Source organism: Hyperolius riggenbachi, chromosome 5 (genome assembly GCF_040937935.1).
Source record: "Hyperolius riggenbachi isolate aHypRig1 chromosome 5, aHypRig1.pri, whole genome shotgun sequence".
Classification (NCBI taxonomy): domain Eukaryota; kingdom Metazoa; phylum Chordata; class Amphibia; order Anura; family Hyperoliidae; genus Hyperolius; species Hyperolius riggenbachi.
In genome coordinates, this window is record NC_090650.1 from 216,408,690 (window position 1) to 216,480,778 (window position 72,089).

Consider the following 72,089-nt stretch of genomic DNA (forward strand, 5'->3'; position numbering starts at 1 on the left):
ATCCCAAATCTTTTCAAAGGACGGTGGCTCAGCAGTGGCACATTTTCTAGCATTGTAGGGACTCTTAGGGGGATCATGACTGGTGAGTTTCAGGCCCCTAGGCCAAAGAGGTCATAGCCTAGGGTCACAAAAACCTGTTCATTTTGGCAATGTTAATGGTGGTGATTCTGACGAACATAAATCGCAGCCATGGCCGTTAGCAAAGTCTGAATCTCACGACATGTCTCATGGAGGTAGAAGGCATATTGTTGTACTTGCACTCCAATGTTGGGTTCCCTACATCTCTGTAAACCAGGGTTATGAGGGTGCAAACGTGCTAAAATCCCACATAGGCTTTCATTGGGGCCTAGGTTTTGAGAGTACAAAAGCGCAGGTTTCTGCCGAACGGTAAGGTAAGGGCCCGAAACTCAACAGCCCTGAGCCCCCTTGAACTCCCTACAAAGCCTGAAAATTTGGGGCTGCTCAGCTGTACAGTTCAGCAGAAACCTGCGCTTTTGTACCCTCAAAACCTAGGCCCTAATGAAAGCCTAGGGGGATTTTAGCACATTTGCACCCCCGTAACTCTGGTTTGCAGATATGTAGGGAACCCAACATTGGAGTGCAAGTACAACAATATGCCTTCTACCTGCGTGAGACATGTCGTGAGGTTCAGACTTTGCTATAGGCCATGGCTGCGATTTATGTTCGTCAGAATCGCCACCATTAACATTGCCAAAATGAACAGGTTTTTGTGACCCTAGGCTATGACCTCTTTGGCCTAGGGGCCCGAAAATCACCAGTCATGATCCCCCTAAGAGTCCCTACAATGCTAGAAAATGTGCCACTGCTGAGCCATCACCCTTTGAAAAAATGTGAGATTTTGGAAAGTGAAATAGGAGGTCCCAATGAAAGCCTATGGGAGAATTTAGCACTTTTGCACCCCCATAACTCTGATTTGCAGAGATGTAGGGAACTCAACATTGGAGTGCAAGTACAACAATATGCCTTCTACCTACGTGAGACATGTTGTGAGATTCAGACTTTGCTAACGGCCATGGCTGTGATTTATGTTCGTCAGAATCGCTACCATTAACATTGCCAAAATGAACAGGTTTTTGTGACCCTAGGCTATGACCGCTTTGGCCTAGGGGCCTGAAACTCACCAGTCATGATCCCCCTAAGAGACCCTACAGTGCTAGAAAATGTGCCACTGCTAGGCCATCATCCTTTGAAAAGATTTGGGATTTTGGAAAGTGAAATAGGGAGCCCAATAAAAGCCAATGGCAGAATTCAGCACTTTTGCACCCCTATAACTCTGGTTGGTTATCACCCGCCGACTTTAGCAGTTAATAGCAAAGGCCCCTTATATCCTAGCAACACCAAATTTGCAGGATATGTTAAAATGATAGCAGGAAACAATATTTAAAGGACTTTTGAGGCCACAAATGGGAAAAAAGTTAAATACCTTTTCATAATCCAGATCCATGGAGGACACCATCCGCGCCCTCCCGTTCATTCCGTCATGGCTCCCGCAGTAATACCGGCCCCGGTCGGGTCCCGACCCTCCGAACGGGTCGGGTTCTCATTCCCCCCTCAATATGACCACCACAGATTGCTGCAGCTGCGCAGTCAGCATAGACACGATTGCGGCTGTGCAGCTCTAGGGCCTCCTCCCGCCGCGTCATCAATAAGCGTGCATACATCGGACGCATCGGGAGCCACAGCCATATTAAGGGGTAATGAAAACCCAACCCGTTCGGAGGGGTCCGGACCCGACTGAGGCCGGTATTACTGTGGGAGCCATGGCGGAATGAATGGGAGGGCGCGGATGGCGTCCTCCATGGATCTGGATTATGAAAAGGTATTTAACTTTTTTCACATTTGTGGCCTTGGAAGTCTTTAAAAAAAATATTTTTTTAATTATTTTTATGTGCTGAGTGTGGGAAATCTGAAAAAAAAATGGTGTGGGGTCCCACCCTCCCAAGCCTCTGTAACCCCTTGTCCCCCATGCAGGCTGGGATAGCCAGAATGCGGAGCCCCGGCCGACTGGGGCTTCGCACCCTGAGCTATACCAGCCCACATGGTCCATGGTATGGGGGGGCTCTTGGGGGGAGGAGCGGCCAAGCCTCCCCCCCCCCCCCCGGAGCCCTTGTCCTCCCAGGAGGAGGTGGGACGATGACTCCCAGGGGGGTGTTCATGGTGGCATCTGGGAGTCCCCTTTAAGAAGGGGACCCCAGATACCCACCCCCCTCCCAGGAGAAATGAGTTTGGGGGTACAAAGTACCCCTTACCCATTTCCACAAAGGGTTAAATGAAATAAAAACACAACCATGAGAAAAGTATTTTATTACTCTAAATTAACCATAAATACTTACCTGTACCGTTAAAAAAAAAATTCTCATCACAATATCCTCGGTAAACGATCCAACGAATACAGTATCCTCATATCTTGCGATCTTCAATTAAGTTGATTGAAGATCTCCGATGCCCCCCATATAGCAGAGAATGCGTCCTTTGGAACGCATAGCTGCCGGCTCCTGCTGTCTCTCCCCACCTCTTCACCTGTCACCCTCACCTAGCCTGGCACCCGGTGCACCCATGGGTGCACCAAGTGCCAGCCTAGGTGAGGGTGACAGGTGAAGGCAGGTGAAGGCAGGTGGGGAGAGACAGCGGGAGCCGGCAGCTATACGTCCTGCACAGGACACATTCTAAGCTATACTAACGTTTCATGAATCATCCAGTTCTTTTTATTGAATCGGTTCTTTTTTTAATGAATCGACTCTTTTTTCTTTGAAACTTTAAAATCAATTTTCTCAAAAAGTATAAGGTCTTTTTGAAAAAAATGTTTTCCTCTTGTAGTCACTGCCCTCCTCTACATACCCTGCAAATGTGGTGTGTTTACTATGTAAGGGGACTTTGCTATTAACCGCTAAAGTCTATGGGCGAACCAAACTTTTTTTGAAAAAAGTTCCTGGTTCACTGCTAACGCGAACCACCCAAAGTTTGCCTGAAACTGTTCGCAGGCGAACCGTTCGGGCCATCTCTAATTTTCAGTAGCTTTAATAGCTTTTCTCATTTAATTTTTTTCCATGTGTTCCCTTTTTTGTTTAGAACAGGACTGGGCTCTTACAGCCTACGGGCATTATCAGTGGCGTAGCTAAGGAGCTATGTGTAGAGATTGCCCGACACTCCGATTTTCGGTTTGCGAACAGCGAACTTCCGCAAAAGTTTGAATCGCGTGAACTTCCGCTAACTGCAATAGACTTCAATGGGGAGGCAAACTTTGAAAACTAGAAGCATTTATTATGGCCACTAAAGTGATGGAAAAGATGTTTCAAAGGGTCTAATATCTGAGTTTTTGCATGAAGGAGTGGGATACACAGCAGAAGTCCCGGGGAAAAATCTGGATTTGACGCAAAGCAGCGTTTTAAGGTCAGAAATCACTTTGCATGCTAAATTAGAGGCCTAAAGTGCTTTAAAACATCTTGCATGTGTATACATCGATCAGGGAGTGTAATTAGAGTACTGCTTCACACTGACACACCGAAATCACTGTGTAACGCACCGCAAACAGCGGTTTGTGTTGTGACGGCTGTGCTGGACTGGTGCGCACCATGGCGAGAGTGCAGGCGATAGCGGTTTTCAAGCCCATATGGTCGCCAGGCTGAGGTAGCTCAATGACAGAACAACAGTGATTGTCCAGCTGATCGAATTTGGTCTGTCCACAATGAAGCAACGACCTTATTATCTTTGATGTGCCATCCCCCGAGACACTCATATAGCCGTCGGTCATTGCTTCATTGTGATACGCAAGCCCCTTAACTGCAAGGTAACGATCATGAAGGGGAATTGACACATGTACATGCTTTTTGTTTTGTTGTTGCAGCTGCAGTGCAGGCAGAAAAATTAGGCAGGCATGTACACGCACCAGAAAAATTATTATAGCGGCCGCTGCTAGCTGCGGCCTTAAAAATTCAGGAATCTGCCTGGAGTCCTGGACCCTGTTGGTGGTGGTGGAGAAGGCAGTCAAGCGGCCTGCAGGCAGAGATGCTGTGTGGGGACCGACTTAGTCATGGGGCAGACAGTCACACGGCGTACAGGCAGTTCAGTGACAATGCCTCCAGCTGTGCTGAAGGTCCTTTCTGACAGGACGCTTGAGGCAGGGCAAGACAGAAGTTGGATGGCAAATTGGGACAGCTCTGGCCACAGGTCAAGCCTGCGCACCCAGTAGTCCAAGGGTTCATCACTGCTCACAGTGTCTACACATCCACACTTAAGGCCAGGTAGTTGGCTACCTGCCAGTCCAGGCGTTTGGTGGAGGGTGTATCCGGAAGCGCTAAGGCGAGGCGTTGGACTAAAGAATATCTGCATGTCCGACATCACCATGAGATCGCTGGAGCATCCTGTCCTTGCCTGCGTGGACATAGGAGAAGGATTACTGGCAGTGGTACCTTTTTTGCGTTGTGCTGTGACATCACCCTTAAACGCATTGTAAAGCATAGTTGTCAGCTTGTTCTGCAAGTGCTGCATCCTTTCTGCCTTCTGGTGACTTGGAAACATCTCCGCCACTTTGTGCCTATACCGAGGGTCTAGTAGCGTGGCCACCCAGTAATTGTCATTCCCCTTGAGTTTTTTTATACGGCGGTTCCTCAACAGGCTGGACAGCATGGAAGATGCCATCTGCACAAAGTTGGATGCAGACGTACTATCCATCTCCTCTTGCTCTTCCTCAGTGATGTCAGCTAAGTTCTTCTCCTCCCACCAGCCACGAACAATACCACGGTAAAGTTGAGCAGCACAAGCCCCCTGCGACACCTGCTGCGGTTGTTCTTCTGCCTCATCCTCCTCCTCCTCCAAAACAACACCTTCCTCATCATCTGACTCCTCTTCCCCAAACGACTCTTCCTCCTCCTCCTCCCTCCTCTGTGCTGCCGCAGGTGTTGAGGAATCATCTGCTTCTGCTGAGAATTGATCCCACAACTCTTCCTCCCATTCCTGTTCCTGTTCACACTCCTCCACAGCTTGATCCACCACTCTACGCACGGCACGCTCCAGGAAGAAGGCATATAGGATTAAGTCACTGATGGCGCCTTCACTGCGACTCACCAGGTTTGTCACCTCCTCAAAAGGCTGCATGAGCCTGCAGGCATTTTGCATCAGTGTCCAGTACTTCGTCCAGAACATCCCCATCTCCCCAGACTGTGTCCTTTGACTGTAGTTGTAGAGATACTGTTTGACGGCTTTCTCTTGTTGTAGCAGATGGTCGAACATCAGGAGGGTCGAATCAGGAGGGTCGGGCTATCACAAATCAAGCGTCTCACCGGCAAGTTGTTTCTCCGCTAAATATCGGCAAAGCGTGCCACGGCCGTGTAAGACTGCCTGAAATGCCCACACACCTTCCTGGACTGTGTCCGGATGTCCTGTAAGCCTGGGTACTTAGACACAAATCTCTGAATTACGAGTTTGAGCACATGTGCCATGCAGAGTACATGTGTCAACTTTCCCAAATTCAAAGCTGAAATGAGATTGCTGCCATTGTCACACACCACGTTGCCGATCTCCAGTTGGTGCAGGGTCAGCCACTGATCCACCGGTTTGTTAAGATCAGCCAGGAGAGCTGCTCCAGTGTGACTCTCCGCTTTGAGGCAAGACATGTCTAATATGGCGTGACACCATCGTACCTGGCATGTAGCATAGGCCCTGGGGAGCTGGGGCTGTGTAGCTGGAGAGGAGATCCCAGCACCAGTAGAGTTGAACTGCCACTCAGCCAAGGAGGAGGAGGATGATGACAGCGAAGAGGATGTAGCAGGAGGAGAGGAGGTGGCAGGAGGCCTGCCTGCAAGCCGTGGAGGTATCACAAGTTGGTCCGCTGCACAGCCACATACTCCCTGCTTGTCAGCGCTCACCAGGTTGACCCAATGGGCTGTGTAAGTAATGTACCTGCCCTGACCATGCTTGGCAGACCAGGCATCCGTGGTCAGGTGGACACTTGACATAACGCTGTGTGCCAGAGATGACACCACTTGCCTCTCAACTCCACAGTACAGTTTGGGTATTGCCTGTTTAGAGAAATAATTGCGGCCTAGTATCTTCCACTGCAGTGTCCCAATGGTCACACATTTACAGAAGGCCTCAGAGTCCACCAGCTGGTATGGTAACAGCTGGCGAGCTAACAGTCAGACGCTTGGCAAGGGGGTGACTGGCAGAAATTGGCTTCTTCCGCTCAGATTTTCTTCACAGACACCAGGCTGCTGTGGGCAGAGGAGCAGGAATCGCTCAAGGTCAGAGGCAAAATTGAGGAGGGTGGCTGTGAAGATGCAAGGGAGAAAGCGGGTACTTCATCATCATCCTCCTCACACGTTACGCCCATAGTGTCGCCTAACTCACATATGATACTCATATCAGACAAATGAGGTGGTGTAACTTGCTTAGCGCCTTCATCTTGTTGTAACAATAATGGCTGTGCATCAGTGATTTCCCCACCAAATAACTCCTGCAAAGTGTCAAATTCAGCGGATGTGGTGCTTGTAGTAACGCTGGTGGCTGTGGAAGATGAGGTGTTCAGTGTTAAATAGTCAACCACGTCCTGACAATCTTGGGAGTTGATGGGACGTGCCTTCTTCTGAGCACTGTACTTTGGTCCAGGGCTGCACAAAATCACATCAGCACGACCTCGCACAGACCTGCCAGGTGGCCTTCCTCTGGGTCTGCCTCTACCTCTGCCTTTACCTGTTTTGTCCATATCGGGGGGATGAAGTGAAAGGTAGGCACTGACTTGACTAATACAATGTGCAGTCACACAGGTGCAGTTAACAGGTGTGCACGGAGTGGTATATCACGCTGTGTGCACTCATGTAGGTAGGTGGGTGCACTGTGAACAACAGGTAGGTATATGCAGTGATGGGTATTATTATGTGCAGCTGTCACAAACACACACATATACCGTGAACAAGCACAGTGACTGGTGGCATTAAATATTACACTGCGTGCACTCACGTAGGTAGGTGGGTGCACTTTGAACAACAGGTAGGTATATGCAGTAGGGATGGTCGCTGAATTCCGCGGAATTCGAATTTCCGCTATTCTGGCTGGAATTGGGCTAATTCCGAATCCGCCGGTCGGAACTATAGCGCTAATGCGGAATTCCGTGGAAAAATGCGGAATTCCGCCGTTATGCAAATTTAAGGTAGCCAATCACAAGGAAGAAGCTTCAAAGTGTATTTCTGCCTGGAAAATGGAATTTCTGCACCAATAAGAGTCTTAACGAGAACCAACCAATCCTACCTTAGCAACCAGCTCCCTAGCTACCTATCAGCAGCTATCCCACCCATTTTGTATATAATAGAGAGACGTGCAGCCAGGAAGCTTGTGGGTTTCAGTCTAGTGTGGAGAGAGGAGAGACAGACGCAGACCCATAGTTGTTTTAACATAAAACAAAAGTCTTTTTCAAGACTGTATATAAATCAAAAGTCTTTTTAAAGACTCTGTGACTGTGAGAGAGAGAGTTAGAGTGTCAGCAATGTTAGTAGATAGATTGTAGTGTAGTGTGTTAGTAGTTGCTTGCTGCAGTGCATAGCCAGCCAGGCCGCAGGCTTAGTGTTTGACAGAGTGAGAGTGAGTTAGCTGTGTGATTAGTGATTTGTTTGATTAGTGATTGATTAGTTGAGTGAGTGTAGTGAATTTTTGTTTTTCTTTGTATTAATTTTTTTTTGTTTTCTTTATTTTGTTTCGTATTTATTTTCTTTATTTCACCCCCTTATTTTGTGATCTGTTCTGCTCATACGTACGTACTACGTACGTACCCCTTCCCCAATAAAGTTTGTGGCCCCCAAAAAATGGAGAGAAGCCGAAGGCAGCAGAAAATTCCTGCCACTCCTGCAGGGACATGGAGTCATGGACGTTCACATCAAGTACGTGATCAGGGTGAGGGTGGCAGCAGCAGCAGGAAGCGTTCCCCCCTGGTCAGAAATGTCTTCCCTGTGTTCGCAGCAGGCTCAGCAGCATGCAGGAAAATTCTGGCAGAGCAGGAGGTGAAGACAGTTGTGGATTATTTACATCAGGATTCAGAACCCTCTACCCAGGAGGAACTTGAAGCTAGTTGCAGCAGCGCCAGCAGTGGCCGCCAGGTTCCTCAGGACCAGAACTCAACCGCAGCTGCTTCTGTTGACGATGATGAGCTTGTTTCCCCCTAGTACTCCGCTGAGTCTGCTCCAGAAGTACAGCACACCATCGCTGAGAGAGATGTGCAGAATGTTTGGCATGAGGCATTGGAGGAGACCATGGGATCAAGCTCCCAAGAAGTGGTGGGTTCTGTGGTGACAGAAATGGCAGTGGCCACTGTTTTCTTCATCCAGTGTCACCAGTCAACATCACCAACAACACCACTCAACTACAGAGGTGTTTGGTGGCCAGGTGGAGGGTCCAGAAGACTCACTTATTGCACTGGATGATATTTTTGATGATGATGATGGTGAGGTGGGTGATAAAACGTATTTGCCACCTGTTCGTTTAGGAAGTAGCAGGCGTGAGCAGCCTGTACAAACAGAGCAGATGGTTGGCCAGCAGCCTGTTTTCCCGTCTGTCAGTACCCGACACCAGTCCAATGCCGAGCATCAAGGTGCTAGAACAGGTCGTACTACTGCTGGACGTGGACGCACGTCCCCTGCATGGCAGTATTTTATTGATGCGGAAGAGGATGAATCCAGGGCAGTCTGTTGTGTTTGTCGTAAAACGGTGAGCAGAGGCAAATCGGGCACCGGGTACGGCACTTCAGGGCTGCTAAGCCATCTGCGCAACAACCACAAATGGGAGTTTGAAGTTGTAAAAAATTACAATAAGATGGGTGGAGTAAAAGCAGCACCAACAGGCCCCTCCTCTTTTTTTCCTAGTTGTCCGAGTCCTGTCCCTATTCAACCTGCTCCTCAGTCCCATTCGACTTCAAAGTCCTCTGCATGCCAGGCTGGTAGAGGACTGCCGACCTCGCCGGCAAACACTTCCTCATCATCCTTGTTGGTGGAATCACCAGTGTTCCAGCGTCAGGCCTCTGTGCCTGAAATGTGGCAGAGGAAGCGGATGCTCCCTGCAACTGATCCATTTGTGGTGAAAAATAATGCGCTCCTGGCAAGGCTGTTGGGCCAACAGCTGCTGCCCTACCAGTTTGTGGAGTGTGCCCCCTTCCGCAGACTGATGAAGAGTGTTGCTCCACAATGACAGATCCCCAGCCGCCATTTTTTGCCAGGAATGCTATCCCTGCCCTGCACCAGCACATTGTGGAGTGTGTCAGATGGTCTATGGATCACGCTGTCGGTGGCAAGGTGCACTTCACCATGGATGGCTGGAGCAGCAGGCATGGGCAGGGAAAGTATCTCATTTTTACTGCCCATTGGGTCACCCTCCATGGTGCTGCTGAGGAGGGTGCAAGATCTGGGGCATCTCAACTGGTGGTGCCGCCACGTGGGTTGAAGGGAAGGCCTGTTCCACTTCCCTCTGCTACCTGTTCTGTCCAAGGCCAGTCTGCCATTGCTGAGCCTCCCAGCAAGTGGTCCCACTCCTCCTACACTGGTCTGCAGCACCATTGATGTCAAGCAGTGCTGAAAATGGAATCCATGGAGGAGAACAGGCAAACCGGATCTGTAATCCTTGCAGCATTACAGGGTCAGATTCGGCATGTGGCTGACCCCACGAAGACTTGACACAGGTGTAGTGGTGTCTGATAACGGTGCCAACATGCTGTCCGCCATTTTGCTAGGTGGCTATACCCAGTTACCTTGCTTGGCCCACGTCTTCAACCTTGTAGTCCAGAGATTTTTAAACACTTTTGACGGGTTGAAGGACGCTGTGGCCTCAGAGCGAAAAGTGTCAGCCCACATCCGTCGCTCCGCAACTGCCACCGCAGCCATGAAACTGCTACAGCGCCGCCATAGCCTGCCGCAGCACAGGCTTATTTTAGATTGTCCGACGCGGTGGAACTCCACACTCCACATGCTGGAGAGGTTGTGGGAGCAGCGCACGGCGGTCAGGCTATACCTGTCTGAGGCATCTTCCACCAGAACAGGGCCACTTGACTACATTACTGGGGACCAGTGGCAGCTGATTGGACAGGTGTGCAAAGTGTTGGAGCCATTTGAGCAGGCAACGAAAGTGGTTAGTGAGGAGCACTGCAGTACATCAGAGGTGCTTCCTCTTGTCTTCACCATGGAAAAGACTCTTGAAAAAGTGCTCGAACGGGGGGAGGAAGCCCTACTGAACAGTGGCCAGTCAGGTGAAGGAGTGAGTGAGTGGGCATGCTCCAGTCCTGGATGAGGAGGCAGAGCTTGTGGAAACGGAAGAGCCCATTGTCCGGGGGTGGGAAGAAGATTTTGATGCGGAGCTGGATCATGATGTCGACGACAGTTCTGACAGCCAGGAAGAGGTGATTCATGGCAGACATCTCTTCCCCATGGCTGCACATATGATCCAGTGCCTAAAGAAAGACCCCCGGATTAAAACTTTAAAAGCAAGGCTCGACATGTGGGTGGCCACCATCTTAGATCCCCGGTGAAAGGGTAAAATGTGCCAGTTCATAACCCCCTCCCAAGCAGACGCCAAGATGAGCCAGATCCGGGATGCCCTTCATTGTTGAGTAGAAGATTTCCTACACCTGTACCCCGGCCCCTAGCTACCAAGCCTAGTAGTAGTAGTCATCACACTCAGCAAAGGTCTGGTGGTCCCACTCCCAGCAGCAGCACCAGTAGCCAATCTGTGAACCTGCTGTGTATGCTGAAGGCATTTTACCCGCCAGTGCCAGGTACTCCTTCTAGCAGCAGCACCACCAGCGGAGAAAGTGGTCACCACCGCCAGCGGCTGGCCTGTATGGTGGACGATTACTTGGGGTCAGCCAGTGCTCCAGACAATATGGAGACTAATGCTGACCCCATGCAATATTGGACCAAACAATAGGATACCTGGCCTGAACTCGCTCAATATGCACTGGAGGTTCTTGCATGCCCCGCCGCCAGTGTTCTTTCTGAGCGAGTATTTAGAGCTGCAGGTGGAGTGATCACCGACCAACGGACCCGTCTGTCCACAGACAATATGGACATGCTAACATTCATTAAAATGAACGAGGCATGGATCAGTGACAATTACAAGGTCCCTCTCACTGATTCCACAGAAAAAATTTTGAGGACTGCCGTGGAACTACTTCTAGGTCCCATGGCCTACGACAAGTCCTGCTGCTACTACAAACAATGTTTAGGACTGCCGTGGAACTACTTCTAGGTCCCATGGCCTATGACAAGTCCTGCTGCTTAAAATAATGTTTAGGACTGCCGTGGAACCACCTGTAGGTCCCATGGTCTACGACAGGTCCTGCTTATACAAATAATGTTTAGGACTGCCGTGGAACCACCTGTAGGTCCCATGGCCTACTACGACAAGTCCTGCTGCTACAAATAATGTTTAGGACTGCCGTGGAACCACCTGTCGGTCCCATGGCCTACGGCAAGTCCTGCTGCTCCAAAAAATTATAATGACTGCTGTGGAACCACCTCTTGGTCCCATGGCCTACAACTTCTCCTGCTGCTCCAAACAATTTTTAGAACTACCGTGGAACCAGTAGCTCCCATGGCCTACGACAACTCCTGCTGCTCCAAACAACACTTGTAAATGACCGCCGTGGAACACCATGGCTTACGCGACAACTCCTGCAGATCCAAACCACAATTATAATGACCGCCGTGGAACACCATGGTTTACACGACAACTCCTGCTGCAAAAAAAAAAAAATATTTAAAAAAAAAAAAAAAAAAAAAAAAAAATGAACAGTGGAACAGCCACTAGGTCCCATGGGCTACCATTTAGCACAAAAGAGGTTTCAATTGCGACTATTTCAATTTTTCCGCCCGAATGCGGAATTCCGCGGAGTTTCGCGAAAATGCAATGGCAACGGAATTTACCGCTGGCGGAATCCGCCAATTCCAGCGGAACGGAATTCGGACCTTCTGATCATCCCTAAATTACGCAGTGATGGGTATTATAATGTGCACCTGTCACACACAGACAGGTACCAGACAGGCACAGTGACACTGCGTGAGCTCACGTAAGTCGGTGGGTGCACTATGAACAACAGGTAGGTATATACAGTGATGGGTATTACAATGTGCACCTGTCACACACAGACAGGTACCGGAAAGGCACAGTGACGCTGTGTGCGCTCACGTAGGTAGGTGGGTGCACTGAAGTGAACAACAGGTAGGTATATGCAGTGATGGGTATTACAATGTGCACCTGTCACAAACAGATAGGTACCGGATAGGCACAGTGACACTGCGTGCATTTACGTAGGTAGGTGGGTGCACTGTGAACAACAGGTAGGTATATGCAGTGATGGGTATTATAATGTGCCCCTGAAGTTCGCTGGGAACCATTCGCCGGTGAACTGTTCGGGCCATCTCTTGCTATGGGCCCCGATGCAAGTTTTACATTAGGCCCCCCAAGCACTCTATACATAACAATTGATACGCCGCACCCGAACCTGGCAATGGCAACTGCAGACTGTCTGATATCACTGAAACTAAAGCACAGTAAGGTGAGTTTTGGGTTGGAGAAATAAGATAAGGGTAAAGATCAGTGGCGTAGTTAAGGAGCTGTGTGCCCCGATGCAAGTTTTACATTGGGGCCCCCCAAGCACTCTATACATAACAATTGATACGGCGCACCAAAACCTGCCAAGGACAAACACAGTGTCAGAGTTGCAAGAAGGGGATGGGGAACAGTTTGTCAATGATTGCTACTATTCAAAGTATCCATAGAAGTGATTATTATGAGCACAGGACCAATATAGAGCAAATACTGCAATTAAGGTAGGGCCCTTAGGAGCCGCTCTGACCCAAGGGCACCAATGTGATCGCAACCTCTTCAACCCCTATTGCTACACCCCTGGGCGTTATAAAGATGGCCTGCCGCTAGCGGGCTGGGTTCTTCTTCCTCCATCATCTCCCTCCTGCCATTGTTTTAAAGTTGCATGCAGCATGCAACAACACATATAACTCACCCAGTCACTTGTTTCAGTGGCAATCTCCATGGCAACGTTATACTGTCATAATGTACCAGCATGTCACATGAAATTATTGTCACCATGGAGATCGCTCCTGGAATGAGTGCTTGGGTGAGTTAAAACCAATCCCCCTCTGTCTGGAGGGACAGGGGGAGAGAGCGAGGACATGAGAGAAAGTTGTAGCAGGCCACATCGACCCGATCCTGCAAAAGTTTGCCCACCCCTGAGAGACAGTGATGCTTGATTACCATGACATGGAGCCTATTGGATGGGTGTACCATATTAAAACATCACCTACAGTATGTAACTTAGATACAAATACTTTAATGCTAAGCCCATCATTTGGCAGCAGCCATAATTTGTTGTACCACTTGCAGGTCTTTGGAACTTTGTGTACAGCCGGCTCGCCCCCTGTTCAAGACCTTCACAGATTATTGCCACAATCAGGATTACAACCTCTACGCGTTTCAGCCAATTAGCATTGGCCTTCTTCAGGAGGATTTTAAATACAATATAGTTCAATAATAGTTCAATAACAAAACTGTACTATGTCTGCAATATTGGGCAGTTTATGGTTATAATGTTATAAATATATTGAAGACAAAGTATAAAATAATGAGAACATTGTGCCATGTAATATATTATAGAAATATAATCTCAGATGAAATCTAACAAGTCATATTACAGCTGCCTCGCCAGATTCAGTCTAACGTGTAAAAGGCTAAAGCTGGCCACTAACGGTCCAATTTCATGCGAAAAATCGTTCGAGCGATCAGAAATTCTGATCGGACGAAAAATTGTTCACTATACCATTAACTAACCAATCATTGCTTCCTATCTATCACGACCACCAAGAAAATCCAAATTTTCGTTCGACGAAAATTCATTTGGGCGACATTTTTTTCACTCGTTCATAATCGATTGTGTCCACCAATGGAGATTATTTACAACCAATCAGATCAGAATTTCTGATCGCTCGAACAATTTTTCGCTAGAAATTGGACCGTTAGTGACCAGCTTAAGATAGAAAATAGCAGTGGTAAATGATCACATGACAATGCAAAAGTTCCAGAGTGTCTTAAAAAACAGTCAGGCTTCATTCAAAAAATCAAAAAAAATACAACCACAGCAAATCTCCCTTATCCCTCCTTAAAACAAGAACTGACATATCGTGGATTTTTGTATACTGGATGGTCTGCTACCAAAGGATTGATAACCCTGTAACGCTATCAATATCCAATCTACTGTCCAGCTGTTCAGTGGCCACCTTAGTGTGTGAGCGCATGATAGTGTGTATTATTGATACATCAGCAGATGTCTTATTAACACGGCCGTGTTGTCACTATTTTAAGGGGGGATAAGGGAGATTTGATGGTATCTATGGTTGTATTTTTTGGAATATTGAAATAAAGCCTGTCTGTTTTTTGAAGACACTCTGGAATTCTTGAATTGTCAAGCTGGATGTGGTTGTTCCAGGGTGGCTCCTTCACAGATGTGGGGTATACAGACAAATCTACAGTGGTCACAGTGCTCATCATTTACTTTTGTGGTGCCTTGGGAAATGATCACATGACTTTGACCTGCCAATCAAAGACTTACTAATCAATGATGTGTCTAAATCTATCACATGCCTTCCTACCAAATTTCCTTTTGGAGAACTTCTGTAGATTAATCATCTTTAATGATAAATAGATAAAGTTACAATTTATAATAAACAATAACAGGGACACAATGCATTTTGACTTATAAACAGTTTGATGTAGGGCTGTGAACATCATTTCATATTAATATTACAGCCATTTAGCAGACTCACTGTTTATCTCTTCATCGCTGTGCCTTGTGCCCCAGTTCATTTCATGAGATGTGCATGGGGAGTTCACTCTCCACATGTGCACACAATAAAACAGACAGTTAATTGTTTCTACATGTGTACACAATAAAACAGCCAGTCAACGTGTGCACACAATAAAACAGATAGTCAATTGGTTCCCTTTTTGATAGTAGCCTGGTTAAAGCACAAGTAATATTGTTCATTTAACATGCTTTCTACATCAGCCACTGAAATGCTCCTCCAAACATTATTTCAGAGTGACACACAGTGGCCAATTGTATTATCATCATCTTAAGAATGTTACTTTGTAAATCTGCTATTTTTATACTTTATGTAATAGGATGACTCATTTTATGAGTGTATATGAAATGTTAAGAATAATAATTGGTTTGAATAAAATAAAGGGCCATGTGTAATTTGAGATGCTGTGATAAATAATATTAATTTAGTGACATAATTGTATTGCCATTTTGGAATGCCATTTATTTAGTGACATAATTGTATTGCCATTTTGGAATGCCATTTACAAAAAAAAAACTGTAAATGACTTCTTTTCGTGTAGTTGTAAATTTTTTTTTTCAGGTAGAATTAATCAAACTGACCCCTCAAATCAGTTAAATTGGGTTAAAGAATGATGTAGGTCAGTGCTACATAAGCCATTTTGTTATACAGTGTAATATTAGTATATTTTAACCACTTCACATCCAGTCCTTGTTTTCCCCTTATGGACCAGAGTAGTTTTGACGTTTTAGATATGTCCCTATTTAATCAGCCATAACTTTATCTTTACCCACAACACCTAAAGGATTTAGATATCGTTTTTTCAACGATAAACCCTTTTTTTGCTAGGGATCTGGTCACAGAGGGGGAGAGATGAGGGATCGCTGCAGTTAGATACTGCAGCAATCGTTCATCAGAGGGAGGGAGGCTAATTGGATTAAAGGGAACATGTTCCCTTTCACCAATTAGTACTGCAGCTGAATGTGTCGGCAAGCGTGTACAGGAGCGCGCTTGATTGTGCACAGCTGTGAAAAGCAAAAATCGTATATCTACGTCCTCCTGGCTTTGATAAAGTCACAGAGGACGTAGATATGCTGTAGTGGTGGGATAAGTGGTTAATGTATTGTAATGTATCTTTACAGTTAATTTGGCAGCCAGATATGATTTTTCAAATATTGCAGATGACTGAAAATATGTTTTCTTGCTATCATCACAACAGTACTCTATCCGGCAAACTCCAAAACCAATTTCCATTTTCACTCAGTCTGAGCAGTTTATCTGCAAACTGTTACCACTTTTATTTCAAATGCTCAGTCCGCTCATCTACCCCTGGAGGTTTTTTTTCTTTTTTTTTCCTCACAGAGGTTAAGATTAGAGATGTCGCGAACCTCCGATTTTCGGTTCGCGAACCCTGTTTGCGAACCTCCGAGAAAGGTTCGGTTCGCGAAAAAGTTCGCGAACCGCAATAGACTTCAATGGGGAGGCGAACTTTGAAAAATAGAAAAAATTCTAACGCCTAGCAAAATGATAGATAACATGTTTCAAAGGCTCTAATACCTGGAGGCAGACATGATTGAATGAAATACACATCAAATGTCCCAGGCTAACATCTAGATTTCACACAATCCCCTATTTTAAGCCCACCCTCCTACCTATTCCCTCCTCCCTCCTACCGGAAGGAGGAGGGTCTCATCTGCCAGAGAATTATATTATTTCAAAAGCCAGTTTACATACCATAGCTTAGAATTGAAACCAGGCCTCACTGTGTGGTGGGCAAGTACCTTAACCGCTGTGGGCAGCACGGTGGCGTAGTGGTTAGCTCTCTAGCCTTGCAGCGCTGGGTCCCTGGTTCGAATCCCAGCCAGGGCACTATCTGCAAAGAGTTTGTATGTTCTCTCCGTGTCTGCGTGGGTTTCCTCCGGGCACTCCGGTTTCCTCCCACATTCCAAAAACATACAGATAAGTTAATTGGCTCCCCCTAAAAAAAAACTGGCCCTAGACTACAGTACTTACACTACATAATATAGACATATGGCAATGGTAGGGATTAGATTGTGAGCTCCTTTGAGGGACAGTTAGTGACAAGATATATATATACTGTACAGCGCTGCGTAATATGTCAGCGCTATATAAATACTAAATAATAATAATAATAACCGCTGTACCACAACAGTACTAACTGAAGCTGGCCTAGCATTTACCATTTATGCTCAATCCAAGAGAAAAATTAGACAAGATAGCAGCGTTAGGAAGACTTGCCTAAGGTCTCCTACTGAATAGGTGCTGGCTTACTGAACAGACAGAGACGAGATTCGAACTCTGGTCTCCTGTGTCAGAGGCAGAGCCCTTAACCATTGCACCATGCAGCCATTGCTTACAGATATGTAGACAGACATGGCCTTGTATTTTGTGTTCAACAGTTGTCAAGAGAAAAATTAGACAAGATAGCAGTGTTAGGAAGACTTGCCTAAGGTCTCCTACTGAATAGGTGCTGGCTTACTGAACCGTAAAGCAGCAGCATCATCTTTTCACTCACGTGTGGGGCTGCAGTAATTAGAGAAGGGAGAGAACCTGCTGACATAGGGAAAGCTTAGTTGGGCTCTTGTGATAGGCTTGTTAGGTTGCTCCTTCTTGCTGATACTTATTGCTAAAAAGCACTCCTCACCCTCAACAGCTCTTTTGAGAGCTAATGTTGTTCTTGTTATCTTTTTTTTTTTGTGTGTGTGCCCCACAGACACTTGTGTTGCATATACAGCCCTGTCAGTCAGTCGCAGCTGCTGGACCTTGGCCCCTTGGTAATTCCTACTGTGCCACTGTCAGGCCCAGCACATTCAGTGACTACCTGTGTGTGTGACAGCTGCACATTTGTAATACCAATCACTGCATACCCACCTGTTCAGTGCACCTACCTACCTACGTGAGCGCACGCACTGTTATATACCAGTCAGTCACTGCACCTGTTCACAGTACCTGTGTGCGTGACAGCTGCACATTTGTAATACCATTCACTGCATACTCACCTGTTCAGTGCACCTGCCTACCTACGTGAGCGCATGCAGTGTTATATACCACCAGTCACTGCACCTGTTCACGGTACCTGTGTGTGTGTATGTGACAGCTGCACATCTGTAATACCAATCACTGCATACCTACCCGTTGAGTGCACCTACCTACCTACGTAAGCGCACGCAATATTACATACCACCAGTCACTGCTTCTGTTCACGGTACCTGTGTGTGTGACAACTGCACATTGTATTGATACCAGTCACTGCATACCTGTTCACTGCACCTGTGTGACTGCACATTGTATTAGTCAAGTCAGTGCATACCTTTCACTTCATCCCACCAATATGGGCAAAACAGGTGGAGGCAGAGGCACCTGGCAGGTCTGTTCGAGGTCGTGCTGTTGTGATTTCATGTGGCCCTGGACCAAAGTACAGTGTTCAGAAGGCGCATGCCATCAACCGCCAAGATTGTCAGGACATAGTTGACTATTTAACACAGAACAGCTCATCGTCCTCAGCTTCCGCACGGAAGCGTGACATATCTTCCTCCTCCTGCTCTGATTCTGGCACCCCACTCTTTGCCTCTTTGCCCCTAAAAATTGAGCCATGGAAAGACCAAGACCCGCATAGGGACAACCTCCTTACGAAGGCACAGGATGACAAAGCACAAACTGCAATGGGATGACCACCTGAGGAAAAGCAGCACACAAAAGCAAAGCCACACTCCGCAGTGGAAGATACCAGTCCGCAATTATTTCTCAAAAAAGGTGATACCCAAACTGTACCGTGATGTTGAAAGGCAAGTGGTGTCATCTCTGGCGCACAGCATTGGGTCAAGGGTCCATCTGACCACATGGTCTGCAAAGCACGGTCAGGCCTGCCTGAAGACTAAGACTGCACGCCGTGTGACTGCCTGCTCCAAGACTAAGTCGCTACCCACACAGCATCTCTGCCTGCAGGCCGCTTGACGGCCTTCTCCGCCACCACCAACAGGGTCCAGGACTCCAGGCAGATTCCTGAATTTTTAAGGCCGCTGCTAGCAGCGGCCACTATAATAATTTTTCTGGTGCGTGTACATGCCTGCCTAATTTTTCTGCCTGCACTGCAGCTGCAACAAAAAAACAAAAGGTATGTACATATGTCAATTCCCCTTCGTGATCGTTACCTTGCCGCGGTGAAGGGGCTTGCATATCACAATGAAGCAATGACCGACGGCTATATGAGTGTCTCAGGGGGTGGCACACCAAAGATAATAAGGTCATTGCTTCATTGTGGACAGACCAAATTTGTTTTGTCCATATTGGGGATGATGAAGTGAAAGGTATGCACTCACTTGACTAATACAATGTGCAGTCAGTCACACAGGTGCAGTTAACAGGTATGCATGGAGTGGTACATCACACTGCATGCACTCACGTAGGTAGGTGGGTGCACTGTAGTGAACAACAGGTAGTAGGTATATGCAAGGATGGGTATTACATGTGCACCTGTCACACACAGACAGGTACCAGATAGGCACAGTGACACTGCATGCGCTCACGTAGGTAGGTGGGTGCACTGAAGTGAACACAACAGTTAGTAGGTATATGCAGTGATGGGTATTACATGTACACCTGTCACACACAGACAGGCACAGTGACACTGGCTGACAGGGCTGTATATAATGCAAGTGGGCCACAAAAAAAAAATAGATCACAAGAACAAGATTGGCTTTTAAAAGAGTTGAGGGGTCCTTTTTTAGCAATAACAATAAGCCAGGAGCAAGCTAGCAAGCCTACAAGAGCCTAATTAAGCTTTCCCTATAAGAGTCTGCAGCAGCTATCCCTTCTCTAATTACTGCAGGCACACGAGTGAGTCCACTGCCTGACGCTGCCTGCCTTTTATAAGGGGGTTGGGCTCCAGGAGGGAGTGTATCCTAATTGGCTACAATGCGCCTGCTGACTGTGATGTAGAGGGTAAAAGTCGCCCCTGATGATGCACTATAGGGGCAAACCGAACTTCCCGGAAAAGTTCCCGGTTCGCCACGATCGTTCGGGCCATCTCTAGTCTGAAGTTTCTTCCCAAATTAATTTGCATAATAAAACATTTTATGAGATAATGTCCCAATTGGATGATTATGAGAATCGGAATCACAGGCAAAATATCACAATAAAAATACTCTCTGAGAATGTTAATGCAGCTGATTTGAAAGAGTCAATTATGAAGATTTTCCATATTCTTTTGAATAGTGACAGATTTATTGAGATTGAGAGTGTGCATAGGTCACTAGGTCCCAAAAAGACTGATCCTAAGAAGCCAATAGATGTAATTTGCAGACTTTTACATTTTGCTGATAAAGAGGAAATTATGTTTAAAGCTAGAGAAAAAGGATCATTTGATTTTGATGGAAGCATAATTGACTTATACCCGGATTTATCTTTGAGAATTTTAATGATTAGAAGGACAGTGAAAGCAGGAAAGCAGGAGCAAAATATAAATGGGGGTTCCCTTTTAGTCTTACTGCAAGTTTAAATGGGAAATCAGCAATTTTGAGATCCAAGGATGATGTTAAAAAGTTCTGTGAGACTTTGGGGATATCATTAGTAGACTTTGAGGATTGGAGAAGTCCTGGATTTAATGTAACCTCTTCTCAGCAGGATAGATGGGAGAAGGAAAAATGAAAAATGAATGATTAGTAATATAATACAAATTCAAAGGTTGTTTAATAGTATAGGAGCTTTTCTGGTGGGGATGGGGGGAGGGGGGTGTGCTGCTTTGCCTTTTCAAATCCCTAGGAGGGGTCTCTAAGGGGGTGGAGACAAAGAGAATGAGGTTCTCTGGTGGGGGTGTTCTGAGTGGACAATTGGGTTGTTTTTTCTTTTTGTTTTCGGATGTGTAATTTTTTTGTTTTGTTTTTTGTTGTTTTTGATTATTTTTTCACCTTTTGATCTCCTCTAAACAATTAATGAAGTTTGTACTTGATGTTCCAGAAGGGTGGTAATTTAAGGATCCTCTCCTATAATGTTAAGGGTCTTGGTTCTCCAGTTAAGAGGGAACAATTATGGATGGAGTTGCATAGACTCAAATCCCAAATCCTTTTTTTACAGGAAACTCATTTTTGTGGAGATAAGATGCCTGGTATGCCCTTGTCCGTATTTGATAAGTGTTTTTTTTTTAATTATCCGATTAAAAAGGCTAAAGGAGTTGCAATAATGAGTAATAGTGAGTAAGGCTCCGTTCACACTTGCGGTTCGAGTCCGCAAGTGTCCGGGGGCCGCAAAGAGACCGTACGGGTCTCTGCGGTGGCCACAAGTTGCCACCAGTTGAGGATCCGGAATGTATCAGTTCCGGCTACAATAAAGTAGCCGGAACTAGATACATTGCAGTGCCAGAAAGGCACCGCAAGCATGGGGGATACCGGCGTGTAGTCCGGGCCCCCCAAGTGGCATAGATTGGTGCTGGAAGCATCCGGTCCTATTGCCAGTGTGATGAGAAACATCCGTTTCTCATTGCACAGCATGGCCGCATGTTTGGGTCAGGATCCTGGGTGCGTGGGCCGGATGATCCGGACCCGAAAAATAGCGCATGTTGGAAAAGTGTCCGGAGTCCGGATCCGATCCGGCTCCGTTCTGTATGGAAGGGACGCATGTGAACGTCCGCATAGACTTTGCATTGCTATGCGGAACGTATGTTCTGTTTGTACAGTATACGGTCCGGATCCGATCATGCGAATCCGGAAAGGGAACGCTAATGTGAACCAGGCCGCAGGCGTGTCCCTTTGTATTTTTGATAAAAAGAGTGATGAGATGGGTAGATTTATCTTTTTGAAAGGTCAATTAATGGGGCAAGTGTATACTTTTGTTAATACCTATGCACCTAATGAATCACAGGCTACTTTCTTTAGATTGGTGCTTGAACAACTTGAAGAGTTCAGAGAGGGATGTCTGGTTTTTGGAGGGGATTGTAATTGGGTCTCTGAGCCTAAAATGGATGTGTCATCGGGTTCTAGGAATATTATGGCAGTAGCTAATAAATCTATCAAAAATATTTTTCAGAGTGTCCATCTTATAGATGTATGGAGAACACTTTTCCCTTCTGTGAAGGATTATTCTTTCATTTTTGCATGTTAACAAAATATACACAAGGATAGACATGCTGTTTTTGGATCAATATTTTTTGGATAGAGTAAAAGGGGCGGGTATAGGGAATATAACTATTTCAGATCATGCTCCTGTGTGGTTTGATTTGGACTTGATGGTAAGAAATAGGCGTGATTGGCATTGGTGACTCAATTGCAACCTTCTGGATGATATAGAAGTTAAAGATAAGATAAAGAAAACATTAGTGGAGTATTTTGAGGACAATGACTTGGATAATATGGAAAAGGACCTAGTACGGTCGGCTCATAAGGCAGTGGTGAGAGGGGTCTTTATTTCCTTGGGAGCCAAGAAAAAGAAAGAATATAATGATAAAATTACAGAATTATTACAGGGCAAGGATCAAATTGTCCGAGCTATTGGATGGAGAGTAGACTTAGGGAAAAAAATAGAATTTATGCTGCCAAATGGTTTGAACATGCAAATACGAGTGGGAGGTGGTTGGCAAGGGCATTAAAAGGACAAAGGAAAAGTGCGTATATTCCTAAGATTAAGGATGATAGAGGGGGTGGTCGAGCTGCAGGAGCACAAAATAGCGAATGTTTTCAGGGAGTATTATTCTTCACTTTATGGCCTTCCGAAAAATGGATCTGGGGATTTTGATAAAGGGATGTGGAAATACTAGGAGGAATCTGGAATGGTCAAAATATAACAGGAAAACAGAGATATAATGGAAAAAGAGATTAGTGAGGAGGAGGTGTTAGCTATGATAAAAGCCATAAAGGTGGGTAAGTCACCTGGTCCTGATGGTTTCACTAAGCAATACTTTTCCAATTTCAGTGATGTGTTAGTGCCACCTATGTGTAGATTCTTTAATTTCCTTAAAGAGGGTAGAGTAATGCCCAAAGATGTGTTAGAGGCCTATATAACAGTTATTCATAAGAGTGGAAAAGATCCAGCTTTGTGTCAAAGTTACAGGCCTATATCATTACTGAATTTGGATATAAAGATTTTTGCAAAAATTTTAGTTGAGAGAATTAAGCCATGGTTGGGATTAGTAGTTAAAGGAGATCAGGTTGGTGTTGTGCCAGGGAGGGAGGGGAGGGAAAATGGGCAATGGCATTATTTAAGTGGTCTTCAATGAAGGGAGTTCCTATGATTGTCGACGGATGTGGAGAAGGCATTCGACAGGGTGAATTGGGATTTTATTATGTCTGCTTTGAGATTTGAGGGACTGGGAGAGAACATGTTAAATTGGGTGGGTGCACTGTACTCTGGTCCAACTGCAAGGGTTAGAGCGAATGGTGCCCTGTCAATGCTTCCAATCTATCCTGCTGCAAAGCAATCTGATTCTCCATACAGTTTGCACCGCTTTGTGAATCAAGCCCCTGGTGGAGATGTAGGGGAAGTAGCTTCCTATAAATATAGTTTTTTTTTACTTTTGTAGTACTTTGGAAGGTAATTGGTGGAGGGGATTTTTAGAGAAGAGATACTAATAATGTTGAATTATTTACGAGATTGTGGATTAGAAGATTGGGGAGGTCAGGGGGGGTTGTTTATGGGTTTTGTTTATTGTGTATTGTATATTTTTGAAAACTGGAGAAGAGAATATGATGATATGCTGTATTAGAATTGATATGAGAGCTGGAAATATTCTTACTTAGTCAATAAATTATATTAAAAAAAAAAGAATCTTTTTGACTGACAGGGGCGTTTCTAGGGTCCTTGGAGATCAGTGGCACCTGTGGGCACCAGGCGGGGAGGTACATGGCAAAATGGGCGTGGCCATGCGGTGAGTGGGCGTGACCATGGGTGGGGCCAAATGCACATGAACTTAGCAGCGGTGTAAGCTACGGATAACGGGCCTGCCCATCGAAATATTGGACGGAGCCCCCTGTCCTTTATTTCGATCATTTACAATCAGTATAGGCATAGATCAAAGATGTATACGCACATACAATTTTGATTGGTCAATCACTGACCCCCAATTTCCCACCCCCGTGCAGTAAGTGGGCCAACAGACAATGAATTTTATGAACAGAGCTAAAATTGGCTAATCAAAATTGTATGTGTGTACCAGGCTTTACAGCTAATACTGTACATACTGAAAGTAGCAGGGATCAGCATACAATACAGCTGGTTTACAATCAATAAAGGCACAGAGTAACACCTTACACTGTACACACTGGAGGTAAATCAGCACACAGTGCAAGCACTAGAGAACAGCGTATACTGTACATACTGTAGGCAGCAGAATTCAGCACACTGCAGCTAGCGTGCCAAAAATATGACGATCACGTTGTGCGGCGTGCTTATCGCGCCGCACCAAAAAATGGGTGGGCCATGGACCAGAATATAGGTGTGGTAACGGGTGGAGACAAATTTACATGAACCTAGCAATGGTGGGACATCAGATTAGGACAGTGGTGGCGAACCTTTTGGAGGCCGAGTGCCCAAACTGCAACCCAAAAGTCACTTACCGGTATCTATCGCAAAGTGGCAACAGCAATTTAAACTAAATACTGTACAAACGTTTTAACTCATACATGAACATTATGGAAAATCCAAGTTGAAAATAAACTGTGAAGATAAACAATTTCATCCATCCTACTCCTGAAAAATGTATTCAATTTTTTAGAACCTCACAGTTTTATTTTCTGTTTTAAAACGCTAAAAAAGTAGGTTTAATGCTATTGTCTCATATGATAAGGATTCAGCTTTTCCCATAGTCTCGCAGTTAGCAATCATGTGACCCCCAACAAGACATATTCAGCAATCATGAGGCCCCCAACAAATCAGGAGGCCCCCAACAAGACAAATTCAGCAATCATGAGGCCCCCAACAAGACAAATTCAGCAATCATGAGGGCCCCCAACAAATCATGAGGCCCCCAACAAGACAAATTCAGCAATCATGAGGCCCCCAACAAATCATAAGGCTCCCAACAAGACACATTCAGCAGTCATGAGGCACATAAATAGACAGCATTTCACATAAATAGGCAGAATGCCCCCTAATATGGTAGCCCCCCCAAGTTAGGTAGTGAGTGACAGGGACCCCCAGGTTAGCTAGTGAGTGACAGGCGCCTCCAGTTAGGTAGTGAGTGACAGGGACCCCGATAGTGAGTGACAGGGAGCACCTTTAGGTAGTGAGTGAGTGCCAGGGAGCCCCTTTAGGCAGTGAGTGAATGACAGGAAGCCCCTTTAGGCAGTGAGTGAGTGCCAGGGAGCCCCTTTAGGCAGTGAGTGAGTGACAGGAATCCCCTTTAGGCAGTGAGTGAGTGACAGGGAGCCCCTTTAGGGAGTGAGTGAGTGACAGGGAGCCCCTTTAGGGAGTGAGTGAGTGAGTGACAGGAAGGCCCTTTAGTGAGTGAGTGAGTGAGTGACAGGGAGGCCCTTTAGGGAGTGAGTGACAGGGAGGCCCTTTAGGAAGTGAGTGAGTGCCAGGGAGCCCCTTTAGTGAGTGAGTGCGTGCCAGGGAGCCCCTTTAGTGAGTGAGTGCGTGCCAGGGAGCCCCTTTAGTGAGTGAGTGCGTGCCAGGGAGCCCCTTTAGGGAGTGAGTGCATGCCAGGGAGCCCCTTTAGGGAGTGAGTGCGTGCCAGGGAGCCCCTTTAGGGAGTGAGTGAGTGACAGGGAGCCCCTTTAGGGAGTGAGTGACAGGGAGCCCCTTTAGGGAGTGAGTGAGTGACAGGGAGCCCCTTTAGGGAGTGAGTGCGTGCCAGGGAGCCCCTTTAGGGAGTGGGTGCATGCCAGGGAGCCCCTTTAGGGAGTGAGTGCGTGCCAGGGAGCCCCTTTAGGGAGTGAGTGCGTGCCAGGGAGCCCCTTTAGGGAGTGAGTGCGTGCCAGGGAGCCCCTTTAGGGAGTGAGTGAGTGACAGGGAGCCCCTTTAGGGAGTGAGTGACAGGGAGCCCCTTTAGGGAGTGAGTGAGTGACAGGGAGCCCCTTTAGGGAGTGAGTGCGTGCCAGGGAGCCCCTTTAGGGAGTGGGTGCATGCCAGGGAGCCCCTTTAGGGAGTGGGTGCGTGCCAGGGAGCCCCTTTAGGGAGTGGGTGCGTGCCAGGGAGCCCCTTTAGGGAGTGAGTGCGTGCCAGGGAGCCCCTTTAGGGAGTGGGTGCGTGCCAGGGAGCCCCTTTAGGGAGTGGGTGCGTGCCAGGGAGCCCCTTTAGGGAGTGAGTGAGTGACAGGGAGCCCCTTTAGGGAGTGAGTGAGTGAGTGACAGGGAGCCCCTTTAGGGAGTGAGTGCGTGCCAGGGAGCCCCTTTAGGGAGTGGGTGCGTGCCAGGGAGCCCCTTTAGGGAGTGAGTGAGTGAGTGAGTGACAGGGAGCCCCTTTAGGGAGTGAGTGCGTGCCAGGGAGCCCCTTGAGTGAGTGAGTGAGTGAGTGAGTGAGTGACAGGGAGGCCCCCCCTCTAGCCGCCGCCGCTCCCCCCCCCCCTACCTCTCAGCAGACCTCAGGATCAGCGGCGACCCGACCAGATGTACGAGCGGGCGCTGGACGCACCCGCTCGATATGCGGAAGTGATGTCACTTCGGCATATCAGTGCGGGCGCTGGGTCCTAGCGCCTGCACGATTGGTCGCCGGCTCGCCGCCTGATCCTGAGGTCTGAGACTGTCAGTGACGCGGCGGCTGGAGGGAGCCGCTGAGTCTTGACAGAGGGGGCGGCCGGGGGGAGATCCGTGGCACCCCAGGAAAGATTGGGGGCACGTGCCCCCCTAAAACAGGGCTAGCGACGCCCCTGTTGACTGAACAGCGCATTTTGAATATGAGGCAGCTTTTTGTTATATTACTTATGTAGTCTAAAAGCCACTCAGTCTGCACTTAAAGTGACATATGCCTTTTGTAATGTATACAATGATAAACTATATACAAATTATTAAAGCAACACATTTTTTTTTTTTTTGCTTTTCTGCTCTTTTCAAGATAAATAATGATCTAATGAAGGCAATGACCACCCAAAGTGTATCTTTTAACAAAATTATCACATTTAGTTCACTTTTTCAATGCTATAAGTGCACTAACATGGTCATAATAACCCTATATGCAAAAGGAAATTGACATACTATACATTGTCAATAATTTTGGCACAGACATTAGACTGCCTCTTTATATTTTAGTACGAAATTCCGCAGAATTTCGTACAAATCCGGCGGAATTTTCATAGTGACGGAGTTTAACACTGACGGAATCCATGATTTCCGGCGGAATGGAATTTGCTCTTTCCGATCATCCCTAGATACCACAGAATGCTGTCTACCTTTTAAGCTTAAGGATAAATAATCAGACAAGCTTGGAAATCTTGCTCAGACACTTTCATGTTTGCATGTTTGGTAAACTGGCATCAGTGGGTTGGTGCATTTCTCCACTAAATAAGCATTCTGCCGTGCTGAGTGCTCCTGTTAGTAGCATAGCTAAGGCAATGCTAGCCCCAAGCATGAGCAGATGGTGCTTGCAACACCAGATTTCAAAATATTTTGCTGTAAGATTAACCACTTTCTTCCCCATGATGTGAAAATAAGTCTCTGCACTACCCTTCCTACAAAATCCTAGATAACTGTAACGATTGGTGTCAGCACACAGAGAGTATCTGATTATTGATGATCTGCAGTATCACCAACAATACAGACGTATACCTGATTATTAGTGATCTGCAGAATCACCAATAATGCAAGTATGACTAACCTCTGGACACCTAGCAAAGTGTAAGTGTTTGGGTGCAACAGTAAATTTAATAGTTTGACCAGACCTCACCAGAGGGGCTGGTGAGGTACTATCAGTACACTAAGCGTGCACTACCGTACAAGTTCCATCAGGCTGGAGAGTAATAACGAAGAGGCTAAATCTCCCGGGGAGCGGGTGATTCAGATAGTACTGCAGGCACGAGAACACCCGTGGGGCGGGTGACCCAGACTGAACAGTAGCCTAGGATATACAATAATACCACAATGACAGATACCCTATAAGAGCAGGTAATTGGGGCTGTACTACAGCTTTAACAGAACGGTTCCACCAGAGGGTTGGCGTAACTAGTACCTCACCAGTGGTGAGGGCCCACTGGTGAGTAGAATGGTCAGGCAGGCAAGGTTCGGCAACAGAGAGGTAAGAAATACAAAATCGTGAGACAAGAGAGTAATCAGTAATCAGGCAGAGGTTCAGCAACAGGAAGGTACGTATCAGTATAGAATCATGAGGCAAGAGAGTAATCGGTAAACAGGCAGAGGTTCAGCAACAGGTAGACAGATGGGCAGAAGCACAGGATCAGAAAACAGATTCAAAGTCAGAGTGCTAGCCAGAGTCGTACACAGAAGATCAATACAATAATAATATCCTAGCCTGGGTGTGAAATCCTTGGCAACAACACCCCGGAACTAGTCTAACAAAATAACAATAACAAGATTGCAAAATTCCTAAGCTTGGTGTGAAATCCGTAGCATCAACACCAGGGAACTACCTAAGGTCTGCGCGCTCACACGCAAGTATTCACGACAACAGACAACGTAGCAATGCAGCCCGGAGGCTTATGAAGCAGAGGAGACCTCACTGGCACGCCCCCTCTCATCAGCCAATCCTGGGCGCCGTGGGCCTCCCCTGACGTCAGCCGACCAGCAGGTCAGCTGATGGGCTTCCTCCCCGCATAAAGCTCCTGTCTATGCGCGCGCACGCGCGCTATGGCAGCCCCCTGCACAGGAGAACGTTCCGTCCTCGGCGTCCTGCATGCCGAACGGACGGCCGCATGGAGGCAGCTGCGGTGGCGGTGCTGTTCGCCGCAGCTGCCTCGGATATTACAATAACATTGTTTATTTATCTCTGAGCTGATAACAATGCTACACAGTTGTAAAGGAATGACAGCAAACCCCTCTCTTCCTCCTAGGGAATTTAATGGCAGGGTTAATGTGTAAACAAGTGTAAAACAAACATTTCAGGAGCAGACAAATGTAACACGAGAGTAGGGTATATACAATGTGCTACTAATACATATTAAAACAAATGAACTGTTTAAATAAACAGGAGAGACAGACAAATGAAATGTGTGGGTTTAATGTACTATAGAAGCTATTAACATTAAAGCTATAATGTATGAAAGTGAAAAATTGTGTATTTTTTCATTTTTTTTCCAAATTTTCCTTTTAAAATACATAGAAAATAAGGTCATTATTAAAAACAAATATCAGACACAAAAGCCTTTCTTGTCCTGAATAAAACAATATATAGATAATTTAATTGCGATCATTATTTATAAAGTTATTGCCAAAGAAATCGAAGTTGAGCTGAACTGTGAAAATGACCAGGGTAAAAAAGTGGTAACGTAACAAAGTTCAACAAAATGAAGAATTTTTTAGCAGCCAAAACTGAAACTAGTCCTCTGAAAGAATGATGCAATATAATGCTAGTGTCCCAATTTTGAACTACTAAATCCCTTTTTGGAGCATCTTTTAATAATCCTGTCTAGATGTTTATTCTTTAAGTTCACTGTTATTATCCATACCGAGTGTCATGAAACTGATGTACAGACAGTCCGTTGTTTAGCTGTCAAAATCTGCGATAATTAGTCATTTGGTTAATGAATAAAAGATGCATGCATTTTTCAATGTTTATGAATATATCCTAATGAGCTGAATATGTCGCTCAATGCCGTGAAAAGTATTTGAAGTTGTATTACTTGATTTCCCATTATTTATTGATTATTTTAGACATTGATACAATGCTGACAGTTTTCGTGCAGAGCTTTGCAAGCAATTCTGAACCAATCACATCAATTGCTATTCCTCAAAAGATGTCCTACAATATTATTTCCCTCTCATATGCAAGAGCCAGCTTTGGAGAGACGCCAAATTACTTACATGCATGTCTGAAGTAGTTTTCAAGGATCAGCATCACTATAACAGTTGAAAAACTTTATTGGAAAAATGTTGAAATGCATCTAAAAAGGAATTGATTCAACATGTATGGATGTCAAAATGTTCCATGCACTGATATACATCCTAGAGCATAGCAGTAATATAGCTGTCTGAAGGAATCTCCATATCCCTCAAAGCGGGAAAGAAAGGATGCTGTTCACATTAATAATGTGTTTTAGACCAGTGTTTCTCAACATTTTATTGGTATGTAACCCTTTTAGAACCTTGTACTCACCAAGTACCCCCTAGCATAGTAAACATTATCACAAGTACCCCTTGACAAATATATATTTAATTGTAGTGCATGACAATTGGTCCTAAAATACTAATTTGGTGTTGTTTAAATAACATTTATCTTTTTTCTAAAACTCTGACTGTATTGTTCTTGGGTAAGTATATCAATCCCGAGTACCCCCTGGAACCATCAGATGTACCCCCTGGGGTACGTGTACCACACGTTGAGAACCTAGGTTTTAGACCATAGTTATTTTCCCAGCTGTGCAGCAATCTACTGTAAGGCCTGGTGCACACCAAAAACCGCTAGCAGATCCGCAAAATGCTAGCAGATTTTGAAACGCTTTTTCTTATTTTTCTGCAGCGTTTCAGCTAGCGTTTTGCGGTTTTGTGTAGCGTTTTTGGTGTAGTAGATTTCATGTATTGTTACAGTAAAGCTGTTACTGAACAGCTACTGTAACAAAAAACGCCTGGCAAACCGCTCTGAAGTGCCGTTTTTCAGAGCGGTTTGCGGTTTTCCTATACTTAACATTGAGGCAGAAACGCATCCGCAATCCAAAATCTGCAGCAGCCCGGGAGTATGCGTTTCTGCAAAACGCCACCCGCTCTGGTGTGCACCAGCCCATTGAAATACATTACCCTAGCGGATCCGCACCCGCAAGCAGATCGCAAACCGCAGCGGAAACGCTCCGGTGTGCACTAGGCCTAAATGTTGCAAATCACCAGCCAATCAAAACTCAGTAGAATTAGACCAATCACATAGTGCAGTCTTAAAGAGAACCGTAAGTCAACCTAAAAAAGTGTTTCACTTACCTGGGGCTTCCTTCCAGCCCCCTGCAGCCGCCTTGTGCTAATGCCGTCATTCCTCAATCCTCTGGTTCTCTACAGTGACTAAATATCGCTCTCGCCAACAGAACCAGTCGCGGGCCACTGCGCCGTCCTGGCCACGCGCATCCTCTGTCCAGCTTCCTTCGCTGGGAGCATCCTGTGCATGTGCTGTGCGAGATTTTCTTATACTTTGCATGTGCAGGATGCTCCCAGCAGCGGAAGTGTGACCTAGGATGCACACAGCCAGGGCCACGCAGGCACAGAAGCTGGCAACTTATTCACTGCAGGGGACCGGAGGATCGTGGAATGATATTGTGGGCAGGGGGCTGGTAGAAGCCCCAGGTAAGTGAAACTCTCTTTTTTTTTCTTTAGGTTGACTTTAGGTTCCCTTTAAAGAGACACTGAAGCGAAAACAAAAAATTATGATATGATTTGTATGTGTAGTACAGCTAAGAAACAAAACATTAGGAGCAGAGACATAAGTCTAATATTGTTTCCAGTACAGGAAGAGTTAAGAAACTTCAGTTGTTATCTATGCACAACAGCCATTGAGCTCCACGACTTTCAAAGTCACAGAGAGCTCTGTCTTCTGAAGCTTATTATCTCAACTGTAAGTCACTGTATTTTCTTTATCTGACAGGTCAATAGTTCACGGGGCTGCTCTGTAAAATCATTTAGAATGCTGAGTAGTGTGTAAACTGCAAGTATTTTTAATCAAAAAAGAGGTTGCACACCTGATGCACAAAATTGCATAACATAGCAATAAACTTGTATGAGGCTTAACATGGGTGCTGGATCGTGGATAGGACCACAACCATAACTTACTAAATCTATACAAAATGATCCGCACACCAAGTAGTGATTTGCTCAAAGATTGTATTGTGTTAAGAAAAATAAAGCACAACAAAATTACAAGCATGTAAGGCTTAGTATAGCCTGTAAGCATCAGCAGCTGTTAACACAATGGTTATACAAAATACATAGAGAATTTAACAGGTTCACACAAGCAAGGAATGCAGTAAATGCACACTGAGTCCATGAATAGAAGCAATGATACAAACTGTGAGCATATAACGGACCAGTGATAGTAACAATGTACAAGTGAAACCTAGCTCATAATTCCAAGAGCCCTGACAGCGCTGTTTCGTCTACCTTTCTCAAAGGGTTCTGGATGTCAGGATCCGGCTGCTGTACTAAACTGCAAGTATTAACATGCAATGTTATAAAAAAAACAATACATAACTGAAAATAAAAATATGAGAATATTTTCTTTGCTACTAATGTTCTATATTCGTACTACACAACCAATTCATTATATCATATTTTTTTTAGCTCCAGTGTCTCTTTAAGCTCCTTATCATAATTGGGGATGAGCGAAAATGCCTTTGACTTTATTGTGAAAAATGTGTTGAAAATACAATCTCTCTGCAAATTTTGCATAAACATTTTAACAAATACATTAAAGTGCGTACGTACAAAAAGGGCGCCTGGACAAAAAGGGCGCGGGGTGTAAACTCTAAATAATAATTAATCATTAATAGGATTTATAAAAATAGTGTGCTATATTTCGTTTACAAATAAAGTTTAACAAAATTATAAATCATTAAATAATGTTTATAAAATCGGAAATTGTGAAAACGTTAATCTTCCCTATTTGTAAAGTTAAACTTATAATTACGTTTATTAAAAAAACAATAATATATGTTTAATTGCTATAATTGTATATTATTGTGAATAACCTTCATTTATGGTTTGTTCTTATAATAAAATCTGAAAATATTCTTTATAACGATGATATAAATATAAGTATGTTCGTAATAAGTGTTGTAAAACATTAGTAATTATTACTAAAATTTTACTAAAACTATACCTAAGCCTACTCTTACACAGAACCCTCCCTGTACCTATCCCTAACCCCTAGACCCCCCTGTTGGTGCCTAAACCTAAGACCCCCCTGTTGGTGCCTAAACCTAAGACCCCCTGTTGGTGCCTAAACCTAAGCCCCCCCCTGTTGGTGCCTAAGTAACCCTCCCTGTACCTACCCCTAACCCCTAGACCCCCCTGTTGGTGCCTAAACCTAAGACCCCCCTGTTGGTGCCTAAACCTAAGACCCCCCTGTTGGTGCCTAACCCCTAGACCCCCCTGTTGGTGCCTAAACCTAAGACCCCCCTGTTGGTGCCTAAACCTAAGACCCCCCCCTGTTGGTGCCTAAGTAACCCTCCCTGTACCTACCCCTAACCCCTAGACCCCCCTGTTGGTGCCTAAACCTAAGACCCCCCTGTTGGTGCCGAAACCTAAGACCCCCTGGTGGTGCCTAAACCTAAGACCCCCCTGTTGGTGCCTAAACCTAAGACCCCCCTGTTGGTGCCTAAACCTAAGACCCCCCTGTTGGTGCCTAAACCTAAGACCCCCCTGTTGGTGCCTAAACCTAAGACCCCCCCTGGTGGTGCCTAAACCTAAGACCCCCCTGTTAGTGCCTAAACCTAGGACCCCCCTGTTGGTGCCTAAACCTAAGACCCCCCTTTATTATGTGGATAATAATGTTTTACTAATTATGGATGCAAAAAATATTTTGCAATTTACGTAACGTACTGATCGCTTTATTTTGTGAATAATAATGTTTTTTATTATGTGGATAATAATGTTTTACAAATTGTGACTCCAAAACATATATACTATATTTACATTACGTACTGATCGCTTTATTTTGTGAATAATGTTTTAAAAACAGTAAGGGATAAAACTTTAAATAAAAAAATATATTGCAATTTACATTACGTACTGATCGCTTTAATTTGTGAATAATGTTTTAAAAACAGTAAGGGATAAAACTTTAAATAATGTTTTAATTATTTAAATAAGATAAATATATTTAGTATTTTCATAAACGTTATTCGGCACGGGTGCATTTTATAAACGTAAATCAACACAAGCTCAGTTATAAATCATTAAACAGCTCCGGGCGCCGTTTGTAAACTTTATTTAGCTCCGGGCGCCGTTTGTAAACTTTATTTAGCTCCGGCGCCCTTTTTTCCTGCTCGGCGCCCATTAAACGTTATTTATTATGGGAGTGAATGGCGGCGCCCTTTTTGTCCACTAGCTGCCTGCGCCCTTTTTTCCCAGCTCCCATTAAAGTGAATGGTGTTGACTTTAGTGGTAAATAGCAAAGCCCTCATATATGCTAGACTCACCAAATTTTCTAGATATGTTAAGAACAGTGGGAACAAGTTGCAGAGTGCTGAAAAGTTATTTTAAAAAGGAGATTAAAAAATATCTCCTAGGGTAAAAACTTAGGAATTGAATAAGGGCCAGGGGGCCCATATGCAATTTACTTTTTCTCCTGAGTTTTCTGCTAGGTGATAATGGTACACCTTGTCATTGTAGGTAGGTACCTTGTAGGTACCATAATACTTTTAAATGATACAATACATAGGTTTCTTATAAGCTTTACAAACTTTCTCATTTAAAGAGGAACTCCAGTGAAAATAATGTAATAAAAAAAAGCTTCATTTTTACAATAATTATGAATAAATGATTTAATCAGTGTTTGCCCATTGTAAAATCTTTTAAATACTGTACCTGATTTATATTCTGACATTTATCACATGGTGACATTTTTACTGCTGGCAAGTGATGTAGCTGCTGTTTGCTGAATTGGCAGTTGGAAACAGTTGTAAACAGCTATTTCCCACAATGCAACAAGGTTCACAGACAGGAAACTGCCAGGAGTACCATGGTCCTCAGAGTTTCTTGTGGGAGGCCATACAGAGCCCCCTGATGATCTGTTTGTGAAAAGGAATAGATTTCTCATGTAAAAGGAGGTATCAGCTACTGATTGGAATGAAGTTCAATTCTTGCCGCTTAAAGTAGGCGTGGTCATAGGTGGGGCCAATTGTGCATGAACATAGCAGTGGCATAACTTAAATATATTCAATAGGTAGTATTTCACATTTATAAGCCCCTCACCTGGCTTCTGTCTTGTCTTCGGCTGGCTGGCCTGTGTGCTGTACTCAGCTGGTGGTTATGCTGGGCTGCACGGCTGGTGGTTATGCTATGCTTTGCTGTGCTGGCCTGGCTGGTGGTGATGCTGTGCCGGCCTGCCTGACGATGATGCTGTGCCAGCTTGGCTGGCGGTGATGTTGAGCCGGCCTGGCTTTGCTAGGTGACTTGCTGGGGGCATTGCTGGGCAATTTGCTGGGGGCATTTTCGGGGGCTTTGCTGGGCTGGGGGCTTTACTAGGCTTTGATTGGCTGTATGCTTTGCTGGGCTGGGACCAGGAGGCTTTGATAGGCTGGGGGGTTTGCTTTTCTGAGGGCTCTGCTTTGCTGGGCTGGAGCCCTGGGGCTTTGCATGGCTGTAGATAGGTAGGTACCTCCAGTATAGGTTAGATAGATATGTTCCCCCAGTATAGGTTAGATAGGTAGGTTCCCACAGCATAGGTTAGATAGGTAGGTGCCTCCAGTATAGGTTAGGTAGGTAGGTGCCCCCAGTATGGATTAGATAGGTAGATGCCCCCAGTGTAGGCTAGATAGCTAGCTTCCCCCAGTATAGGTTAGATAGGTAGCTTCCCCCAGTATAGGTTAGATAGGTAGCTAGCTGCCCCCAGCATAGGTTAGATAGGTAGCTTCCCCAGTATAGCTGCATTGGAGGAGAAGATGGCTAAACGGTTGGAGGAGATTTTAAACTAGGATCTGGGGGGAGGCGGGAGGATAAAGTCTCAATACGTAGACAAGATGAGGTAAAAAGACAGTGGGAACCTAACATTATGGGGGGTGGGGACAGTGTAAAGATTAAGGAGGTTGGTAAAAATTCAAGTAGCCCATTTCATGTAAACAAAATTGGTAAATGTGGTGGTAAAAATATAAAGTGTATGGTAACCAATGCTCGAAGCCTTGCAAATAAAATAGACGAACTAGAGTTCATTCTGAATGACAAAGGCTATGACATTGTGGGAATAACCGAGACATGGATGGATGAAAGCCATGACTGGATAGCTAATTTAAAAGGATACAATGTGTTTAGGAGGGATAGAACAGGGAAAAAAGGTGGAGGGGTTTGTCTCTTTGTTAAGAATTCTCTTACAGCTGTCCTCAACGATGAGATGGAGGAAGATTGCGAAGATGTGGAGTCCATTTGGGTAAATATTCATGGTGGAAATAAAAGTTGCCAATTGCTTATTGGGGTATGCTACAGGCCACCTCTTATTAATGAAGCTGCAGAACTGCGATTACTACAGCAGATTGAAAAATTGACTTCAACTTTCCAGACATTGACTGGAGTATTGAGGCTACCCATTCTGGTAAAAGCAGCAGATTTCTGGCAGCACTACAGGACAATTACTTGACTCAAATGGTAACTGAACCAACTAGGGGGAATGCGTTACTGGATCTGATCATTTCTAATAGACCAGATAATGTATCAAATGTGCAGGTTCAAGAACATTTGGGAAATAGTGATCACAACATGATAACGTTTGATCTGGTGATGGATAGGCCACGGGGCAGCGGGACCACTAAAACTATGAATTTTAGAAAAACAAAGTTCAATCAAAATAGGCAGGCACTAAGTTTGGTGAACTGGGATAATGTACTACAAGGGGAAGACATTGAAGGGAAATGGCAAGCTTTTAAACTTATACTCAATCAATATTGTAGTATGTATATGCCATATGGAAACACAATATCTAGGAATAAAAAAAGGCCTCTATGGATGAATAGAAAGGTTAAAGATAAAATGAAGAGGAAAAAGAATGCCTATAAGGTCTTAAAACAGGAGGGGACCGAGGCTGCACTAAGCAATTATAAGGAGTGCAATAAAAATTGTAAAAAAAGAAATTAGGCAGGCAAAGATTGAAGCTGAAAAACAAATCGCTAAGGATATCAAATCTAACCCAAAAAAGTTTTACAAGTACATTAACTCTAAAAAAAGAAAGGTTGGCTGTATAGGACTCCTAAAGGATGAGGGTGGGAACTCAATGGTGGATGACCAAGGTAAGGCAGAGTTATTAAATGCTTTCTTTGCTTCTGTCTTCACAAAAGAAACAGCACTGTTGCAAACTACAGAGGCGGAAGAGTCTCAATCTTCTAACTGTAATATTAAATACTTAATGCAGGAAAAAGTGAAGGCAAGACTAAATAAATTAAAAATAGACAAGGCACCTGGCCCGGATGGCATGTATCCTCGGGTCCTAAGGGAATTAAGTTCAGTTATAGATAAACCCCTTTATCTTATCTTTTGTGACTCTCTTGCAACTGGCAGAGTCCCAGTGGATTGGCGTACAGCCCACGTTTTCCCATTATTTAAGAAGGGCAAAAAAATTTGATCCAGGAAATTATAGACCTGTAAGCTTAACATCAGTTGTATGCAAACTAGTTGAGGGGTTACTAAGAGATACTATTCATGACTTCATAGTAGAAAATAATCTTACTTCTCAGCATCAACATGGGTTTACTAAAGAAAGGTCCTGTTTGACTAACATGCTCAGCTTTTATGAGGTAGTGAATGCTAATATGGATATTGGGAATGCTGTAGATGTGATATACTTGGACTTTGCAAAGGACTTCGACACTGTTTCCCACAAAAGTCTGGTGCAAAAGTTGAGCATGCAAGGACTGGGGAAGAGTCTGTGTGCATGGATAGGGAACTGGCTAATGAACAGAAAACAAAGAGTTGTGGTCAATGGATCGTACTCAAAATGGGAGACTGTTAGCAGTGGGGTCCCACAGGGGTCTGTTCTGGGTCCAGTGCTCTTCAATTTATTTATTAATGACCTAGTAGATGCAGTAGTGTGCAATGTTGCTATTTTTGCAGATGATACAAAATTGTGCTGAATCATCAACTCTCAGGAAGATAGTGTCATATTGCAACAGGATCTGGATAGGATGGCTATATGGGCACATACATGGCAGATGAAATTCAATGTTGACAAATGTAAAGTCATGCATTTTGGACGTACTAATGGTCTAGCACCATACAAAATAAATGGGATACAGTTGGGGACATCAAACTTGGAAAAGGACTTAGGAGTACTCATTGACAACAAGTTAAATAATCGTACTCAATGCCAAGCAGCTGCAGCTAAAGCTAACAAAATTTTGGGTTGCATTAAAAGGGAAATAAAAACTCGAGATGCTAGCATAATATTGCCCCTGTTTAACTCTCTAGTAAGGCCACATCTGGAATATGGAATTCAGTTCTGGGCACCACATTACAAAAAAGATATTGCAGTTTTAGAGCAGGTGCAGAGACGAGCAACAAAATTGATACGGGGGATGGAAGGTCTCACTTATCAAGAAAGGTTAGATAAACTGGGTTTATTTAGTCTAGAGAAAAGACGCCTTAGAGGGGATCTAATTAACATGTATAAATACATCAGAGGGCAATATAATAGCTTGGCGGATGAGCTTTTTGTCCCTAGGCCTTCTCAAAGGACTAGAGGACATGATCTGCGCATGGAGGAAAAACGTTTTAGCCATTTATTTAGGAAAGGGTTCTTTACAGTAAGAGTGATTAAGATGTGGAATGCATTGCCACAGGAAATCGTTATGGCAAACTCTATACCTGCATTTAAAGGGGGCTTAGATGCTTTCCTTGCGTTGAAAGACATCCATGGCTACAATTACTAGGTAATGCCTAATGATGTTGATCCAGGGATTTTATCTGATTGCCATCTGGATTCGGGAAGGAATTTTTCCCTTTAGGGGCTAATTGGACCATGCATTGTAAGGGTTTTTTCGCCTTCCTCTGGATCAACAGGGATATGTGAGGGAGCAGGCTGGTGTTGTACTTTATACTGGTTGAACTTGATGGACCTATGTCTTTTTTCAACCAAAATAACTATGTAACTATAGCTTAGATAGGTAGCTTCCCCAGTGTAGGTGAGATGGGTAGCTGCCCCAGTATAGATTAGATAGGTAGCTGCCCCCAGCGTAGGTTAGATAGGTAGCTTCCCCCAGTATAGGTTAGATAGGTAGCTGCCCCCAGCGTAGATTAGATAGGTAGCTTCCCCCAGTATAGCATAGATTGGTAGCAGCTCCCAGCGTAGGTTAGATAGGTAGCTGACCCCAGCGTAGATTAGATAGGTAGCTTCCCCGTTTAGATTAGAGAGATAGGGAGGTGGGAGTAAGGAGGCGGGCGCTGGGCGGGAGCGGGCAGTTACAAACTCAACTCAGATCGATGCAGGAACAGCCTCCATCTCTTTCTGACTTCCTCCTTCGGTGTCCCTCACATTGGTAACAGCGCCCCCTGTGAGGACATCGGTCACGTCATCACAGGGGGCACTGTAACCAAGGCGACGGACCCCGGGAAGGAAGTTGGAAGAAGATGAAGGCTGTTCCTGCGGCGATCGGAGGTGAGTTTGTAACTGCCCGCTCCCCCCCCCCCCGACACTCTGCCCAGTGCCCCCTCCTGCCACTCAATCAATCCTGGGCACCATGGCAACAGGTTCCGGGGGGGTGCCCTGGATCAAAGACCCTAGCGACGCCCCTGGCTTAATTTCTATGTGCTAGTTTAGAGAGTGCTAGGTAAAGTCATGGTGCACCAGAACCCCTAGGAATTTGTAAGGGACTAAAAGGAAACTAAACATGCCTTACTAAAAACTGTACTAGATAAAAAAGTTGCACTCGCAAAATAATTACTCAGCTTCATGTGGGCGAGGAGGATCTCCCATCATGCATCACTTTTGCATGTTTAATAATGTAGAATGCTTCTTAATTACGGTAGTCCTAAAAAAGTATGATATGTATATGACCAGAACAGGAAGTAACGATTTGCATTCTCGGACAATATTACCAGTATTTTCTGTGGTAAGGGTTTCATTTATGTGGGAATAGAAGATGCATATCTACGGGGGGATTTAGAGCACTATAGTTTGTTTCAAAAGCCTAGACAAATATGTTTATAATGTCTACCTGTCAACTATGGCACAACAAGTGAATAATTCAAGAGATCAACCAATCCAGCAAGGTGAAAGCTCTAAATTTTGAAATAAGATGAAACATTTAAGGTTCACATGCAACTAAAATCATATAAGTGTGTGTTAAGGCCTGGCAGGAATCTGTGGGAGACAGGTACATGCAGATAATTCAGCCTAGAAGAATTCTCTATTGGTAAAGTGCCATCAAAACACCATACCTTTGGCATGGGAATAAGACCAAACTACTTAGCTATGTATGTGACTGTTCTGGGGAGAACTGTTTGCTAAAGAATAGATAATACTGGAAACCATGAAAACAGTATATGATTTGTTGCACAGATGCACAAAGCTCTCCTCTCTCATTGGATAAGCAATAAGGGAATACTGCGCACATGTACACGAAAGTACTGTTCATAAAGGGGTTCGCAAGCAGTAAATTTGTGTTATAGGCGGAGAGATAAAAAGTCCAACTCCTGCTCTGCTCCTGTAGTAATAGATATGGCCGACTGGCCCTGTGTCACTTCTTCTTAAAGAGGAACTGTTGCAAAAATCTTAAAGGGAACCTTAATTGAGAGGGATATGGATGTTTCCTTTTAAACAATACCAGTTGCTTGGCACTCCTGATGATCTCTTTTGCTGCAGTAGTGGCTGAATCGCACACCTGAAACAATCATGCAGCTAATCCAGTCTGACTTCAGTCAGAGCACCTGATCTGCATGCCTGTTCAGAGACTGTGGCAGTGACGTAACTAAGGAGCTTGGGGCCCTTTTTTTAAAGGAAAAATCCATATACTTCTCAGTTTAGGTTCCCTTTAAAATTACAAACACATACAAATAAGAAGTATGTTTCTTCCTGAGTAAAATGAGCCATACATTACTTCTCTCCTATGTTGCTGTCACTTACAGTAGGTAGTAGAAATCTGACATTACCAACAGGTTTTGGTACTGAGAAGTAGAAGTATATAGAGAGATAATTTGGGCAAACACCAGAATATTTACAAATTTTGCTGTAATGCAGCTAGTTAACATACTTGAAATAATTTGAGACTTTTTTTTCTTAACATAAACCTGTTTAAAGGTGGCTCTAGAGGGTATTTACCACGGGAAACAGAAGCCTACGGATCATAAAGAGGCTTCCCCCTTCCTCCTCAGTAGAGGGGATCCAGTGCTGGGACTCCACAAAGATCTCCTTGTCAGCAGTTGTTGGCGTGCCGCATGCGCAGTAGCAGCTCTTTGCTCGGGCTCCGGTGGAAACAGCTGAGCCTGATCGGGCCTGCGCTGCTGCACAGGCGCAAAACTTGGCTATTCTCACCGGAGCCTGAGCGGAAATATTGTAAATATTACGATGTGAGACTGCTCGGGATTGGGGAAGCCATTGCTGGATCCAGCTGCCTGGGGAGGACACAGAGCCTCATTAGGATTCAAAGGCTTCCCTCTCCCAAGGTAAGTACCGCCCCGGGGCATTTTTTTCTTACAGGGGAGATATGATATAATCAGAAAAGTTTGTTTTATATCAGCTTCCATTTATTTTAAAAAAAGACAGAGCATTCAGTGGAACAAATTAACCTGCACAGTACTGACAGTTTTTACATTTGCCACTAGATGGAACTTGTGGTCCACAGAAGAGCTCTCTGGGTATTTTTTCCCGAGTATTATATTATGAAGCAGCTGTACAGAGCTGAAAAGCCCAGCATATTTCCAGTTACAGATAACTTGCAAGGTGCTGATCGGAAGAAAGACTTTATTAGTCCCAAGTCCCTGAAGTAGATTTATATGGACAGCTAAATAACATGCTCTAGTCCAGGGGCTGAGCTAATGTAATAAAAAATGCTTAAGTAAACACACTGCACTTTTGTGGAGTAATGGGGAGTGTATATGGCAATGCTGTCTGAAATGTAATTAAACAAATGTTTAGTAGCAATGCTCTATGAGATGGATGATTATGGTCTGCATCTTCCATGTGCATTACATTTCATCCTGATCTTGCCTAGGATAGCCATATTTCATTCTGTGGTCTAATCTAAAAAATAAAGATTGTTTGCTTGGTTCCCTTATGGCTATAGAGAAAATAGTCATTCAGGTTACGTAAAGAATGAAAGTGACAAATTTAGACTCCATTTTTTATTGCTCTATTCTACTATGCATTAAAATATTAAGGTTTAGCTTATGCCTAACCAGGGGCGTTTCTAGGGTCCTTGGAGATCGGGGGCACCTGTGGGCACCAGGTGGGGAGGTATATGCAAAAATGGGCATGGCCATGCTGTGATTGGGAGTGGCCGTGGGCGGGGCCAAATGTACATGAACTTAGCAGCGGTGTAAGCTACAGATAACGGGCCTGCCCATCGAAATATTGGATGGAGCCCCCTGTCCTTTATTTGGATAATTTACAATCAGTATAGGCATAGATCAAAGATGTATACGCACATACAATTTTGATTGGTCAATCACTGACCCCCAATTTTACCACCCCCGTGCAGTAAGTGGGCCAACAGACAATGAATTTTATGAACAGAGCTAAAATTGGCTAATCAAAATTGTATGTGTGTACCAGGCTTTACAGCTAATACTGTACATACTGAAAGTAGCAGGGATCAGCATACAATATAGCTGGTTTACAATCAGTAAAGGCACAGAGTAACACCTTACACTGTACACACTGGAGGTAAATCCGCACACAGTGCAGGCACTAGAGAACAGCGTATACTGTACATACTGTAGGCAGCAGAATTCAGCACACTGCAGCTAGCGTGCCAAAAATATGAGGATCACGTTGTGCGGCGTGCTTATCGTGCCGCACCGAAAAATGGGTGGGCCATGAACCAGAATATAGGTGTGGTAACGGCCGGGTGGAGACAAATTTACATGAACCTAGCAATGGTGGGACATTAGATTATGACAGTGGTGGCGAACCTTTTGGAGGCCGAGTGCCCAAACTGCAATCCAAAAGTCACTTATCTATCACAAAGTGGCAACCGCAATTTAAACTAAATACTGTACAAACGTTTTAACTCATACATGAACATTATGGAAAGTCCAAGTTGAAAATAAACTATGAAGATAAACAATTTCATCCATCCTACTCCTGAAAAATGTATTCATTTTTTTAGAACCTCCCAGTTTTATTTTCTGTTTTAAAAAGCTAAAAAAGTAGGTTTAATGCTATTGTCTCATATGATAAGGATTCAGCTTTTCCCATAGTCTCGCATTTAGCAATCATGTGACCCCCAACAAGACAAATTCAGCAATCATGAGGCCCCCAACAAATCATGAGGCCCCCAACAAGACAAATTCAGCAATCATGAGGCCTCCAACAAATCATGAGGCCCCCAACAAGACAAATTCAGCAATCATGAGGCCCCCAACAAATCATGAGGCCCCCAACAAGACAAATTCAGCAATCATGAGGCCCCCAACAAATCATGAGGCCCCCAACAAGACAAATTCAGCAATCGTGAGGCCCCCAACAAATCATAAGGCTCCCAACAAAACAAATTCAGCAGTCATGAGGCACATAAATAGACAGCATTTCACATAAATAGGCAGAATGCTCCCTTAAAGAGGAACTGTAACGGTAAAACGTCCCCTGGGGGGTACTCACCTCGGGTGGGGGAAGCCTCAGGATCCTAATGAGGCTTCCCACGCCATCCTGCGTCCCTCGGGGGTCTCGTTGTAGCCCTCCGTACAGCCGTGACGCAATATTTACCTTCCTGGCTCCTGTGCAGGTGCTCTGATGGCTGTCGGCTCCGAAGTAGGCGGAAATACCCAATCGCCGTCGGGTCCGCTCTACTGCGCAGGCGCAAGTCTCCGGCGCCTGCGCAGTAGAGCGGACCCGACGGAGATCGGGTATTTCCGTCTATTTCCGAGCCGAATGCAGCCACAGCGCCGCCGCTGGAGCCAGCAAAGGTAAATATTGAAATTACAGTCGGGCCTGTCGCCGGCTGTTCAGAGGGCTGCAGCGAGACCCCCGTGGGATGCAGGACGGCGTGGGAAGCCTCATTAGGATCCGGAGGCTTCCCCCACCCGAGGTGAGTACCCCCCAGGGGATCTTTTTCAAGTTACAGAGTCTCTTTAATATGGTAGCCCCCCAAGTTAGGTAGTGAGTGACAGGGACCCCCAGGTTAGCTAGTGAGTGACAGGCGCCTCCAGTTAGGTAGTGAGTGACAGGGACCCCGATAGTGAGTGACAGGGAGCCCCTTTAGGTAGTGAGTGAGTGCCAGGGAGCCCCTTCAGGCAGTGAGTGAGTGCCAGGGAGCCCCTTTAGACAGTGAGTGAGTGCCAGGGAGCCCCTTTAGGCAGTGAGTGAGTGCCAGGGAGCCCCTTTAGGGAGTGAGTGAGTGCCAGGGAGCCCCTTTAGGGAGTGAGTGAGTGCCAGGGAGCCCCTTTAGGGAGTGAGTGAGTGCCAGGGGAGCCCCTTTAGGGAGTGAGTGATTGCCAGGGAGCCCCTTTAGGGAGTGAGTGAGTGCCAGGGAGCCCCTTTAGGGAGTGAGTGAGTACCAGGGAGCCCCTTTAGGGAGTGAGTGAGTGCCAGGGAGCCCCTTTAGGGAGTGAGTGCCAGGGAGCCCCTTTAGGGAGTGAATGAGTGCCAGGGAGCCCCTTTAGGGAGTGAGTGAGTGCCAGGGAGCCCTTTTAGGGAGTGAGTGCCAGGGGAGCCCCTTTAGGGAGTGAGTGAGTGCCAGGGAGCCCCTTTAGGCAGTGAGTGAGTGCCAGGGAGCCCCTTTAGGGAGTGAGTGAGTGCCAGGGGGAGCCCCTTTAGGGAGTAAGTGAGTGCCAGGGAGCCCCTTTAGGGAGTGGGTGCCAGGGAGCCCCTTTAGGGAGTGAGTGAGTGCCAGGGAGCCCCTTTAGGGAGTGAGTGATTGCCAGGGAGCCCCTTTAGGGAGTGAGTGAGTGCCAGGGAGCCCCTTTAGGGAGTGAGTGAGTGCCAGGGAGCCCCTTTAGGGAGTGAGTGCCAGGGAGCCCCTTTAGGGAGTGAGTGAGTGCCAGGGAGCCCCTTTAGGCAGTGAGTGAGTGCCAGGGAGCCCCTTTAGGGAGTGAGTGAGTGCCAGGGGGAGCCCCTTTAGGGAGTGAGTGAGTGCCAGGGAGCCCCTTTAGGGAGTGAGTGCCAGGGAGCCCCTTTAGGGAGTGAGTGCCAGGGAGCCCCTTTAGGGAGTGAGTGAGTGCCAGGGAGCCCCTTTAGGGAGTGATTGAGTGCCAGGGAGCCCCTTTAGGGAGTGAGTGAGTGCCAGGGAGCCCCTTTAGGGAGTGAGTGAGTGCCAGGGAGCCCCTTTAGGGAGTGAGTGAGTGCCAGGGAGCCCCTTTAGGGAGTGAGTGCCAGGGAGGCCCCCCCGCCGCCGCCGCTGCCCCCACCCTCCTTACCTCGTAGCAGACCTCAGGATCAGCGGCGATCCGACCAGTAAGAGCGGGCGCTGGACGCACCCGCTCGATATGCGGAAGTGATGTCACTTCCCCATATCAGTGCGGGCGCTGGGTCCTAGCGCCCGCACGATTGGTCGCCGGCTCGCCGCCTGATCCTGAGGTCTGAGTGACGCGGCGGCTAGAGGGAGCCGCTGCTAGAGGGGGAGGCCGGGCGGAGATCCGTGGCACCCCAGGACAGATTGGGGGCACGTGCCCCCCCAAAATAGGGCTAGCGACGCCCCTGTGTCTAACATTTATGCTAATATCAAAACAACAAGACTGATAATGGTAAGCCATTTGCAAATTAGAGGGGATGATTTATCAACACATGTACAAAAGGTTCTAAAGCAAAAGTGAAGCAAATGCTCAGAGCAACCAATCAGCAAGAAAAGGATTAGGGCGGGCTGCTCTGGGAAACCATTCTGCATTTGTTCCAATTTTCTTTGTGCTTCTCTTAGAGGGATGGTTGTAGTCAGCCAACTTCGCTACGCTGGAACTAAGCATAGTTCTACGCAATTACGCTCTGCAATCTACGTTTTCGAAATCAAAATATTCGCTACATTTGCATTTTGTAGACGACGCATTAAAATACGAAAGCTTCACGTAGTGCGAGGCGTAGTGTATGTGGTTGCTTATGCCCTTATGCGGAAGAATTTCCGCATTAATCCGCTAAATATGCGCAAGCGTGAACTCTGATATATGTGTACATTCCACCTTCCAATGCGGAATTGTATACGTATAGAAGGGCAATATTATGTCTGCGCATGTGCAATTACAAACAATGATCCGTATAGACGCGGTTACCGCACGCGTAGTTGACTTTACAATACATACGTCAACTACGCATAGCAGGTGAAGCTTCGAATAGCGGTACTACGACTATACGTAAATACGTAAGCATAGTTTTTAAACTTCGCCTACTAACTACGATGCGTAGTTGCGGACTACGATGCGTAGATTCGCACTGGCGTAGTTTACGAGCAACCCTGTTCTCTGGCTAAATTAACAGCATAAAACAATTTACAGTCAGAACTGCTACCCTCAGTCTATCCGTCCCCTGGTTGTCAATAGACATATGAAGCAATGACACCGACTTGCAGCGGCATCCTGAGAAGCACTGTTGATGGGTGTTGGAGGTGAGAGAGTAGAATGAGTTGGAGGAGGAAAAGCAGAGGTTGATGTTAGTCATCCATCTGTGGTTCTTAGGTATTGCTCCCACCAGTGGCGGACCTAGGGAATTTGACACGTGGTGCTGATTATTTACAGACACCTCCCAAAAACAACCAATTTTTTTGATGGGAGGGTTGATGGGTTGGGGTGCCGAGCATGTCACTGCAAATTTTTGGGGGAAAGCCTGTCCTCTATAAACTGCTTTTTGGGAAAAGGTGCAGAAAGCCACACACTTTTCATCTGGTTGGAGAAGACCCAGACTGGAGAGTTCGGTGCAACCACTCTTCCCTTTTTCCTTACTGTTCTGGCACCTCCTCCTCCATGTTTCTGAGGTTTTGTTCAAGCAAAGTGCCTGTACTTCCTCTGCCACCACTTCCCCTTTCCCTAGACATTATTGAAGTGGGTTGATGCTCACTTTCCTCCCCTCTGTGCTGCTGCACCTCCTAAATGTCAGTGTCACAGCTGCTACTACTGATCCATCTACATGACTGTGATTCCCAGGTCATACCACCATTTGCATCATCATCATCATCACCATCACAATCCTTTCCAACAGTCATCATAAGCAGCCACTGCAGACTCATCTGGTGCTTCTCTATGTCCCCATTAAAGGACCACTATTGCGAAAATTGTAACATTTAAAATACTTGTAAACATATATAAATAAGAAGTACATTTCTTCCAGAGTAAAATGTGCCATACATTACTTTTCTCTTATCTTACTGTCTCTTTCAGTAGGTAGTAGAAATCTAACAGTACCAATAGGTGTTGGACCAGTTCATATCCTCATGGGGGATTCCCAGTGTTGTAAGTGACAGCAACATAGTAGAAAAGTAATTTATGGCTCATATTAATCTGGAAGAAATGTACTTTTAATTTGTATGTGTTTACATGTATTTTAAATTTTATAATTTTCGTCATAATGGTCGTTTAAGTACAGAGGACATGGTCCCAGAGGATCAACCTCTCTGCCTCTTGTGTTTTACCTTTGCGAGACAAAGCTTCTGGCTCTTTAAATAGCTAGGGGAATATGTGTGGGGTAAAGCTAAATGTTGAATGGTGACAGTTGGACATGTGGTAGTTACTCGCATGTTCTTGCTAGTGCCTGAAGTAGAGCATGCTGGCAATGTGCCCAGAGACCCATTCTACAATAGTGCTGACATCACACAGCTGTATGGCCATGCTATGTCTGCCAAATACATGCTGCAAGATGCTGGTGCTCCGTATAGTTCTCTGACCTCTTTGAGTTGTGGCATTGCCTTCAATTTGTCAGTCACTGCTGATGACCTACATCGGTGGACTCTGTGGAACTATGACCTCATCTGAGAGCCTCCCTTTTATTTCACTTTTTTTTTACAGCTGTCACACACACACATGACTGGCACTTTAGGTTACTGGCAATATGAGAAAAGTTTCAGGCACTGAGTGACTAGATGAGGGACCATACTGCACAAGCAAACCAACAATTGGGCATTAAGGGAGAGAAATCAAAAGTCGCACTAGGATTTGCTGATAATATGTAACCTTTATTAATCACATTGAAGCATTAAAATCAAACAATAAAACCATAGTAAAGGGGCAGGGCATAAGGCACAATATGTAAGTATATAATTCCACAATAAATTGCATGTGTTAGCATCTACCATTAAGAATATATTAATAATTGCAGATTCTTCCAGCAATATTTAGAAAAAATCTCATATACCTGTAAATCACATCATATACAAAAATTATTCAATATCAATAATTATATATACAACTCTGGAACAAGGACTAGAGAAAATACATGCCAAAGGTCTGTCCAAGTGCGCCTGTAATGGCGCATATAGGCCCATATGGAATTCACTTTTTCACATGAGTTTTCTCCAAGGTGATATTTTCACAACTTGTAAATAAAATACCCTTTAAACTATCAGCAAGCAAGAAAATACTCAAAATAATTTTGATAGTACTTTTTCACCTACTTTTTGGTACTTTTTCCATTACAAAGTGCTAAAAAGTTATTTTAAATCGAAGATGAAAAATTATCTCCTAGGAGAAAACTCAGGAGAAAAAGTGAATTGCATATGGGCCATAAAGTGCAAAGTGCTATGAGTAAAAAAAACACCAAGAGTGCAGTGATGTGTGTAGTGCTCTGCACAGCAGAGCAATGAAATCGACTAACTGTGCCTAAAACGGCGCATATATAACATGCAAAGTGCTGTAAATAGAGGAAGTATACAAGAAAAACCAGCAGTGCAGGAGTGAATGTATCGCACTGCACGGCAGAGCGCATGAAAACTACAAAGTGATAAGGTGGGTGGACTCAGAAACTCAGTCCACAGAATGGAGTGAAGCGAATGAGAGATCAGGTGCCGTGTGACAAGAAAGGAAAGGAAGCAGCAGAGGAGTGAGGGGCGATGCGGTAAGGAGAAGAGTATTACCTGGATGGAGTTACAACCCGAGTGGGATATGCCCCACCGAGCCCATAGCGTGCTCTGGTTGTAACTCCACCCACTCTCCTTACCGTATCTCTCCTCACTTCTCTGCTAGCTTTGAGATAAACTTCAGATCCTGTATGCCTACAAAATGTTTTGAAATATGATAAACCTCAAAGTATAACAAAGAGCGCAGAGGGGATCGGTACTGATGATAGCAATTCAGCAAGATGGACAAATAACTTTGTATGTACGCAATGCATATATATAGAGTGTGAATATAATGCAATAAATTATGACATGCTGCAATAAACTGTCCCTGAACTAACACTGTCCCTCACGCAATGCAGCTGACTTTCCACAATGTGCCTATGCCTACAGTAAAATCAGTGAAATAATTGATAGAATAGTTACAGCAAAACAGTTCTACTGTGCAGAGCTAACGTTCATTACATGCACAATCACACAATAATATAGGTAAACACTTTTATCTACAATACACTCTGATCTCATTCTCATTAGATGGATGCAGCTCTGACCCTCTCTCTCTCTATTCCCCTTTTTGCTAATTGCACCCATGCATATTGGAATGCTGCTTTTATTGCTTTATGCTGGGAATACATGATTCATTTCTGCCGCAGATAGATGGTTCGGATAGATAATTTCCAACATGTCCGATCTCACGTTCAATCGTTTTGCCGCTCAATTTCTTATAGAAGTGAATGGAAAAAGATAAGAAAAACAAGCGGAAGATAAGAGGATCAAGTGGAGAATCAAGCGGCAAAAACGATCCCCAGCATTACAAAACTGACCTTAAATTCTTGATAGTGCTTCTTTACAGTGAGCCAGAAAGGGGTTAAACTAGAACACAGAGACTCTTGCCATAAATCTCTCTAGGGTAAAAAAAGTCATACATTTGAGGGGGTGATGGGAGAGAAGAATGCAGGGCTAAGGTCATTAATGGGACCTAAGCTCTTGCACAGAAGACAAGGAAAACACATATAATTCACTGTATGTATGTTTAGAGAGGCTAGCTTGTCTAATTCCCTCTTACCTGCAAGTAATCAGCAAGTGTAAATCAGGGCTGTCAGCTCTGCCTTAACTGTGCCAAGCTGTTCTGTTGTTTTGGGCTTATATGTAAACACTGGAGGTTAACCCTTTCATTGCTCTCTGGATAACAGGATGTAAACACTGCAGGGTTTTTTTTTTGTAAGATTTCTGTAACGTGTAACAAAGTTTTTCTTTAAAAGTTTTTATGCTGTTGCTTTTTTTTTTAGAGCAGAGAGGAAGCTCTGAGTTTAGGTCTGCTTTAAAAGCGGATGACCAACGATATTGTCTCACTGCTGGAGGGCTATAGTGGAGCTGATATTCCATGAATGTGTTCTATGCAGGAAAACCTCTTACCATCTATAACCCTTACCTTGGCAGTAATTACTGAAGCTTGTATGTCCCTGGATCATCAGGATGCAGTCATAGTGTGCTCTACACTGTGACTGATGTGAAATCCAGCCCTACATTCACATATATAGGCAAATAGGTTTTGGGGATTTTTTTGTATCCACAGCAGGATACTGGATTTTTATCCTCCTTGTTTTGACAAGTTGTTAATTTTCTGTTTTTCTTTTGAAATCTTTTATTCAATGACCACCTATTTATGTTGGGTCATTATAACTGCACATAGCCAGGTAAACAGCTGTTTTTAAGAAACTGATTAATGTTTACATATTTATTTGTGGTCTTTATATTATACTGCATACAGCCATTCAGCTGTTTTTATTGGATCTGAGCCACAATAGAGCGTAACCCTTGTTTTGAGAAATTGCCATTTATCAGCCTTATTCATGGCAGAATAATTAATGTTCTCAATTCTTATGTTTTCTGAGACGGCAGTGGGGGGGAAATTCATACATATCTTGGGCTTCCTCCAGCCCCCTTCAGAACGTTGGCTCCCTCACTGTTCCTCCTGTGCCACCTCAATTCATTGCTAGGGTCTTCTTAAAGAGGAACTCCAGTAAAAATAATGTAATAAAAAAGTGCTTCATTTTTACAATAATTATGTATATTTATATTAGTTAGTGTTTGTCCATTATAAAATCTTTTAAATTCCTGATGTACATTCTGACATTTATAACATGGTGACATTTTTACTGTTGGCAGGTTATGTAGCTTCTGCATGCTTTTTTGGCAGTTGGAAACACCTGTAAACAGCTATTTCCCACAAGGCAGCAAGGCTCACAGACAGGAAATTGCCAAGTGTACATACTCAGAATTTCTTTGTGGGAGGGGTTTCACCACAATATCAGCCATGCAGAGCCCCCTGATGGGCTGTTTGTAAAAAAGGAATAGATTTCTCATGTAAAAGGGGGTATCAGCTACTGATAGGGATAAAGTTCAATTCTTGGTCTGAGTTTCTCTTTAAAGAGAACCTGTACTGAGGAAAAATATTTAAAATAAACACATGAGATAACTTCAAATGAACATTACATAGTTACCTTGCCATCAGTTCCTTTCAGAAGCTCACCATTTTCTTCTGACAATAATCCCTTCCAGTTCTGACACTATTTTGTCAGATCTGAAATATATCAGTTGCTGTCAGTAAAATATCAGTTGCTGTCAGTTATAGCTGAGATGAAAACTGATGTACCAGGTAATGTCCATGTTTCCCTATGGCTCAAGTGGGCGATGTTACAGTTTAACTGTGTGCTGACCAGAAAGCTGTTATGGGTAATGGCCATTTTCAAATTGGAGGTCGGAAAATTCCCTTGATCACAGTGAACAAATAGGATGCGGGACAAGAGAAAGACACTGAGGAGTAGACTACATGGAAGGTAAGTATGACTTGTGTATGCTTATTTTGACTTTTTGTTTTCAGTTCAGGTTTTCTTTAAGTTTCTGTCGTTGGGGTATACTGCTCATGCACAGCTCGGCCACACTCACGTACCCCCATCGTGCTCCCAATGTTGGGAGTGTACTGCACAATTCTCCTGGTGACGGGAGCGTGATGGCGGCGAACACGCAGCTGAACTGCGCATGCATTGACTTGACTGGCCCTGACTGGAGAAACTTCAGAGGACTCTAGCGGCAGATCCAAGCAGCGCAGGAGGAAGCTGAGGAAGCCAAAGGTCTGAAGGAGCTGGAGGAAGCCCCAGGTATGTATGAATTTTTTCCCCACCCTGTCTAAGCTACACTTTAAAGAACGATACATCGCTACACATTTTACAAAATCTGCAAAAATCTGTAGATATATGAGAGAGAGAGAGAGAGAGAGTGTGTGTGTGTGTGTGTGTGTGTGTGTGTGTGTGTGTGTGTGTGTGTGTGTGTGTGTGTGTGTGTGTGTGTGTGTGTGTGTGTGTGTGTGTGTGTGTGTGTCTATTTACACATACAGTATCTCACAAGAGTGACAACACCTCTCACATTTTTGTAAATATTTTACTATATCTTTTCATGGAACAACATGGACGATATGACACTTTGATACAAGGTAAAGTAGTCAGTGTATAGCTTGTATAACAGTGTAAATATTTGGCAGTCCTAATGTGGTTAAAAAACACAGCTGAATAGAACATTATTTGGCAAGTTGCCTTCTAATGTCTAATAATGTAACACCATTCCTATCCCGAAACACATCTCCAGTTGTGTACCCGCTTACAGTGGGTTGCAAAAGTATTCGGCCCCCATGAAGTTTTCCACATTTTGTCACGTTGCTGCCACAAACATGCATCAATTTTATTGGAATTCCACATGAAAGACCAATACAAAGTGGTGTACATGTGAGAAGTGGATCGAAAATCATACATCATTCCAAACATTTTTTACAAATAAATAACTGTGGGGTGGGTTTAATTATTCAGCCCCCTGAGTCAATACTTTGTAGAACCACCTTTTGCTGCACTTACAGCTGCCAGTCTTTTAGGGTATGTCTCTACCAGCTTTGCACATCTAGAGACTGAAATCCTTGCCCATTCTTCTTTGCAAAACAGCTCCAGCTCAGTCAGATTAGATGGACAGCGTTTGTGAACAGCAGTTTTCAGATCTTGCCACAGATTCTCGATTGGATTTAGATCTGGACTTTGACTGGGCCATTCTAACACATAGATATGTTTTGTTTTAAACCATTCCATTGTTGCCCTGGCTTTATGTTTAGGGTCGTTGTCCTGCTGGAAGGTGAACCTCCGCCCCAGTCTCAAGTCTTTTGCAGTCTCCAAGAGGTTTTCTTCCAAGTTTGCCCTGTATTTGGCTCTATCCATCTTCCCATCAACTCTGACCGGCTTCCCTGTCCCTGCTAAAGAGATGCACCCCCCGAGCATGATGCTGCCACCACCATATTTGACAGTGGGGAAGGTGTGTTCAGAGTGATGTGCAGTGTTAGTTTTCCGCCACACATAGCGTTTTGCATTTTGGCCAAAAAGTTCCATTTTGGTCTCATCTGACCAGAGCACCTTCTTCCACATGGTTGCTGTGTCCTCCATATGGCTTGTGGCAAACTGCAAACGGGACTTCTTATGCTTTCTGTTAACAATGCCTTTCTTCTTGCCACTCTTCCATAAAGGCCAACTTTGTACAGTGCATGACCAATAGTTGTCCTATGGACAGAGTCTCCCACCTGAGCTGTAGATCTCTGCAACTCATCCAGTGTCACCATGGGCCTCTTGACTGCATTTCTGATCAGCACTCTCCTTGTTCGGTCTGTGAGTTTAGGTGGATGGCCTTGTCTTGGTAGGTGTACAGTTGTGCCATACTCCTTCCATTTCTGAATGATCGCTTGAACAGTGCTCCATGGGATGTTCAAGGCTTTGGAAATCTTTTTGTAGCCTAAGCCTGCTTTAAATTTGTCAATAACTTTATCCCTGACCTGTCTTGTGTGTTCTTTGGACTTCACGGTGTTGTTGCTCCCAATATTCTTAGACAACCTCTGAGGCCCTCACAGAGCAGCTGTATTTGTACTGACATTAGATTACACACAGGTGCACTCTATTTAGTCATTAGCACTCATGAGGCAATGTCTATAGGCAACTGACTGCACTCAGATCAAAGGGGGCCGAATAATTATGCACACACACTTTGCAGTTATTTATTTGTAAAAAATGTTTGGAATCATGTATGATTTTCGTTCCACCTCTCACGTGTACACCACTTTGTGTTGGTCTTTCATGTGGAATTCCAATAAAATAGATTCATGTTTGTGGCAGTAATATGACAAAATGTGGAAAACTTCAAGGGGGCCGAATATTTTTGCAACCCACTGTAATGGCATTTTTACTGCTCTGGAGCATTTCTAACAATTTAAAACACTTGATAATTTGGATTTTCCCATTTAACACAATTACTAAAAAATGTCATAATTTCGTGGAAGAATGGAAAATTCACTGGACTGGAGTAACTGTGATTTGGCTATGAAGGACTGGCAAGATGCAGCAGATTGATCGGCCTTCTGAAGCAAAGGATGGGTAGAGATGGTCAGTGAGATACTAATAATATTTCATTACAACAGTAACAGCTGAGAACGGTCCATGAAGTGCAATCAGTTGCTATGGTTAATATACATGAATAAAAACATTTGTTTTAGAAATGCCTTTCCCAAAAAAATATATATAATTTTTGTGTTAGTGCACAAGGCAATTAACAGTTTATTAGCTGGTGAATTGAAAGAACTGCAAAAAATAAATAAAAATAAAACAAAAAAATAAAACAAAGCTTCAGGGTATTAATAAACCTGAAGATTTGAAAGAGTTCCAGTCATAAAGAGGTTAATTATTTGAAACAGATATAACTCATTGCTTTGATTACATTAGCATTCACTAATTTACTAAACTCATCTAAGCAAAACAGTTAAGCAATCAGATGTTACATGATTAATTGATTAAATTACACCTGTGTTCAATTAAAGCATACCTGTAGTTTGTTAATAAAATTTAAATCAAGAAGAAAGCCTAACGTACAAGTCATTGATAAGTATTTAGCAGTGTGCCCTTTACCACTTGTAATAATTCACAGGTCATCACTGTACAAAGGTCCACATTTTTAGAAAGTCCCCAAAGGGCTGGGCCTAGGGTGGCTACAGGACTTTGGAAGAGGGGTTATTGCATATGGAAAAGGAGACTGCAAATGGAACAGGGAGGCTGCAATAGGGGAGCAAAGGGGAGCAACACATTATTATTATTTAGTATTTATATAGCGTAAACATCTTCTGCAGCGCTGTACAGAGTATATTGTCTTGTCACTTAACAGTCCCTCAGAGGAGCTCACAATCTAATCCCTACCATAGTCCTAGATCTATGTGTGTATCGTGTAGTGTATGTATCGAAGTCTAGTGCCAATTTAGTGGGAAGCCAATTAACTTCTCTGTATGTTTCTTGATTGAAGAAGGGTGATGTTGTCCGAGCTGTGCATGAAAGAGAGGGGCTGCTGTACATAGATTTTACACATGGAAGAGGGAGGGGAGCAACAAGTAAGTAGGCCTAGGGACACTAAAAATATAAATCCTGGCTTCACAGTACAAAGCAATTGGTTTGCTATGAAGCAGTTCTCACAGTATCATTTATTTGTGATTAACCACTTGAGGACTGCAGTGTTAAACCCCCCTAAAGACCAGGCCTTTTTTTGCTGTAATGGCCACTGCAGCTTTAAAGTGGACCCAAATTAAAAATACAAGATTTCAGAAATAAAATCTATTTTCTAAATTATAATAATAAATAGCAGCCTTTTTTCAGCTGACAAATATAAACCATTTTACATTTATTGGAGGAACCCCTTCCTTCCTTTCAAATTGCCGGAATTATTCCGGCAAACTGGTGGAGTAGATGGTGTCCGGCAATGGAGGAATTGCTAATGGCTGCCCCCAGCATAATCCTAGCTATGAAAAGAGAAGGGTGAAAAGCATGCACTGAAATGATCATAGGTTTGAAGGAGTGTTTATTTATCTTTGTATGTGTCAGAGTGGTGCAACTAAATATTTTTAATTAAAAAAAATGTTTGGTTTGGGTCCACTTTAAGGCCAAGCTGCAGGGCTGCACAACACAGCACACGAGTCCCCCCCCCCTCTTTTCCCCCCACCAACAGAGCTCTCTGTTGGTGGGGTCTGATCGCCCCCCTTGTGTTTATTTTTTTTTTAACAAATACTATTGTTATTTTTTTTATAATAAAAAGTACTGTTTTTTTTAATATTTTTTTCCCCTCCCTCCCCACAGCCGGCCAATCATGGCAATCGGCTGTCATAGGCTTCGGCCTATGAGAGCCGATTGCTCTCTTGTCCCCCAGGGGGACAGCTGTGTCACACGGCTGTCCCAAGTACAGTGCTGCTGCTAATCGCAGCACTGTACTATATGTAAAGATGGCGGTTTGGCTGTCTAACAGTCTCCCGTGCGGCGACTGAAGGCAGGGCGGTGCTCCGCCCACCGAGCAGGAGATGCCCGCACACCCTGCGCATGATCTCCTGCAAAACAGAGCCCCAGGACCTGACGCCAATTTCCATTAGGTGGTCCTGGGGCTGCCACCGCAGCCACGCCCATTGGCGTTAGGCAGTCGGCAGGTAGTTAATCATAGAGGCAGACAGATTCGATTTTCAGCTACTGGTGGTAAAGTGCATACTCCTTTTAGTGCCATGGGGTACATTTTTACTACCTAACGACCGCGTCATGCTCATGGACATGAACACAGCGGCAGCACCAGGACCGCCTAACACCAATTGATGTCAAGTCCTGGAGCTGCAGTTTACCAGGGAACATGAGCGTGCATGCGTGATCGTTCCCTACTGGTTCACGGAGCTCCGCTCAGTAATCAGCCTGCTAGCCGCGATCACAATAGAAATACCCTTTGTTTACATTTGTACAGAGCTGCGATCTCCTACAGCGCTGTAAGGTGGACACTCGGCTGTCCCTCAGTGTGGCTCCTAATGTGTGTCCTCTCATAGGCTGATGCCTATGAGAGGCGGGGATGAGTACCGATCGCCGTCCTATAGCGATTTAGGATGGCACAGGCCAGGGGGGAGTGTGGGAGAGGGAGGAAGGAGAGAGGGAAAAGCCCCCCTATTTTAATTAAAAAAAAAAGTTTGCAGCAGCAATCAGAGACCTCTTACAGAGTGTCCTATTAAAGAGAATCTGTACTCTAAAATTCTTACAATAAAAAGCATACCATTCTATTCATTATGTTCTCCTGGGTCCCTCTGTGCTGTTTCTGCCACTCCCTGCTGAGATCCTGGCTTGTAATTGCCAGTTTTAGGCAGTGTTTACAAACAAAAGACATGGCTGCTAACCAGCTTGTGATAGGCTGAGAGGAGCTCAGTCTGTGACTCACACAGAGCCTGCAGGGGGCGTGGAGAGGGTGTGTATAACTTCTATCCTATCACAAGCAGAGCAGCACATTCCTGCCTGAGTGCCTGAGCCCGACAAAGCCGTCAGAGAAAAGAAGATTAGATTATATATGTCATGATCGCTGCTGCAGCAGGTATTGCTGGCAGTAGTAGTGCTGCTGCTCAGGCAGTTCTGATCTCTTTCCATGCAAACTGCATAGCTTTGTCTGCCTTTCCCTGCTGTCAGCTTGTGACTGATTATCATTCACCTGTGTGGGAATCTGCATGTCTGCTCCCATTGGATGACCTCAGTATAAAGATCTGCTTCCTGCAGGGTTTCCTCGGGCTATCATAGTTTCAGTGTAGCTAGTCTTGCTGTTGCTTCAGCCCCAGACCGTGTTTCTTGTTCTTAAGATACTTTGCTGGTCTTGCATCATATATTGGTTCATTGCCAATATATATGCATACCAGCACGTTTATTATTTTCCTTGTATTCGTGTTACGTTGATACATCAGTGACGCTGATATATACGTACACGAACTGTTTATATCCTGTGTTCAGTTAGTCAGTTTTCCAGCACGTTTTGGTAGTTCGTGATCACCCGTATGGCGCGTATCGTGATCACCCGTGCTGAGTTAGTATCCTGCTCCTGGTCCTGTTTGTGGATTGCGTTCATCTCTGCGAGGAGATAACGAATCCTTCTGAATCCTGTCCTGTTACCGTTTGTGGATTGCGTTCATCTCTGCAAAGAGATAGCAAATCCTTCTGAGTCCTGTTCCCTGTATTGCTCCAGTGCTAGTCAGTGTTCCTGCTTATGTCATATATCGGTTCATTGCCGATATATACATATGTTAGTCAGACGTTACAAATAGTTTCATTGATAGCTGTAATTGTAATACGCTAGGAAAACATACTTATTGTATATTTGTCTGTGTTACGTTCATCTATCTTGATCCTGCTATTTCCTGACTATCCTGTCCTGTCTTTGTGAGGCACGCCATCGCTGCAAACGCATTGGCTGCCTCATTCCAGTCTGTCTTGTTGTGGACGCTTGCTGTCACTAAGTAGTGGCTAGTTAAGCAAGCGTTCATTCTGTCTACCTGCCCTGATCTCCTCAGTTCTGGTTTATGCGCTCAGCGCTACTTTGCGCTGAGACGTTATCACGAAAGTATTGTTTGTGGCTGTTTGGATCTGCACCGGCTCTGTGCGCCACAATCTCCTATTGGAGTCAGTCCTCTCCTCCACTAAACTGGGGATATCCTGATTCCTTGTGCTGGTGTGTGTACCTCCTTCACGTCAGCTTATGCATCACGTGCTGACCGTGGAGAATACACCTCCAAGCCTAACAATATAACAGAGATAATACAGCCACTTTGCAACTAGGAAAGGCTGCAGTAAGACAGACCACATTAGAACAGGTATAGGAACTTATAGGATAGAAGAAATAAGGCTGAAAATGTTGTTACAGAGTCTCTTTAAGGACAACAAAAAAAATGTTAAATTAAATTGTGTGCATCGTCATAGGGCTGTGCAGAATGCTGAAAAAGCTGCACAGTCCTCTATTGTGAAAAAATGGCCTGGTCACTAGGGGGGTGTAAGCTTGTGGTCCTGAAGTGGCTAAAACCTACAGCTTTTTTAAAAAAGGACCTCTGGTTGGTTGCACTGCACACATTGAACAATGACAATGAAGTGTGCTTCCTCTGTGTACTTGCAGGGTCATGTGTAATAGAGACAGAATTGGATGATCTGCATCAGCTTCTTGTAAGACACAATGGCCTCAATTCACTAAGATCATGCTAGAGATAATAAGGCAAGAGAAAACTTACCTCCACACGAGAGAGAGTTATCTTACGTCTTCATTCCTTAAGTTACCTCTCCTGTAGTTAATTTACCTCCTCTGTAGTTAATTTACCTCCTCTGTAGTAGTGTTGGGCGAACAGTGTTCGCCACTGTTCGGGTTCTGCAGAACATCACCCTGTTCAGGTGATGTTCGAGTTCGGCCGAACATCTGATGGTGTTCGGCCAAACTGTTCGGCCATATGGCCGAACTAAGAGCGCATGGCCGAACGTTCCCCGAACGTTCGGCTAGCGCTGTGATTGGCCGAACGGGTCACGTGTAGTGTTGGGCGAACATCTAGATGTTCGGGTTCGGGCCGAACATGGCCGCGATGTTCGGGTGTTCGAGCCGAACTCCGAACATAATGGAAGTCAATGGGGACCCGAACTTTCATGCTTTGTAAAGCCTCCTTACATGCTACATACCCCAAATTTACAGGGTATGTGCACCTTGGGAGTGGGTACAAGAGGAAAAAAAAATTAGCAAAAAGAGCTTATAGTTTTTGAGAAAATCGATTTTAAAGTTTCAAAGGGAAAACTGTCTTTTAAATGCGGGAAATGTCTGTTTTCTTTGCACAGGTAACATGCTTTTTGTCGGCATGCAGTCATAAATGTAATACAGATAAGAGGTTCCAGGAAAAGGGACCGGTAACGCTAACCCAGCAGCAGCACACGTGATGGAACAGGAGGAGGGCGGCGCAGGAGGAGAAGGCCACGCTTTGAGACACAACAACCCAGGCTTTGCATGAGGACAAGAAGCGTGCGGATAGCAATTTGCATTTTGTCGCCATGCAGTCATAAATGTAATACAGATGAGAGGTTCAATAAACAATAAACAGTAATTGGTGTTGTCCAGAATGCGCACAATGCCTGGGTCGCGTTCAATGCAGTCCTAGGCCGAAGAGGTCATAGCCTAGGGTCACAAAAACCTGTTTATTTGGGCAATTTCAATGGTGGCGAGTCTGACGTACATAAATCGCAGCAATGGCCGTTAGCAACATCTGAATCTCACGAAATGTCTCATCCCCCTAAGAGTCCCTACAATGCTAGAAAACTTGCCACTGCTGAGCAATTGCCCTTTGAAAAGATGTGAGATTTTGGAAAGTGAAATAGGGAGGCAATGGAAGCCTATGGGGGATTTTACCAATTTTGGACCCCTGTAACTCTGGTTTGCAGAGATGTAGGGACCCCATCTTTGGAATCCAAGTCTAACAATATGTCTTCTACCTGCATGAGACATTTCGTGAAATTCAGACGTTGCTAACGGCCATGGCTGAGATTTATGTACGTCAGCATAACTACCATTGAAATAGCCCAAATAAACAGGTTTTTGTGACCCTAGGCTATGACCTCTTTAGCCTAGGGGCCCGAAACTCACCAGTCATGTTCCCCCTAAGGGTCCCTACAATGCTAGAAAATTTGCCACTGCTGAGCAATTGCCCTTTGAAAAGATGTGAGATTTTGGAACTGTAAATAGGAGGCCCAATGAAAGCCTATGGGGGATTTTACCAAATTTGGAGCCCTGTAACTCTGGTTTGCAGAGATGTAGGGAACCCATCTTTGGAGCCCAAGTCTAACAATATGTCTTCTACCTGCATGAGACATTTCGTGAGATTCAGATGTTGCTAACGGCCATTGCTGCGATTTATGTACGTCAGACTCGCCACCATTGAAATTGCCCAAATAAACAGGTTTTTGTGACCCTAGGCTATGACCTCTTTGGCCTAGGGGCCCGAAACTCGCCAGTCATGTTCCCCCTAAGGGTCCCTACAATGCTAGAAAATTTGCCACTGCTGAGCAATTGCCCTTTGAAAAGATGTGAGATTTTGGAAAGTGAAATAGGGAGGCAATGGAAGCCTATGGGGGATTTTACCAATTTTGGACCCCTGTAACTCTGGTTTGCAGAGATGTAGGGACCCCATCTTTGGAATCCAAGTCTAACAATATGTCTTCTACCTGCATGAGACATTTCGTGAAATTCAGACGTTGCTAACGGCCATGGCTGAGATTTATGTACATCAGCATAACTACCATTGAAATAGACCAAAATAAACAGGTTTTTGTGACCCTAGGCTATGACCTCTTTGGCCTAGGGGCCCGAAACTCACCAGTCATGTTCCCCCTAAGGGTTTCTACAATGCTAGAAAATTTGCCACTGCTGAGCAATTGCCCTTTGAAAAGATGTGAGATTTTGGAACTGTAAATAGGAGGCCCAATGAAAGCCTATGGGGGATTTTACCAGATTTGGAGCCCTGTAACTCTGGTTTGCAGAGATGTAGGGAACCCATCTTTGGAGCCCAAGTCTAACAATATGTCTTCTACCTGCATGAGACATTTCGTGAGATTCAGATGTTGCTAACGGCCATTGCTGCGATTTATGTACGTCAGACTCGCCACCATTGAAATTGCCCAAATAAACAGGTTTTTGTGACCCTAGGCTATGACCTCTTCGGCCTAGGACTGCATTGAACGCGACCCACGCATTGTGCGCATTCTGGACAACACCAATTACTGTTTATTGTTTATTGAACCTCTCAGCTGTATTACATTTATGACTGCATGGCGACAAAATGCAAATTGCTATCCGCACGCTTCTTGTCCTCATGCAAAGCCTGGGTTGTTGTGTCTCAAAGCGTGGCCTTCTCCTCCTGCGCCGTCCTCCTCCTGTTCCATCACGTGTGCTGCTGCTGGTGCTGGGTTAGCGTTACCGGTCCCTTTTCCTAGAACCTCTTATCTGTAGTACATTTATGACTGCATGCCGACAAAAAGCATGTTACCTGTGCAAAGAAAACAGACATTTCCCGCATTTAAAAGACAGTTTTCCCTTTAAAAACTTTAAAATCGATTTTCTCAAAAACTATAAGCTCTTTTTGCTAAAAAAAAATTTCCTCTTGTACCCACTCCCAAGGTGCACATACCCTGCAAATTTGGGGTATGTAGCATGTAAGGAGGCTTTACAAAGCACGAAAGTTCGGGTCCCCATTGACTTCCATTATGTTCGGAGTTCGGCTCAAACACCCGAACATCGCGGCCATGTTCGGCCTGTTCGGCCCGAACCCGAACATCTAGATGTTCGCCCAACACTACTCTGTAGTTAATTTACCTCCTCTGTAGTTATTTTCACATGCAGCTAATTAACAGCCTGTCTTTAACTCTGGAGTTATTTTAAGGATTGGAGAGTTAATTTAAAGACAGAAGAGTTAACTTTAGGCTTGGCTGAGGTAAAATGTTTCCTGAATACTACATGCCTTATCACCATGGTAACAACTCTAGAAGAGTTATTAAAGACAGAAGATAAGTTTAGTGAATTGAGGCCATAGTTTATCGATAGTCACTTAAAAATCCAGTATGGATAAAATGCTGTGTGGCAGCTACAGCACACTGTTTTAGAGCTGTCGCACAAAAACTTATCCATGTTGGATTTTTAAAGTGGTCTGAGCACGAAAAACTGTCTGACTAGATATGTAAATAGGCTGTTCCCCATCAGGTCCTCTAATTAGTATCTCATCAGGGATTGGTTACATTTGTGTATATATTTGCATGTATTGTATGTCGTTTTTGGAAATAAGCAGCATGATGATGGGCAGTAGCCTGAAACAGTGGACTGTCCTGCCTCATAGTTCTTTTTTAAATTTTGTATGTTTCTATCCGAATAAACAGAACACGCTTTCTTTGAAGGTGGTGCGGATCATTTTTTTTTTGTTGCTGTTCTTTAAGTCCCATGGTGTCCGGGACTATTTGATCTGCACACCTGACCATCTGAGATTGATGGATGCCGAGTGAGTGCGACCCTATACTTCATAGTACTGCTTCACACTGACACACCAAACTCACTGTGTAACGCACCGCAAACATTTGTGTAGTGACGGCAGTGCTGGACTGGTGCGCACCATGGCCAAAGTGCAGGCCGTGGCCGGTTTTCAAGCCCATATGGTCGCCGGGCTGTGGTAGCTCAATGATAGAACAACAGTGACTGTCAGGTATGTATATGCAGTGATGGGTATTATAATGTGCACCTGTCACACACAGACAGGTACTGAACAGGCACAGTGACACTGCGTGCGCTCACGTAGGTAGGTGGGTGCACTGAAGTGAACAACAGGTAGTGGGTATATGCAGTGATGGGTATTACAATGTGCACCTGTCACACACAGACAGGTGCTGGACAGGCTCAGTGACACTGCGTGCGCTCACGTAGGTAGGTGGGTGCACTGAAGTGAACAACAGGTAGTAGGTATATGCAGTGATGGGTATTACAATGTGTACCTGTCACACACACATGTAGTCACTGAATGTGCGGGGCCTGGCAGTGGCACACATAGTAGAAATTACCTTTAAAGGATACCCGAGGTGACATGTGACATGATGAGATAGAGATGGGTATGTACAGTGCCAAGCACACAAATAACTATGCTGTGTTCCTTTTTTTCTTTCTCTGCCTGAAAAAGTTAAATATCAGGTATGCAAGTGGCTGACTCAGTCCTGGCTCAGACAGGAAGTGACTATAGTGTGACCCTCACTGATAAGAAATCCCCCTATTTTATCTCTTTCTTGCTCTCAGAAGCCATTTTCTGCTAGGAAAGTGTTTTATAGTTGGAATTTCTTATCAGTGAGGGTCACACTGCAGTCACTTCCTGTCTGAGTCAGGACTGAGTCAGCCACTTACATACCTGATATTTAACTCTTTCAGACAGAGAAAGAAAAAAGGGAACACAGCACAGTTATTTGTGTGCTAGGCACTGTACATACACATGTCTATCTCATTTTGTCACATTTCAGTTCAGGTATCCTTTAAGGCTGTCTATGCAACACAAGTGTCAGTGGGACACACACACACACACACACAAAAAGAAACAAAAGATCACAAGAACAAGATTAGCTCTCAAAAGAGCTGTTGAGGGGTGCTTTATTAGCAATAACAATCAGCCAGGAGCAAGCTAACAAGCCTACAAGAGCCTAACTAAGCTTTCCCTATGAGAGTCTGCAGCAGCTATCCCTTCTCTAATTACTGCAGGTACACGAGTGAGTCCAATGCCTGACGCTGCCTGCCTTTTATAAGGGGGGGATGGGACTCCAGGAGGGAGTGTAGCCTAATTGGCTACAATGTGCCTGCTGACTTTGATGTAGAGGGTCAAAGTTGACCCTCATGATGCACTATGGGGGCGAATCGGACTTCCGGAAAAGTTCGTGGTGCTCTGCGATTGCGAACCACGGAAGTTCGCCGGGAACCGTTCGCCGGCAAACCGTTTGGGCCATCTCTATTTGCAACATCTTAGTACACCCCTCAGCAACAATCTAAAAAATGCTGATGGTAGAACCCTGGATTTTGTTCCATTCATATTATTGCAAATGATTGCAGGGAGGTAAAACATGTCCTAGCAACAGAAGTTCTTTGACAGATTGGGGCCAGCATTGTGTTACATAATAATATCTATGGCAAAATAATTGTATGTAATGTACTCCTTCATGCACTGAGCAGCACAAACAAACCAACACAAACAAACCTTTAAACTTATAGGTATCAAAAGATCACCAGTGAGTAACAGAAGACTTGTGCACTGATGTACAGGCCAAAGCATGAAAGGTATGCATACACTTACATTCACCTCCTGAAGGGAATCATCTCCTTGGACTTGAAGGTTGCATTCAATTATTATTATATGGTCAACATTCTGATGACTCACAGGGAATTATTAATGACTAACAATCAATGAACACTATGGCAAACACATTACATTTAAATTGTTTGAATATGTAAAAATACCATAGAGCTTAGATGCCAGGATTTTATTGGTTTTCTGCAGATAGATAAAGACAGTATAAATGGTGGAACTACCAGTACTTAAATAGACAACAACAAAAAAGATGCCAGTTAATTATATATAGTACTGTGCAAAAGTTTTAGGCAGGTGTGAAAAAAATGCTGTAAACAAAGAATGCTTCCATAAAAAGGAAGTGTTGAGAATTAAGCACAGATCTTCTGTGGATGTAGGCTTCCCTACATCCTTCTGTATCTTCAGGTAATCCCAAACACACTCAATGATGTTGAGATCAGGTCTCTGTGGGCAGGGGTGAGCCTGGAGTGCCTGGCACCTGCAAGGTGCAAGATTTTCTCTGGCGCCTATGGGAGTGGTTAAATTAACCGTGCCCAACCACATAACCACACCCATGTCCTGCCTAATCACACCCACACCTTCCACCTCTTTACGCATGCATGTGATACCCCATTCCTACCCCTCTTCCATGCATAGCAATGACTCAATCCATTTTCCAATCTAAAAATAAATAAACTGAGTAGACAGACATTACCATGTTCAAAACAAAGAAAACTTTTTTTATAACAAAAAATTTAAACAAAAAGCATATACCAACATTGTGAGGTGGTGCTGATCCATCCCTACGAATATGAACTGATGTTCCAGTGGATGTATGGAACCTATTTAGGATCATAGCACGCCATACTCCTCCGGTGGGTGCCTTCCCTGCTCTTGGTCTCCTGCTCTTGGTCTACTATATGGCTACATCCTGGTAGACGGCACCATGGGAGAGAGAGAGGAGGTGATTCTGAGGTGGTGCTGATCCATCACTACTCGTCTAAGCATTTAAACATCACAAAATATTTATAAAATTTTAACAGTGAAAACAAATGTACAACATTTTTAAACCCTAAAAGTAATACTTTATGAACTAAAAGAGCAGTATGCTCTAAAACAAAAATGTAACATTTTGCAGGCAGTGTGTAATCGACCACTTGTCTCCACTCTCTCAGTGTGTAATCGTCCACTGTGTCCAGGCAGAACTTCTGCCGAGGAAGTAAAGCTCTGGCTGGCTGGCTGGCTGTGACCAACACCACCACGGCGGGCGTAGGCGGCAGGCATAGTAGGCTGGCTGACTCTCTGAGGCGCTTTGGGCTGGCCTGGGCCACTGTCTGTCTGTGTGACTCACTCACTGTTAGTTACTGAGTGCACGGGTCGGGCGGGCGGCACTCTCTCACACCCACACACACTCTGCTGGGTGCTGGGCTTGCTGGCTGGCTTTGGCTGCCTGCGAGTCTGCTAGTCTCTGGACTGACTCAGGCTGAGAGGCTCTGCAAGTGCGACGCAGTCGCACACACACTGCATATTTATGGCTGCCTGTGGGCTGCCTGCGGCCACCCTACTCTCATCCGCCGTCGTCGGCTCCTCCACCCGCCAAGCCCAAGTGTGAGGTGGGCTGCCTGTATCTTTCCCATTGTGCCGTGCCAGAGGCGGCCTTAGAGTATGCGGGGCCTGGGGCGAGTGTCACATGCGGGGCCTAGAGCCATAAGTGTAGGCCATATACCGTATCGCCACGTTCATGGGCTTGTCCGCCTTTAATGCAGTATTCCTTATTATTATTGTTTGAAAACAATTATGTCAGGTAAAGGCCACTAAGCCAACCAATATAAAAACAAACATTTGCATGGTGGTTTTAAGTGCAGGGGTGGGGGAGCTCATGCTTCAATTAATTTGGAAATTCTAAGGTTCATGTTTCACAAAATTCACATTGTTGTAGTAACTTTTGTCTTGCAAAATTCAGCAAATTCAGCAATAATAAGGCCCCCAACATGACCAACTCAGCAATCATGAGGACCCCAACAAGACAAATTCAGCAATCATGAGGCCCCCAACAAGACAAATTCAGCAATCATGAGGCCCCCAAAAAGACAAATTCAGCAATCTTGAGACCCCCAACAAATCATGAGGCCCCCAACAAGACAAAGTCAGTAACCATGAGGCCCCCAACAAGACAAAGTCAGCAGTCATGAGGCACATAAATAGACAGCATTTCACATAAATAGGCAGAATGCCCCCTTAATATGGTAGACACCTCTCACCTGGCAGCAGTTCCCCAAAATACACTCAATCTGACAGCAGTGGATCCCCAAAAATAGGTAGCCTCAGGTCTATAGGTGTCCCCAGAAGAGGTGGCCAGCGGTATAGATGTCCCCAGAATAAGTGGCCAGCGGTATAGATGTCCCCAGAACAGGTAGCCAGAGGGTAGAGATTTCCCGAGAACAGATAGCCAGGGGTATATGTGCCCAGTATATGTAGTCAGGGGTATATGTCCCCAGTATATGTAACCAGAGGTATATGTGCCCAGTATATTTAGTCAGGGGTATATGTCCCCAGTATATGTAGTCAGTGGTATATGTGCCCAGTATATGTAGTCAGGGGTATATGTGCCCAGTATATGTAGCCAGGGATATATGTGCCCAGTATATGTAGCCAGGGGTATATGTGCCCAGTATATGTAGCCAGGGGTATATGTCCCAGTATATATAGTCAGGGGTATATGTCCCAGTATATGTAGCCAGGGGTATATGTGCCCAGTTTATGTAGCCAGGGGTATATGTGCCCAGTATATGTAGCCAGGGGTATATGTGCCCAGTATATGTAGCCAGGGGTATATGTGCCCAGTATATGTAGTCAGGGGTATATGTCCCAGTATATGTAGCCAGGGGTATATGTGCCCAGTATATGTAGTCAGGGGTATATGTCCCCAGTATATGTAGCCAGGGGTATATGTGCCCAGTATATGTAGCCAGGGGTATATGTGCCCAGTATATGTAGCCAGGGGTATATGTGCCCAGTATATGTAGCCAAGGGTATATGTGCCCAGTATATGTAGTCAGGGGTATGTGTCCCCAGTATATGTAGTCAGGGTTATATGTGCCCAGTATATGTAGTCAGGGGTATATGTGCCCAGTATATGTAGTCAGGGGTATATGTGCCCAGTATATGTAGCCAGGGGTATATGTGCCCAGTATATGTAGCCAGGGGTATATGTGCTCAGTATATGTAGCCAGGGGTATATGTGCCCAGTATATGTAGCCAGGTGTATATGTCCCAGTATATATAGTCAGGGGTATATGTCCCAGTATATGTAGCCAGGGGTATATGTGCCCAGTATATGTAGCTAACGGTATATGTGCCCAGTATATGTAGCCAGGGGTATATGTGCCCAGTATATGTAGTCAGGGGTATATGTGCCCAGTATATGTAGCCAGGGGTATATGTGCCCAGTATATGTAGCCAGGGGTATATGTTCCCAGTATATGTAGCCAGGGGTATATGTGCCCAGTATATGTAGCCAGGGGTATATGTTCCCAGTATATGTAGCCAGGGGTATATGTGCCCAGTATATGTAGCCAGGGGTATATGTGCCCAGTATATGTAGTCAGGGGTATATGTCCCCAGTATATGTAGTCAGGGTTATATGTCCCCAGTATATGTAGTCAGGGTTATATGTGCCCAGTATATGTAGTCAGGGTTATATGTGCCCAGTATATGTAGTCAGGGGTATATGTGCCCAGTATATGTAGTCAGGGGTATATGTGCCCAGTATATGTAGCCAGGGGTATATGTGCCCAGTATATGTAGCCAGGTGTATATGTGCCCAGTATTTGTAGGCAGGGGTATGTGTGACCAGTATATGTAGCCAGGGGTATATGTGACCAGTATATGTAGCCAAGTGTATATGTCCCAGTATATGTAGGCAGTATATGTGCCCAGTATATGTAGCCAGATGTATATGTCCCCAGTATATGTAGTCGGGGGTTTATATCCTAGAATAGGTAGCCAGGTGTGCACCAGCAGGGGGGGAGCAGCACAGAGAAGAGGGAGAGCTGTGAGCAGCGGTGGAGAAGGGGGGCCATCTCCCCCCCCCCATCCTTTCCCTCACCTTAGTGCTCTCCCTTCCTCGCTCTCCCCCCTCCGGAACTAATGTGCGGTGGCTGGCAGAGGGGCGGAACTTACCTCCGTCTCGATGCAGGGCCGGCGCGGGATGGATTTGCCGCTACTCTGGTCTTGACCAGAGCAGCGGCACCAGAACTTCCGGCGCTGGAGTGAGACGGAAGGTATGTTCCGACCACTGCCAGCCACCCGCACATTAGTTCTGGAGGAGAGAGCGAGGGAGGGAGAGCACTAAGGGGAGGGAAGGGGGGGGGAGATGGCCCCCCTTCTCCAACGTTGCTCACAGCTCTCCTTCCACTGCGCTGCTCTCCTCCTGCTGGCCGCACGGGCAAGCGGCCGGGGGGGGGGGGGCAGCGGGCGGTCAGGTGGTGCGGGGCCTCTTCAAGCGCGATTGCCCCAGTTGACCCCCCCCCCAAAGGCGGGCTCTGCACCGCGCAGCCTGTGCCGCCGTCCAAGCTGTCCAAAAAGGAGGACTTCTGCCCGTCCTTCCTTGCCTTCCACCGGACGGAGGACCCGCCGGCGCCTGTCAGAGAGAGGCACCTGGGTGCAATGCACCCGCAGCACCCGCCCAGGCGCGGCCCTGTCTGTGGGGGGTATACTATCACTTCCAGGACCTTTTCTTCTTTTAACTGAAGAAAGTTCTTAAAGACTTTGGCTGTATGTTTAGAGTTGTTATCCTGCTGCAGAATAAATTTAGGGCCAATCATACGGCTTCTTGATGGTATTGCATAATGGATAAGTACCTGCCTGTATTTCTCAGCATTGAGAACACCATTAATCCTGACCAAATCTCCAACTCCATTTGCAGAAATGCAGCCCCAAACATTTAAGGAACCTCCACCATGCTTCGCTTGCCTGCAGACACTCATTGTACTGCTCTCCAGCCCTTTTATGCACAAACGGCCTTCTGCTACAGCCAATCTTTCACATTTTAACTAATCATTCCTGAGCACCTGTTGCCATTTTTCTGCACCCCAGTTCCTGTTGTTAAATGTTTATGCTTACTTGAGTCGCTTGGCCTTGTTTTTTATGTCTGAGGTATGGCTTTTCGACTGCAATTCTTCCATGAAGACGAAGATGGCCAAACTTCTCCAAACAGTAGATGGGTGTACCTGGGTCCCACTGGTTTCTGACATTTTGGAGCTGATAGCACTGCTAGACATCTTCGGATTTCGAAGGGTAATTAGCTTGATGTGTCTTTTATCTACTGCACTAAGTTTTCTTGGCCGACCACTGCATCTACAATCCTCAACGTTTCCCGTTTCTTTGTGCTTCTTCAAATAGCTTGAACAGCAAATCTTGAAACCCCAGTCTGCTTTGAAATCTTTGTCTGGGAGAGCCCTTGCTGATGCAGTATAACTACCTTGCATCTTGTTGCTGTGCTCAATCTTGCCATGACATGAAGCTGTCTTCAACAACCTCCCCTTTGTTGCAAAGTTTTTCTGTTCCTCGCCCAGTTTTAAGCCTCTCACACGGCTGTTTCTGTTTCAGTTAATGACTGTGTTTCAATGTACATGTGACATTGATGATCATTAGCACCTGTCTGGTTTGTCATACACCTGACTATGATCCTACAAAATCCCTGACTGTGCAAGTGTACCTATAAGAGTCAATGCTCGTTTGAAGGGAAAAGGTAGTAACACTAAATATTAACTTATTTTAGATTTCACTTTTGTTCACTGACTTTGAATTTTGTAAATTGATAACATTAAACTATGTTTCTGAAGGCATTCTTTGTTTACAGCATTTTTTCACACCTGCCTAAAATGTTTGCACAGTACAATATTTTTTTTTTTTCAGCAACAACTATACCAATGAAGTATGAGGTGTAACCAAACAGTTTAAGAAGAATATAGAAAGACAAGACAAAAGTAAAGACACAGAATATTTATATCATGCTTTTCTCCTGTCGGACTCAAAGCGCCAGAGCTGCAGCCAATATAGCACATTCTATAGGCAGTAGCAGTCTTAGGGAGTCTTGCTCAAGGTCTTCTTATTGAATAGGTGCTAACTTACTGAACAGGAGGAGGCAAGATTTTAACCCTGTGTCAGAGGTAGAGCCCTTAACCACTTCCCTTCCCCCGGCACGAGTATCTACATCCCTGATTAGATACTCTTCCCTTGCCGCCATGCACTCCCACTCCCGTGCTCATTCCCGCAAAAATGAACAAAAAAGACATAGTTACCTGCTCCTCCCATACAGAGTCGTTCAGCAGAGCATTCTAACTCACTGTTTCAGCACTAGGATCACTAGAGACAGTACATATCTTTTGGCACACAGCAAAAAAGCAAAAGCACTACTTAGGACAAACTGCATCCAAATGACTACCTGCACAAGTGTACAGAGCCTACTTATAGACAACATACACACCTTGCATTCAAATCAAATGCACCTAAGACCTAACTACCATTGGAGAATGTTGATTTCCATAATTGCTTGCATGCAAATTATCCAGTACTTGTCCCTCCCACCACAATGAGGTCATCCTCTGCTGGGAGGGGCCCTATCTCTAATTAACCACTTTACCCCCGCGCGTACGGATTTCTCCGCCCCTTTTTCCATCCTTTCACCCCCAGGGACGGAGAAATCCGTACTTTGCGCACTCCCGCCGCTGTCTGCGCTCCCGCTCGTAAACACGCCGCCCGCCGCTAGTAAACACGCCGCCGCCCGCTCGCCCAGAGATCAACGAACGGGAAAATCCATTTCCGTTCGTTGATCTAAGCCCCGCAATGATCTGCTGCCGCTCGGCTGAGCAGCGCGATCATTGTGAAAAAATAACAAAGTCCCAGCCTCTTTCTACTTCCTGCAAGCGTCCGGAAGGACGCTTGCAGGTCGCATGAAACAAATTGGTAATGTTGCCATCTTGTGGCCAAATAGTAAAACTACACCCTAACCATTTTTTACACACAAATAAACTTGTTTTACACAAAAAATTAACTCCTTACCTCCCACACTCCCCAATTTTTTTTTTTTTGTAATTAAAAAAAAAATAAAAAATTTACAATTTAAAAAAAATACATAAATAGTTACCTTAGGGACTGAACTTTTTAAATATTTATGTCAAGAGGGTATAACACTGTTACTTTATAAACTATGGGCTTGTAATTAGGGATGGACGCAAAACTGAAAAAAATGCACCTTTATTTCCAACTAAAATATTGGCGGCAAACATTGTGATAGGGACATAATTTAAATGGTTTTATAACCGGGATAAATAGGCATATACATTTAATGGGTTTTAATTACAGTAGCATGCATTATTTAAAAACTATAAAGGCCGAAAACTGAAAAATAATAAATTTTTTCCCACATTTTTTCCTATTTTCCCATTAAAACACATTTAGAATAAAAATATTCTTGGCATAATGTCCCACCTAAAGAAAGCCTAATTGGTGGTGAAAAAAACAAGATATAGTTCATTTCATTGCGATAAGTAATGATAAAATTATAGACGAATGAATGGAAGGAGCGCTGAAA